This window comes from Sceloporus undulatus, chromosome 2, assembly GCF_019175285.1.
Source record: "Sceloporus undulatus isolate JIND9_A2432 ecotype Alabama chromosome 2, SceUnd_v1.1, whole genome shotgun sequence".
Lineage (NCBI taxonomy): Eukaryota > Metazoa > Chordata > Lepidosauria > Squamata > Phrynosomatidae > Sceloporus > Sceloporus undulatus.
The window spans coordinates 20,421,965-20,486,558 of record NC_056523.1 but is presented as its reverse complement, the minus strand read 5'-3'; the positions used below and the strand labels follow the sequence as shown (position 1 = coordinate 20,486,558).

Sequence of the window (64,594 nt, the reverse complement as noted above, 5' to 3'; positions counted from 1 at the left end):
CGCCGACATTCAAGCAGAACCTAGTGTAGAGGCGTCCAGAGCCTCCGTAGACCTCATTAAACTGGATCGGTTTGAGTTAGTAAGTACCGATGATGTGGACAAGATCCTCGGAAGTGTTCGGAAGACGACCTGCTCTCTTGATCCCTGTCCCTCATGGCTAGCGGCCCAGGGGGGACCGGCAATAACTTTATTATTACGCCGGATCATTAATACATCCTTGAGGGAAGGGCAATTTCCATCTGAACTAAAATTGGCCATTGTAAAACCTTTATTAAAAAAGCCCTCCCTTGACCCCCTGGTACATAATAATTATCGGCCAGTTTCGCTGCTGCCATTTTTGGGGAAGGTGATCGAGAGGGCGGTTGCAATCCAGCTTCAATCGATCTTGGACGAAACGGATTATCTGGACCCATTTCAAACTGGCTTCCGGGCGGGTTACGGGGTTGAGACGGCCATGGTCGCCTTGGTCGATGATCTCCGTCTGGGCATCGACAGGGGAAGCGTGTCCCTGCTGGTGCTCTTGGACATCTCAGCGGCTTTCGATACCATAGACCATGGTATCCTTCTGGGGCGCCTGGCAGAGGTGGGAATCGGGGGCACTGCGCTCCAGTGGTTCTGCTCCTACCTCTCTGGGAGGTCCCAGATGGTGCAGCTGGGAGACGTGTGCTCCGATGAGAGGGCCCTTAAAACTGGGGTCCCTCAAGGAGCCATTCTGTCTCCCATGCTATTTAACATTTACATGAAACCGCTGGGAGAGATCATCCGGAGACATGGAGCGCGGGGTTATCAGTACACTGATGACACCCAAATAATTTTCTCTATGTCTCCGACTGATGCAGTGACTGAGGATGGCGTCTCTCCTCTCGTGGCATGCCTGGAGTCAGTAATGGGCTGGATGAGGGAAAACCGACTCAAACTGAATCCAGAGAAAACGGAGGTACTTGTGATAGGTTCCCCTGGTCCAGGAATGGCGGTAGTTCCACCTGTCCTGAACGGGGTCACGCTCCCTGTGAAGGACTCTGTGCGCAGTCTGGGGGTGCTTCTTGACTCGTCACTTCACCTGACTCCTCAGGTGAATGCGACGGTCAAGAGCACCTGTTATCAGCTTCGGCTTATTCGCCAGCTGCGCCCATACCTGGCCCAGAGGGACCTTGAAACTGTTGTACATGCTCTGGTAACCTCGAGATTGGATTTCTGCAATGCACTCTACATGGGGCAACCCTTATACCAAACCCGGAAGCTACAAATGGTACAGAATATGGCAGCCAGGCTGGTTACTGGTACTTCCAGGGCCAGCCACATAACACCGGTGCTCCAAGATCTGCATTGGCTGCCTATTCGCTTCCGGGCACAATATAAGGTGTTGGTGATGACCTATAAAGCCCTAAATGGCTTGGGCCCAGGATACCTGAAGGACCGCCTCTCCCCGTACATTCCGTCCCGCACCCTCAGAACATCTGGGCAGCAATTACTTAGGGTGCCAGGGGCTAGACTTACCTCTACCACGAGGAAGTCTTTCTCCATCGCTGCCCCGGCCCTTTGGAACACGCTGCCCTCAGAGCTCCGCTCGGCCACCTCCTTGGCCCAATTTAGAAAGGATTTAAAAACCTTTCTGTTTAAGACCGCATTCCCCCAATCAGAGTCCTAGTAGGCCTCCCCTCCTTCATATTCTGCAAGAGGATTGACTAACGGGGCTTTTATCTTGTTTTATTACATGGATGTGTAGTTAATTTATGATGTTTATTGTAACCTGTGTTGTTTTTATGATGTAAACCACCCTGATCTCAGGAAGGGCGGTATATAAATAAAATTTTTATTTATTTATTATTTAATTGAGTGCAAACTACTTTTGTCCTTTGAACTCAATTTGCAGAAGTTGAAGTAGGCCAAGGACAAAAGTGGGAGGATGAGGGAGAAACTGGGACATTTTAAAAGCAGTTGAAATAATGGGATTGTAGAGGATTAATTGGGAATGTCCCTGCCAAATTGGGACAGTTGGAAGTTATATGGACATGGCTTTGATCCCACTTGTCTTATAGCCTTTCTGGGGAAAATAGGACATAATAATAATAAATAATAAAACATTTATTTGTATACCGCCCTTCCAATGATCAGGGCGGTGAACAGCAATCAAAGACATTACAATATAATACATCAACAGCAAATCAAAACAAATGCAACAACAATACAGATACAATAAACTATTAAAACCAGTAATAAAACCCCGTCAGCCAGCTACTATTGCTGTCAGAGGGGGGGAAGACTAGCTGGAACTTGTGTTGGGGAATGCTAGTTGGAACAGGAAGGTTTTTAATTCTCTGGCTCTATAGCACTCCCAATATTGCAAGAAAGTAAGATGCAGACCTGTGACACACACTACCAATGTCGTTTTTCTACCCTGGAAAGCAGGCATAGCACAGTGGTGTGAGCATGGGACTACGTCTCTGAAGACCACGGTTTGAATTCCCTCTGTGTCATAGAAACCCAGTGAGTGGCCTTGGACAAGTTACACCCTCTCAGCCTCAGAAGGCAAAGGCTCCCTCTGAACAAATCTTGCCAAGGAAACCCCATGATAGGTTCACTCTAGGGTCATCATAAATCGGAAACAACCTGTCGGCACACAACATCATTTCCCCCTCAACCATTGTTGCCAGAAGGCTTTGAAAGCTAACGTCATGCATTGCGTGCCTTCTGGCTGTCCTAATAAAAGTATCACCACAATGCGTACTTCATATTCCTTGTTTAAATATTACATTTTTTTTTTAGATGCCAGGAAGCTTGGTGGAGCTTTGCTTTAGTTTTGCTTGCCGTTTGGATTAAACTATGCAAACTCACATGGATTGGCTTATTTTGCATAAGCTCCAGGATTACAAAGAATAGAATGCGGTTGTGTTTTTGCTTTGCTTGTTTACTGGAAAAGAAGAGGGAAAGAGCAGTACTGAATGTTCTAGAGCAAAGATTATATTATAGGCCCATTTCCCATCTACCATTTTTGAGTAAGGTGATCGAGAGGACTGGAGCTCTTCAGCTCCAAGTGGTCTTGGATGAGGCCGATTTTCTAGATCCATTTCAAACTGGCTTCAGGATGGGATATGGGGAGGAGACTGCCATGGTCGCCTTAACTGATGACCTTCGTCTAAGCATTGACAGAGGAAACGTGACCCTGCTGGTGCAGCATTTGACACAATAGACCACGACATTCTCTTGGAATGCCTGAGAGAGTTAGGAATTGGAGGCACTGTGTTGCGGTGGTTCTGTTCCTTCCTCTCGGGCAGGTTCCAGATGGTGATGCTCAGGGACAGTTGCTCTTCAAAAACAGAGCTTAATTGTGGTGTTCCTCAAGGCGCCATCCTGTCCCTGATGCTACAGTATTTAACATCTATATGAAGCCGCTGGGAGAAATCATCTGTGGATATGGGGCTGGGTGTTATCACTATGCTGATGACACCCAAATATAGTTCTCCATGTCTCGGTCATCAGCAACAATGACAGATGGCATCTCTCCCCTCAACCAGTGTCTTCAGGCAGTAATGGATTGGATGAAGGAAAAGAAGCTCAAATTGAATTCAGACAAAATGGAGGTACTTACGGTCAAGGCCCCCAAACCAGGTATTGGGCTGCAACCTCCAGTCCTAGAGGGGTTCACGCTCTCCTCGAAGGACTGTATTCGCAGTCTGGGGGTGCTTCTTGCCCTGTCGCTTCAGATGAGGAATCAGGTGAAGGCAATGGTCAAGAAAGCCTGTTATTATCTCCGGCTGATACGTCAGCTGCGCCCTTTCCTGGAGCCGGGTGACCTCGAAACTGTAGTACATTCACTTGTAACCTCAAGACTTGATTTTTGCAATGCGCTCTACATAGGGCTACCTTTGTGCCTAGTCCAGAAACTTCAACTGGTACAGAATATGGCAGCCAGATTGATTACATGAACAATGAGTGACCATATTACATCTATATTGAAATTACTCCACTGGCTGCCTATTCGTTTCCGGGCACAGTACAAGGTGTTCGTTACCTTTAAAGCCCTCCATGGCTTGGGCCCAACCTACTTAAGGGATTGCCTCCTTCCGTACAATCCGCCCGGCACCCTCAGATCCTCTGGGAGGAATCTGTTGCAGTCCACAAAGACCAGATTAACGGCGACCTCCCAGAGGACTTTTTCCGCGATCGCTCCCACTTTATGGAATGGGCTGCCAGACGAGATCCGTCAAATTACCAACCTAGAGAGCTTCAAGAAAGCTGTCAAGATGGATCTCTTCTGGCAGGCCTTCCTGGAATAGAACCCAGCCGCATAAAGATTCCCCCCAGAAACATATGTAAGTGAAGGTTCTGCCCACCATTATTTTATTATTGTAGTATTGTTTTTAGATTTTATTGTCTGTAATTTTAATGGATAGAATTGTTTTATCCTTTTTTAAGGGGTGTGTGTGTGGAAATTGTATATATTGTTGTATTTTTAAAAGAGCACCGCTCTGATTGTGGTAAGAAAAAGCGGGATATAAATAAAAGTTTTGTTATTATTATTATTATTATTTATAAGATGAGGAGAGTGTGGTTCATGGAGCCCAGTTTTGGATCCTTTTAAGCTGCTTGAACCTTTAAGCCCCAAATAGGTCAATTTTTCAGAATCGCAAGAATGTGAGAGTTGGCATTTAGTAATAGAAAACATATGTGCACAGTGATACACAGATACTCCATGCCAAAAGCCATATTGCTCTGATACCATTATTGCGCCAATGAAAAGAGTACAAAAATATGTGTAAGCTCTAGGGATCTCTAGTAACTTCATGTAAGGTGTTCCAAAATGCATTTCATTTCATTTCACGCTGTCTGAATTTAAAAGAGTATTAAAGACCAGTCTCTTCCAGCAGGCTTATGCAGATGATTTTTGAATTGCAAATGTTACATTGTGAATTTTATATGCGGGATTGTTTTAATATGCGTACACTTTATTTGCACTTTTATATTGATGTGTATTTTAAGTGATGTTGTCTCTTCTTATTGTTCCCCACCTTGATCCATGAGAAGAGGCAGGTAAGAAGAAATACTGTAATAATAATAATAATAATAATAATAATGGAGTAACAGAGAGAAGTAGGAAAGCTTTCCTATGAGCCTTTAGCAGATGTGTGAGATTTTGGTTTCATGTAGAACTTTATCACACAGTCTTTGGTCTTGCTGCAATTGTGTTATTAAAAGAGAATGAAAACTATCCTTGGTGCTTTTATTAATACACTTCTCTTCAAGAGCATAATGAGGGTTTTTGCACCATCAATGATCCCAGTACTCTCTCTCTCTCTCACTCCTGCTCAACTCGCCTCCCTGCCCTATGTCCTACCAAGTTTGCCTTTATTATTATTTTTTTTAATTTTAATTTATATTTGTTAGTCAAATCTGGGTTTTTTCCTTTGGCAAAGTGGTGGGTGGGGAGATGCCAGCTGTACCCCTCTGCACCTGCCAAAAAACAAACGAGTGTACTGTATTTCATTTATTACAGCACATAGCCAGTTTAGGATGCAAAAGCCTTGTGTGATAATCTCCTTAGAGTAACTCTAGGAAGACTGTATTTTCTTTTAAAATCATTTTTGACAATACAAAAATCAGCTCTAAACTCAAAACTTTTTTTCATCTTGGGAGAGGAAATCATCTCCTTTATTAGTGGGTAAAAGAAAGAAAAGGGCCAGCTGGGGCCAACACAGAGGATTGTCCCTCTCACTTGCTCTAAAAGGGTCTTGACCAGGGCAAGCAACTGCAGTGGGGGGTCATTCCTCCCAGCAGGTTGCACCATTGCATTTTACTCCACCAGAAATGACATTACGTCACCTCCAGTTGCCATTTTGCATGGTTTCGCGCTATTTATTGTGGGGGCTCTGGGAGGAGAGAGATCTGTGGCTGGTTTTCAGCTGAATAATCACCTCCAAATCAGTACATTTTTTAACAAATGGATCTTGGGCAGTTTGAGTGGCTTTAGGGGCAATACTTTGGAGTCCCAGAAGCCTCACTTTGCTTGTGCTTGCTATTGACCAATCGGAGAAGATAGTTTACTTGTTCCCTCTAGTGGAAGGATGATCCTTTAATTAGCTCCCGCGTCTTGCAAGAAAGCTAGGAGCAGTTCCCCTACCAAGGGAGACAGATAGTAGAAATCTGGAAAGGTAACTACAATGAGGCCTCGGTATCTGTGGACTTGCCATCTGTGGATAGCAAGCCCACATTGTCCCCAATAGTGGCACATGGCTCCACTGCCACTAGGGACAGGCCCTGTTGACTATAGTGGCAATGCATCCACACGGCCACACTACCATTAGGAACAATGGGACGTCACCTGGCATATTAGTACAATGGGACCTCGGTTTCCACGGGAGATCCATTCCAGTCCCCCCTGAGGATACCAAAATCAGCATTTTGGTGCCCACAGGGGGGTTCGGAATGGATCCCCCGCAGATACTGAGGTCCCACTGCACTAATATGCCAGAATCAACAAGAAACAAGGGGGGGGGGGAACAAACTTTTTTTAGCTTTGTTTTTACAACTAAAATGCTGGAATAAACTTATCCCTTCAGAACAAGGTGGTATGGAGGCTATGAATGGAAAAAAGGGTGCCTTTGACTGCAACAGAGAAGGCCAAGATCGCCTTCACACACTAAGTACCAACAAAGCTTTCTCCTGTAGCGGGCAGAAGACCTCCTTTACTGGTTTGTTGGTCCAACAGTCAGAGCTACCTTTGTCTTTTGAGGGAGTTGAAGAAAATTGAATTTAGTAACTCAAGGAGTGAACTTCTATAATGGAGGAAATTTTCACAAATTTCCCATGCCTTTTGACGCCTTGTATTCTGATACCTCGTTCTTTCAATGCTTGCAAATTGCAGGCAGGTTCCATTAATTTGACAAGGGTTCTGCTCTTTCTTCTACATGGCTTGATTGGGACCATTCACCTGCACATACACATGTGTGAATGCATGCATGCAAATAGGTTGTTTGTTTTGTCCAGAATTCCAAAATTCAAAATATTCCTAAAGCTGAAGGGCGGGCTATAAATACTATAAATAAATAAATAAATAAATAAATCCAAAATTGCCCATATCAGCAACTGAGTTAGTGACACCTTTGCTTTCCGATGGTTCAGTATACACTAAATTTGTTTCATGCACAAAATTATTAAAATGTTGGATATAAAATTACCTTCAGGCGATATGTATAAGGTGTATACAAATCATAAATAAATTTAATGTTTAGACTTGGGTCCCATCTCCAAGATTATGTGTATGCAAATATTCCAAAATTTGAAAAACTCCAAAATCCCAAACACATCTGGTTCCAAATATTTTGGGTAAGGGAGACTCAACCTGTGTGTGTAGTGTTAATTTAGCTTTTACATGCATTCAAAAGTGATATACAGTGTGTTGTTTACATTTTCAGTGGCCAAAATGCATCTGAAAGCTTTCAAAAGCCTGGATTCCACTTTCCAACCAATTCCACTTTATGACAGTCTTCCAGTTCCTAATCCATCAGATATACTTCCTGTGTATGACCTGAAGCTGGTGCTTTGCTCTTTAAGGATTTCATCCTTTTTGGTCATTATGGTTTCCAATGACTTTAAAAATTGGGTTCATTATCTAAAATTAGCTGCTGCTGCTGCTCTTTAAATATGGAGCAGGGGTAGTTAAAATGCAACCCTGTAGATTCTGATCGTCTCACATCATTCGTAGGCATCAGTGGCGGTGTGGCATGTTGGGAGGGCCAGTTCCCACTCTTGTGGTAATGCCTCATTTGAATGTCTGTAGGCCTTACACACTCATCACCATGCCATTTCAGATCAAGGCTAAGATCATACAGCCACCATGACTTCGTTAGCAAGTGAGGGCCTGAACAGACAGGCCAAAATAAAGCTGCTTCAGGTCACTTTTGAGGTATGCTGCTTAAATGACATGGACATCTTAAGAGGCCAAAAGCTGGAACATGGCTTTAGCACAGCTTCCAGCCTCTTAGGATGCAAGCAGCATTTAAACAGCATACTTCCAAAGTGACCCGAAGCAGCTTTATTTTGGTCTGTCTGTTCCGGCACTGAGTTTCTTCCTTTTCCCACCTTGCCTGCCTTTTGTAGCATCTTGCCACCTGATGAAGACATTCAGAGATCTTGAAAGCCTGTACACATTTGTGTCCTTTTCGTTGCCCTAATAATAATCCATATTAATGTAAATAGCCTATTCTCCTGTGGCCAACATGCTTTCCTTTGGTTTTTAAATGGCAGATGATCAACATCTTGACTTACCCCTCTGAAGCCTGAGCAGTCTGCTTAACAGCTTCTGAAATTGCCCACTTATGTAAACTGAATGTACAGCCATATGGGCTTTAAAACTGTAGTTTCAATTCTGTGACTTGTGGAATATTGGTGCTCCACCACATTTTATGCATACCAGCACCAATTAGATATATCTACAGCCTGAAGGATGTTTGGCCACGAGAACAGTGTGTGTTGGATATCTTATATTTTAAAATATAAGGACACACACTATAGGTCTGTGTGTTCAGATTTTAGAGAAGTTGATGGCCACAGACATAAGACGCAAAATAGAATATTAAGGAAAGGAAGTTAAAATCTAGCACAAAGGTATCAGTTTAGCTGTTTATAGCATTTTCTACTGCCAGGAAAATAGCTAGAGGAAATTACTCAGGCACCACAATTTAATTCATGAACAAACAAAGCATTTTTTTAGCTGATTTATGTGACATATCTAAGAAGTCACTAAAAGATCTGAGAACATAGCATGTTTAATGGTTATTAAAATAAAAAGTCACACAAGCAACTTGTGTCCAGGCCAGTGGTCACGTGTGGTTGGTAGTGCAATTGGCACACTTCACATTAGGAAGTACCACCAATGAAATCTTAATTATGTAATAAACAAGAATGATAGTGTGTGTGTCCAAGAGAAAATATTACATAAGGATGTTGTGCCCTTTGGGTGCTGTTCTTTCTCTGAGATCCCACTGTTGGTAGTGCATTGTAATATAAGCCTAAACTAGGATGAGTTTAGTGGCCTTCCAGATGTTGGACTGACTCCCAATAACTTTAGCCAACGAAAGAGCTGCATCCAACAACAGCTGTTCCCATCCTTGCTCTAGCACTTCGCATACCACAGTAAATATTTCTTTGTTCTATCCAGGTTGAAGATCTTAATGAGCTATAAATTATTGCTATGAAAGAGCTGTTCTATGGATCCTTAGAGAAAAATGGATAATCCAGACCTTTAAAGTACAAGTAGGAAGTGTGGGTGCAAGCTTACAGGAAAAGAGCTTCCACCTCAACATTAGGAGGAACTTCCTGACAGTAAGGGCTGTTTGACAGTGGAACACACTCCTTTTTGGAGTGTAGTCGAATCTCCTTCCTTAGAAGTTTTTAAACAGAGGCTGGATGTTCATCTGTCGGGGATGCTTTGATTTAAATTTCCTGTATGGCAGGGGGGTTGGACTGGATGGCCCTTGCGGTCTCTTCCAACTCTATGATTCTATGACTTAGTTTAAAATGACTCTTGGTAGCAATGATAATTCAATACATAAAGTCTGCATTTAAAATAGAATAAATATTCCTGTTGTTTGCTCCCTAAGGTCCCAATCAATGCTGAAAATGATCAAAAGGGGAAAGGCAGGCATGACTCATTACTATGTTCTGCTTGTGAGCTGCCCAAGAACAGCTAGCTAGCCACTTACAACACACATTTATATAAATCTCTGGCTGGTATGAAAAGAACAATGTTGACTTCTTTTGTTGTCCCTGACATTAGTCTGGCTGGACTTAACAATGACTAACAGACACTAAATGACGCAATGAGACCAAAGATGGAGGCCATCTGAAAAGGACCAGTTTATTTTATTGTGGAAAATAAGTTTTTGCATCTCTAAACTTTTTTTTTTCACCAATTGTACTCTGGACATAAAAACATCATCTCTCCATCGAACACAATTCTATAGCTCCCATTTTGCACCCAGCATTATTTTCAGTTCAAATTTAAAAACCGTCTTCCATGTGGGGAAGGGGAAGGGGGGGGGGGGAGTGACGGGGATAGAGAGGAGAGGGGACTGTAGCTGCTGGTGGACTCTCCCTGACACAAACCCTTAGTCCTGCCACTGAGATCTCAGCTGGGCTCCTTCTGTTCCCTTAGCCTAGTTCATTTTCCGGAACGGAAAGGGAAGCAGTAGCCCTGTGAATGTGGGAAAAACACAAAAACAGATGACATGCTTTGGAAAGAAACAATTCAGGCAACAAGTGGTTCCACACCTGTTACAGACAGCTATGACATACAAGCAAGGGATAGGGCAGAGACAAGGATGGGGGGGAGGGAATCCTCAAGTTAGACTGTTCAGGACATTAAGGTTAGTTCTTTAGAATACTCTCCATCCACTGGGAGTGGGAATAGGTGGGCAGGTGGATGAAATCTTCAGAGATGTACAGGTGAGTGATCCTGACTCCTGCCTTAATGAGAGGAAGAAAGGGCAGAGATACAGGCAAATACAGAGCACTTTGGAGAGGAAAAAAAATAATGTGTCACCAATATTGCTCTCTCCCCTTTCCACTCCAGTAGCTTTGGCCCTTTGCCAGTGACCAAGAGGGCAAAAAAGGAAAGCAGAAGGGAAAAAAATATGGTCCCTTCTTCCCTCCCTGCAAAATTCACTAGCACTTCCACTAGAAGGAGTGGAAGGTGCTCCTTTCAAAGGTGTTCCTTTATCTCCAATGATCAGTCTGAGCCAAGAGACATGTCAAAACTGATGGCACCCCATACTTGCCTTTTCCTCAGATGTCACCGTTTCCAACCTCCAATTCAAAATCAGGCAGTTTTTAAATCAGACAGTTTTCAAAATCAAGGGATAGAGCCAGATGAATGTGCCAAAAAATCCAATGCACCATCCACATGTGCTCTTCTGCCAATTTCCTAAGGCCTAGGACATCTGTTCTCAACCTCTGGCCCTCCAACTGGATTGGTTTTCCAACTTCCAAATGTCCCAGAGAACAGTCAGAGAACTGGAAGAAGTCCTAAACATCTGGAGGACCAAAAGCTGAAAACTTCATGTATAAGAGATCTTTTCAACACATACAGTCAGGGACAGGGGCAAGTAAAGTACGGCCCATGAGTCACATGTAGCACCCAGGCCCAACCAGAAGTCAAAAAGGATCCCCCCCCCCCCAAAAAAAATAACCTCTGTGTCATTTTAGGCCCGAGGAGAGACCTTTTAAAAAAACGGGAAGGTAGTGAGAGTTCCAGGTCACATCCTGTTGCGAAAAAGAAAGAAAGTAAAGGCCACTCTGGGGTCTAAAATGGTCCAGCCTCCTGCCTCCTTGGCAAAAAGGCCTTCAAGATTCTAGAAGGGATTTGGAGGCAAAAAGACTCAATTTCTTCCAAGGACTGAGCTCCCTAGCTTCTGTAAGTAACTCACCATGGTGAAGGGGAAATTGAGGCTGGCTGCTTTTCCTGGACCAATCAATATCCCATAAATTCTAGTCCTTCCTTATTCCCATTTCCAATACATCCCATTTCCCAGGAACTGTACAAATTATGTCTTCCCTCACAGAGGAACCTCCTCTGACAGAATCCAAAACAGTTCACTTGGGGAAAAAATAACAGCAAAACCTCAAAGTGAGAATCATCAGCAGAACAGTTCTCCTCTCCTCTAAAGGCTCTGTTGCAATACTGCTGTTTTACAGAACATAATAAAGCAGACACATCAGATCATTCAATTTCAGGCAAGGCACCATCTCCTATCATCCCATCCGCAGTGACTAGAAAGAGAGAGATATGGAAGGAAGGCCTCCCATTACCTATTTCACTGAACTTGACCCAGGAGGGAAATGCTTAACTGAAATCAGCAGAGATCATTGTTCTTTCTCCACTCCCCCAAGGAGAGAATATTATGTTTTTGTTTTTTCCATTTTTTAAAAAAAGGACACACAAAAGTAATACAGCATCCAAACAAACAAAATGCTACCCTTTGGTGTGGTCTGAATTTTGGCCATATGAGGTCTGAAGTCCGTTCTCAATGCCCACCGCGAATGAAGTGGTTGTAGAGCAGCTCTGCAGCACCTCCGAGAGGCAAGAATGGGGAAGTGAGCTTCTGCACCACTGAGTAAGGCTGGGCTCCTTTTCAGGAAAGCCCCTTCTGCGGTGCTTTCTGGGGCTGCCTCAGGAATTCTCCCCATCCTGCCCATTCCTCCCAGATGTGGCGGCATCCATTTCTAATATGGCAGCAGCAAGCAGATGCTACATCTAGAAAAAAAATTTTTTGGGACTACAATCTCCCATGGCCAGGCTGACTGGCTAGGAGATTCTTGGACTTGTGATTAAAAATTTTAAATTTTCCATGCTCTGGGAAATGCCACTGAGGAGGCAGCTTGTTCTGAAGATCTAATTTAGGAAGGAGAAAGCCCTCCTCCCAGGAGAATTAAGGCAGCCTGAGAGGGGTGTGTGTGTGAAGTACTCACCTGGGAAGAAAGATCATATCATCTCTAGCAAGCCATGAATAAGCTAGTCTATACTCTCAAAATATCATACAGCAGTGGGCTGTCAGACACAGAACTAATGTGGAGAAGCTCCAGATGAGCCAGCTGCAACTTGGTGAACTCCAGATATGTTAAACTGCAACTCCTTGCTGTAGAGGATAGGAGCAGTAGTCTAATACAGCTGGAGAAGGCTGCTCCACCTGAAGCATCCATGACTGAGTCAGTACCATTTCCAACTGCAAAGCAAGGCTCAAAATACACCAGTCAGCAGCCTTTGCACCACTATGCAGGTTTTGCAAATGCAAGGAGATTTCCATGCCAGTGGTGTGTGTGTGTGTATGCTTCCAGACATAATTGTCCAACTGCAGCTTAAGATCAGCCTCCCTCAGCCTGGTATCCCCCAGTGGTGCTGGACTACAAATTCCATCATCTGGAGCTTACAAAAAGGGCCAGCTGACAGGGAGTAGTTTGGTGAGTGCTGGGAGGTGATGTGCAAGGCAAGAATCATGTGTCTCTCCTAACTAGATGAGCCAATGAAAATGTCTACTACTATCCAAGACTTCATTTAAGCTCTACAGAAGAAAAATCACTTTCTGAACTACAATTCCCCAAACCCCTTGCCATCATGGGCTGAGGATTTCTGCAAACTGTCATTCAAAAAAGTGACTTTTCTGAGCATCTTATTACTAGGTCTCACCATTTAGCTGTAATAAGACAAAATATTTTTGTGTACTTCTTCCTCTCCTTTACCTTTCTGTCCCAGTAAAAGCAGACATAAACTCTTACTTTCCCTCATCGCCTCCCTTGGGTGACTCTCATGTTACATGGATCAGCACATGCATCTTAGTTCCACTGTCCCATCTACTAGGGCTCAAGAGAGAGGTTATCTAAGAGACACAAGTTAAAAAAAGGCCAATATGGTCAATAAAGATGGTCCACCTGAATGGGCCCACTGCTCATTTACAGTACCTTCCACTTTTCTGGGCTCGGCCAGGTGAGAACAGAACAGGCAAGCCAAGAGGTGAAAAAAAGCTGGTGTTTCTTCCCTGTACTTTGAATCTGCAGAAACTGTGACCCACCAGGCTGAATGTAGTACACCAGCTATATGCAGTGAGCTATTAGGAGCTCAGTAAGTCTCCCATTGTCACTTGCCTGAAAGCACATATAGAAGCAGGTGAGTTATTGCACCCCTAGCAGACCACACAGTGGAACTGATGAACTGCATCCTGTATGTTGATTCACAAGCAGCCCAGAGCCTGTGATAGCTCAATAAACCTGGGAAAACCTCAGTGGGTTTGTGCTGCTTTGGTCTCAAAATGCACCCATTTGGAGAAGCCACCAAAGAGACAACTGAATGGACACACCACCACATCAAGGAGAATAGGCACTGGGGAGATTGAACTGGGAAAGCTCAGAATGCTCCACCTCACCCCATCTGTTGGGGCATCAGAATAAACCCCACAAGAGACCCCTCCAATCCCCATATTTTAAGTGCACAAAGCAACCATCGTCCCTGGAATGCACTCGAATGCCACACAGGAAAAAAAATACAGTTTTGTCCTACCCACCCACCCCACCCCCAGCACCCTTTCCCTGTAGGGTCCAGCATGCTTAAGGATCAACAGCTGCTAACTCCAGCTGGGGTCGTAACCTGTCCAGTCTGAAGGAGGCGCTAAGTAAACACGACGGCCTCGATAAAGGAAGCTGACAATGCCCTGGTAGCCAGCACGGGGCACTCCTGACTTGAGGTCATCCATGACGCCCAGGGCTTTTGCAAAGGCCTTGAAAGAGTCACGAGTGGTGTACTGCACACGGACAGTGCCCAAGTCCCGGCGCTGGTTACCCTGTAGCTCTTCTACGTGCAGCTCAGGTGTCCCATAGACCTGGGCCAGGAATGAGTGCTCATACTCCTCCTTCTTGAGGTAAGAAAGGTCCATCTGGGTGAAAGGCACGAAGCGGTCATTGAGCTTGATGAATTTCAGGTACTGGTCAAAGAATTGACCGTGACTCACACCCTTGCGGCCAAAAGTCATAGTGCGGGATACCTCGGGCCTGATGCATGAACGGCCCTGCCGTTGTTCAGGCTGCCGCATCCAATCATCCCAGAAGGCTTTGGGCCACTTGGGCTCCAGCTCGTCCCATAGGTCAGAGAGTAGAAGCCAGCCAAGACCAGGGAAAAAATCTGTACGGTAAAGCAGCTCCGGGTGGGCAACATCTACCATCTGTTCCTTACCATTATCGTTCCAGGCAGAGATACACCAAAGACCTGGGTCAGCTAGCAGGAGTGGAAAGGTTGCTTGGAAGTATTCAAAGAAATCTGGTGCTACTTCTAGGTCATCCTCCACCACAATGGCCGCTTGGTACTTGAAGGTCCGGAAGACCTGGCTCAGAGCCCAGCGATAGTGCCGAGCAATCTTGTAATAGCCCTGGAACTTGCGGTGGTCAGTGGGCACAGGGATATCGCTCAGGTTGGGCTGTTTGATGTGCATGATAGCGTCTCCATAGGAGGCGATAACCCTGGCCGTCTCCTCGTGTCCACAGTCCTGGCTCACAATGATGGGGAACCGCTCCTTTGAAGGACGGTAATGTAACAGCTTGTCTAGGCAACGGCGGACTGTGCTGCGGTCACAGGCAATTACTATCACAGGTAAAACCGCATCTGGAGAGATCTGGCTACGATGGGACAAGGGAGCAGCTGTGGAAGGCTTGGCAGATGCTGCAGCAGCTGAAAGGTGGAGCCTTTTGGCTTCATTAGCCTTCCTCCTGTTCCAAAGGGTACTGTAATGGTAGATCTGACGCAAGAGGTCCTTCTGGCGCTCCAGTTCCAACTCAGCATCCTGGGCCAGTCGGATTACCTCTTCAGTCAGGTGGCTGGGGTCTGAGAAAGACTGAGGCCGTGTCCACAAGAAGAAGAGGATCAGGGCATTCCAGGCCACAAAAAGCACCACGCCCCAGAGAACCAGGCTGCTTTTCTTCAGCATCCTTCACAGGCACAGGCCCCAATGCTGTCTTCTTGTCCTCTCCCCTCTGATGGGTGTCAGACCATCACCATCAATCTGGAAAAAGAGTGGAAAATCAGATTGTTAATGGAAACCCCAAATATAAGAAGTTATCTCATCTGTTTCTCCAATCCCTCCTGCCCCAATCCCCATCACACTGGTTTCTTTTTAAAGAAGACTTACACAGAATTCTGTTTCTTGTTACTTTTTTTAAAACTTTATTTATACCACAAGTGGGTTTTGCTAGAGGATACAGAATTCCAACAGAAGATGCAACTCAGCAGTAACTAGGGAGACCCATGGGCCTCCTTTCTCAATGGTTCCCAGATACTTTAACAACAGAAGCCACTTAGATATTGTTTGTCTGGATTCATAAGCCAAGCATTGGTTGCACATTCACTTGAAAGTCCACTTAGTCCTGTGTTTCACAATCCATTTTGGAAATATCACTGGAAGCAAAGAAAAAACTCTATGATTCTATGAAGTCAGTGGGGAAATGGAAGCCCTCCCGGCCCCCCCTCAAACATTTATTCTATGAAAAAGAAACAAAGTTGTTTTATGTCACAGAAGAAAATGAACAGTATCAGAATCAATATGGAATCAAAAGAGTCAACTTACATAAGAAGCTTATACTGCTTAGTTTGTTTGCACTTGGCATATTTGTTGTTGTTAACCACCCTCAAGTCGATCTCGATTCATGGTGACCTTGTGGATGAGACATCTCCAAGACCCCCTATCCTCCTCTACTTTCCCCAGTTTCTGCAAATTCATACCCGTGACCTCCTCAATTGAGTCCATCCATCTAACATGTGGTCTTCCTCTCTTTCTAATTTCCTCCACTTTCCCCAGGATTATTGCCTTTTCTAATGAGTCATGTCTTCTCATGATGTGGCCAACGTATGACTTTATGGCACATGCAAGGTCATAATTATTCATATGAAAATATCTGCTGGGGAATTGACCTACCAGTTCAGGGTCATTTTATGACCAATCCTTTGAGGACTATCAATCCATAGGGAGAAAGGGTGAGGGAAAGATCTTGTGCCCAGTTCAAACCATCTGTGTAAGTAGGCTCACAAAAGCTAAATATTTTTTGACCACCCTGTCTACCTCAGTTATTTGTCAATAAGAGGTTTTCTAACCAAATTTTAGAAGGTACCGCACACACACACACCTCCATTCAAACACAGGGTCAAAAAAGACTGAATTAAGGGCTCATATTATTCTTTACAGATTGCCAGCTCCATGTCCTTTACACTTAAGCATTATGAACACAATTTCTTGGCTGGATAGGCGAGAAGAATAAGGAGGAGAAGCCAATACCCCCGGTTCCAATCATCATCATATAAGGGTTTGAGGGTGTTGTAAAAGACAAAGAACTGATCATTCTTCCCACAATTTTAAACTGATTGATTGTGCAAGAGAGATTAAAATCTTGAGGAAGGATCACTTTCCCCATTTCTAGTTTGTTGTTAGAATCATAGAATCATAGAGTTGAAAGAGACCCCAAGGGTCATCCAGTTCAACCTCCTGCCATGCAGGAACTCACAATCAAAGCACTCTCTACAATTGGCCATCCACTCTGAGAGATTGTGCTCCACTGTAGAACAGCTCTCCCTGTCAGGACGTTCTTCCTAATGTTGAGGTGGACTCTCTTTTCCTGTAGTTTGAATCCACTGCTTCTTGTCCTAGACTCTGGAGCAGCAGGAAACAAGCTTGTTCCATCCTCAATAGGATATCCCTTCAAATATTTAAGCATGGCTACCATAACACTTCTTAACCTCCTCTTCTCCAGGCTAAATGCACCCAGATTCTGAAGCCACTTCTCATAGGACATGGTTTCCAGACCTTCTCATAGGACATGGTCCAGCTTGCCAACAGCCTTCTTTATTTGTGGTGACCAGAACTGAATACCATATTCCAGGCGAGGTCTGACCAAAGCAGAATAGAGTGGCGTTACTTCCCTTGATCCAGACACTATACTCCTTTTGTTGCAGCCTAGAATTGCATTGGCTTTCTTAGCTGCTACATCACATTGCTGACTTGTTCTATCTTTTCAAGTTGTTTCCAATACATGGAGACCCTAAGGTGCACCTATTATGAGATTTTCATGGCAAGATTTCTCTGGAGGTGGTGGTGATTGCCTTTGCCTTCCTCTGGGGCTGTGTGTGTGACATACCCAAGGTCACCCCATAGGTTTTCATGGCTGAGCAGGGATTTGAACCCTGGTCTCCAGGATTGTTGTCCCAACGCTCAACCCATACACCATGTTGGTTCTCTCCCATCTCTAATAGGCTTTCCAAATAAGAAAGTCTCCCTGATCCCTGCTCACAAAAAAGAAACACTTCTTTGTTGAGTGATGCATTGCAGAATGATACTGTGCATCACTTTGTACATTGTACTTTGTACATTTTTTAGGGCGAGTGCACATGGAATTTCGTGCCCCTTCTCCATGCAGTCATCATGTCACCACACTCAATGACAGCCATTTTTACTATACTTCTCTCTACAAAACCTCAAGGGCTTATATTCTAAACAAAGAGAGTAACTTGATCAAGGTAATTTTGTATCACTGTCATTTGCATAATTTATTTGGAAAGCAGAACTTGAGCTTTTGGAGGAGTATGAATGGCTCTCCTTTCAGAGCAAGAGTGAGCAGAATTAACTTCTTGAGGACTCCACAAAATGGAGTGATGAATTCTAGACTAGGGCATGAATGGACTGGCACAAAGCCTCACCAATGCTGTTGAAGAGCTGTGGCTATATAGGCCAGGATGAGCTAATGCCGGGCCAGTTAAACTAGAAATAGTTGCTCAGGATACAAGGTCAGGGAACACACTTCTTTCTTTCTGCAGCCCTTGGGATACTAGTGTGCCTCCTTGCCATAAGGAAAGAAAGAGGACACATCCAACCTGGCTTCCTAGGAATGAGCTATAGTTTTATTCAAAGTGCAGAATATGAAATACAGTAAAGAGCATGGAAGCAATGCATTAAAACTAACAACATTACTCTTACCTTGGAAAAACCATGTCTATTTTTATTACTTTTATATTAGCACTATCATGTGGCAGATTAGGAATAAACAACTAATTTTTTTTCAGGGTCATAGGAGACATTTGGCCATTTCTATATTTTAACCTTTTTTAAAAAATAAACTTTGAAAAATATGCTCCATTGTTCCATCTTAAAACACATCACTAAAACCAGTGCTAGCCTGCTGGAATTTTCTTTAGAATCCCCTTTCATCTGAGATTTCAGAAGACAAATTTTAAAATTCACAGCGTAAACAACTAAGACAGGCAAGTGAAAAACCGGGCACTGGACACGAGCAGCATCTGGATGGTAGAGGGCAAACTATTGCCTAGATGGGTCAAATGCCATTAGGACAAAGAGACTGAAGAAACTACTAGACTACTGTTACACTTTCCCTCCTCATCCCCTTCCACAATCGCTACTTCAGTAAAGTGGAAAGGTGGAATATATTATTCTAATACAGCTTAATGCAGGGGTAGGCAATCTTTTTGAGCCGGGGGCCGGGTTGCTGTCCCTCAGACAACTGGGGGGCCGAAGCCAATAAATAAATAACCCGGGACAGATGTAGGACAACATTTTCAAATGGTGGACACTTTTTTTAAAAAAGTGGAGGACACGCAAAAAAATTTGCTGATTTTTAAAAAAATGTTAAGATAAATGCATGTTTCTGAGGCTTCTATAGACAATTGCCCCACCATGCCCCTGCGCGCGAGAGGCCAAAGGTCCCGGCGGCAATCGGCAGCAGGACCAGGCTGGGGCCGGTCCCAAGGCCTCGCCGGGCCGCATCCGGCCCACGGGCCGCAGGTTGCCTACCCCTGGCTTAGTGGATATACAGAAAGAAGTCTTGAAAAACATCAGCACAAGACCAAAATTTAGGGCTGGAACTATTTTGAGATCAATTGAAACTGAGAGCTGCAAAGTATTTTAGTAAAGCTAATTTGTTTGTTCTACATGCCAGTTTCCCAGGGGATCACTGTTCTAAGGTTGGCAGCAGTACAAATTATGAAGTACTTCCGCTTGTTCATCATCAGAATTCCCCTATCTGTTGGGGGAGTCGGTCTGAGATTTCCTGTACAGTGAAACTGAAAATATTATCAAATACATGTAGTAACAGAGTTTAATCCACTGACAGAGTTGCAGTTTTCAAATATGAGACAGTGCACAAAGGAAACAAGAAAAAGAGAGGTATACATGTATTTTTGAACATGTTCTTTTTCAGTTCTTCAAACTTCAAGCCACGTGGCAGAAGCAAGAATGACCTGTAAATTCCACCTCTCTCACATACACACATCCATTCTGTAAATGACTGCCAGACATAGTCTGTCCCTTAGACATTAATCCATGATCCTCTAATCCTCTTGACTTCCCTTTGGCCCCTGTGTCTTATCAGGGGCATCAGTAGCCTTCTTAATCGCCACTTAGGAAGTGCCCTAGTCATATATTTATGATAAATATTTATATTTATCACACATATTTGTACTTGGCTGCCAGAACGTAGTCAAGACTATGCAGTACTTAGTCATTCAGAAGTCTTAAGATCCTCACTTACTGGTTACCTGCTGCAGGTAGCTATTATCAGGTCACCTCTACACAACTCTGGATGCAGCTGCTTCCAGTTTTTAGATCAGAACCACACAACAAAATTGCACCAAAATGTAAACAGTTGTACAGTGGAGTAAGAAGACAGTTACACAAGAACGTTCTATGCAGATCCCTACTAAGTATTACCAGTACTACTATGGTAAAATACATGTGTGCATGCACTTACATGAACATAAACACACAGGCACACAATCAAGCTGGCGTCAAACACAGAATGTGGAAGATCCTCAAAAATTCTGGAACACCTAATCAAAAAGAAAACAAGTTTCTAACGATTACCAGGTGCTCTAAGCTATATTACAGAGGAAGAAACTAGGAAAACCTCCTATGAGTATTCTTTGTCTTAAAAAAAACCCTATGGAATTAATGAGGCCACCATAAGTCAACAGGTGACTTGAAGGCACACACACATTCCAATCCTTATTTTACGAACAATGTGAAAAAGCCATTAGGGTTCCAAGACTGAGGAAACTGTTGCTCTTTTCAGTCTTTCCTCAGGGACCTTTACAACAACACTGCTGTCACTGCATAATGATAGTCCCTCAAGATATTCTAAGTGATATCACTCTCTGTTTCATGTCCTGCATATTACTTACAGCACAGCAAAGTATGTACACTATTCAGATATTCATTTTCTACTGTATATTCAGAAATTAGTTAATTCACAATGCATTCTCATACGGAATTTTATTTTGCCTTCTGCATAATTTTACAAAGTATGAAAGCCTTCATACTTGAGCCTCCACCTTATTGCTGGGGCACAGAAACATGCAAGATGAAGCCTCTGTGTCTGACAATAGATGACCTGGGAGAGGTTTCCTTATCAAAATGCATGGGTGTGCATATCTCAACACCAACTGACAAAGAGAGAAACATTTTTTAAAAAAAGGATTCAGGAAATATCCCATTAAGTGTTGAAAAGGCAGGACAGGATGCAGTTATTATTCCCATTGGATACCAACCATGAAAACAAATATTGGTTCTAGACAAAGTATTTCCACAGTAAGATTTACTCACCTTCCTCTTTCCACAAACTGCCTTGGGTGCCCCCCCCCTTTTTGCCAGAAAGGTGCAGTATAAATTAAAAGTAAATCACTAACATAAGAGGGAAAAATGTCTCCTAGCCCTCAAGTGTATTGAAACAGGCTTGCACTAACCTCAAGAAATTTGTTGGACAGATTTTTGTTCTCATGAGAAGTGTCCAATTCCAAACACCCCTGCTCACCTGAATTCTCAGCACCATACAGAAGCTGGCAGACTATAGTACCCAGATATGGATGAAATTACCTAGACACACTCAGTTCCTGAAGCCTTTTGGGATCTGAAAGTAGAGATAAGGCAGAGGTTTGAAGATCCCAGGGACCAAGGGAAACAAAGGCTGTAGTTTGGGTGTCTCTGCGAGGTCCATCTGCCCTGCTCAGCAGAGCTTTCAAGCAGACTCCTGCAACATCTGTTAAAGTCAAGTCAAGTTCCTTACATGACCTTGGTAGGGTCATGTATCTTGGTAGGGGCTAGAAAGAACACAGACAGGCTGACTGGGACCTGTAGACTGGTCGATTCAGAATCCATGCTGCTAGGACAGCTGGGGAGGAGGGGAGAACACAGAAAGGAAAGGTTCTGCCAAGTTCATGGGGGAAGATGGGAAGCAGAGATTTAAAAATGATCCTATACTTGAGAGAAATAATTTGAATACCTAGCCATGTTAGTCTGGAATATCAGTATGCTAAAGGATTTTGTAGCACCTCTGAGATTAACTCTGCAAAAGAAGTTGTAGCATAAGCATCTGTAGACAGAGGAAGTAGACTAAGTCTATGAAAGCTTATGCTACAACTTGTTTTGCACAGTTAGTTTCAAGGTTAGTTTCCCTTTGCATACTGAGAAAAAAATGTAAGGCAGATGCTCCAAGGATTTATCCTCTGAAGGAAAATCTCTTCATGCACTTTCATCCCTGCCAGAGCTTTTCCCCTCCAGAGTTTGGATGGCTGAAAAGCAAGGCCCAATGGTTCTTTAGGCCATGCAGCCTTGGAGATTCTGTCACCACAGGGTTGCTATCTAAGTGCAATCCACAGGAATTTTAAAAAGAGGTATTTTGGATCAGATCCAAGGCAGATGAGGTAAGGTGCAGTATAAAGATTTTTATATACACCTTATTATGATCTAGATAAGACTGGGTGCTCCCAAGATGGACACTGTCTTCAAAATATTGGAGAAACCACTAAATCATATTCCAATTCTCTAGAGAGCTTCAGCAGGTGTTAAATACAATGGGAGACCATTCTAATCTCATGGAACCCTGCAGGGTAATTTCCATGGCCATCACACAAAGGCAGATCCACTGTTACATGGCAAAAAGACCATTCTCAATGAGAAAGGAGAATTAGCAAGATTACTCTCCTGTTGTTTTTCTGGCAGAAGACATCTAGGGTAATCATGGTAGTTTCCTTTACTTAAGGTGGCTGGTTTCACAGCCAGGCAAAAACCTGCTGCAGTGGGAAGAGAGAGAGAGGATCACCTCTACCCAAGAGAACGAGCATGGTTGATGTGAAACCAAAACCTGCGTTCTCCAAAGATTTTTTAATGAGGGTCTTTTCCATTGCCTTTCCATGCAATGGGTTCACACTCTGAAGTATGTGGTAACAGAATGGACAGAAGTAACTTTACAATGTAAAATGCTTTGCATCATATAGCTCTTAGAATCATCTTGTTAACTTTAAGGTACTTTTCAAAGCAATTTTGAGTGTTGGTGGGAGGGCAGCAGAGAAAACCACCTTGTTCATTCCCAAGCAGCTCAGGATCTCATAGGGCATCTCTCTTTTGTGACAAAGATGACAACCTTCTCCTTCCTGCCATCACTCATGACCATTTGATCCCTAGCACTGTGCTACCACCATCACTTATACTGGCATAGTTACATCAGTCACCATGCTTGCTGCCTCCACTGCCAATGCTCCAACAGAACAGGTATGGCACATTCCAAACCAATTTTGTTGGAGCTGTTTGGAGTATCTCACAGATTGCAATCTTGCTGTCACCCCAACAGCTTCATTTCCTTCAGCCCTTCAAAAAAACCAAGCCTTTGTTTTAGTCAGCTAAACTGGATACTTAGAAGCAATGCTGATAACAGGCCAATATTCCCAAAATTAACTACGGCTCTAAGAAGACAGCTTTCCAGATCTATCAAGAACATCTTTAAGGAGCAGTCCAGAAAGGTACCTCATCCAGCTGCTTCCACGCGCTCTCTGCTTCTGTAGAAACCACAGAGCCCTGCTGTATCAAACCTCTGTTGGTGTCACTTACAACCAATGGTCACCTGACCCCACAAAAAAAACAAATTGAGCATATGACTTACTTAGCGTGTGGGGCCCAAATGGATTGAAACTGGTTGTCCTGAGTTGCACTGGAAAAGAAGATTATTGGTCTCAAGGCGTAACAACATTGGGGTCTGCAAACAGGAAGTCTGCAAGTTCAATTGGAGAGTAGCTTAATAAGTGAGATGGTTGAAACAACAGAAGACTTCAGTCTGCCACTGTAGCTGAAAGCCAGATTAAAAACATCTGATATGGGTCCTTTGCTAGACAAGGTACCTAAAGAGGATGATGGAAGCCTTGCCAGTTCCTCATCAGCATCCATGGGCCCATGCTGAGGCTGTACCAAATATTGTCTGGTTTTAGTTGTGTCATCCAAACAGTTTATTGTGATCCAAGTCTGGCTGGGCCCTTTATATAGGATTAGATCCGGAATTACAGTAATTTTATTTAAGGCTGGTCAAGCTGAACTGGCAATGAGAGTCAGCACCAGTGTAGGAAAGACGGGAAAAGGAGGAGGCAATCGCTGGCTGCTGCTACTCTTTCCCTATCTCATCCAGCATGCCCATCCACCAGTGCCTTGTGTGCCACTTCTTCCACTCCTCCTGAACACACAAACAGGACAAGGAATAGCCTTGAGGCCCGGTGGTGCCAAACATGCTAGCAGCCTGAATGATGCCTCTTAAAAATGAGACAGAATTAAAAAAGCAAAATTAGAGAGCATTAAATGAATCAAAAATAAATATATCTCTCCTCTCCCCACCCAGTTAATGTTACTCATTCTCCCAGGCATTCATCATCAAAAGGAAATACATTTCCCCAACCTCATTAAGCAAGATCCTTACTAAAGAGCCATAGAAGAGGTACTCACTTCCTGGCCTCCCACTAGTTCCCGACATGCCTTCTGCATTTCTATATAACTGCTAGAATTCTAAACTAGTTCTTTACCAGAAGGTAGTTCTATGTAGAAAAATGGAGACAGGTAGAAAATATATCAAGAGGACAGCTCTGGATACAACTGTTGGTTTGCCTCATGAAATCTGACTAAAGGTCAAATGCCTGCCCAGGCAAGTTTGATGCAAAAGAGCTGAGATTTGCTTTTGAACCTTCTCAGAGGCACTGTTTTTCCCCACAAGAAACCCAGGACTGCACTTCCTTCACAGAACAGGAAGTTGTGTATTGTCTATATGCTTTGCAAAACAAAGATTAGATAAGAATTTGGAAGGAAGGGGTTTGCTGACAGAGCATTGTCCTTCTAGAATTTTACAATACCAACGCCTTTCAGATTCTAAGGGCAATTCAATTCACTAAACTAAGGTGACACAGGCAGTAGCTGAAACAATATGTTGGTCTGCAAAGGGTGGTACAGATCATGGTACAGATGAGCTGAGTTTAGAAACAGTCACAAGTTTTCAATTTAGTGATGCAGAGGAATAAGAGAAGAATTCCATTTTGGCTCCTCTCAAAAAAAAATGAAGCCTACAGACCACAAATATATCCTACATTCCACCTGTGGCTGCCAGCAATAACAAAAAGAAACACAAATGTAAGTCTTAGAAAAATTTCCAGTTGCTTGGTAGTATGAACGTCAGAAAAGAAAAGTGAGATGTAGTTGTTATACTTATCACAGTTGCTCAACTTCCTTCCAATCCACCCCATGACAGAACACAGGAAGCTGCCTTGGACTTAGGCTATTGGTGACTCTCACTTAGCAGTGTCAACATGAATAGGTATACAGCTCAACAGAATATGAGGCAGGGCCTTTCCCAGTCCTACCTGGAAATGTCAAAGACTGAATCTGGGACATTCTGTACAAAAAGCATGTGCTGGGGACCCACCCCATTTGCAAGGAATAAGATCAACTTTAAAAGCAGGCAGACTATTCCAGATACTTTCACAGGGGGTAGCAGACCAGCAATATCCCTTGTGGCTCTAGCTATAGCAGCAGTACAGCTTATAATTATAGAAGTAAATAACAGTTTACTTCCAAGCAGAGCAGGAAGTAACAATGCACAAAGAACTGAAAAGCCTGTGGCAAGGAATCCAAAATCCTCTCCTTAGAATGATCATGGAATTACAGAATCATACAGTTGGAATAAAATCACAAGGGCCATCCAGTTCAATCCCATTCTGCCAAGCAGGAAGACACAAACTACTCCTGACAAGGCCATATAGACTCTGTTGAAAAACCTCGAAAGGAGGTGACTCTAACACACCCAAGGGAGTGGGCTTCACTGTCGAAAAGCTCTTGCCACCAGGAAGTTCCTCCTACTGTTTAGGTAAAATCCCTTTTTCCTGTGGTTTGAATCCATTGCTTCCTGTCCTAGCCTCTGGAGCAGCAGAAAACAAGTTTGCTCCACCTGCTCAATAGGATATCTCTTCAAATATTTAAGCATAGCTTCTCTCCTCCAGGTTAAACATATCCAACTTTCTAAGCTGCTCCAGCCTATGGTAAACCCAATGCAACCCTATCATGGGGTTTTCTTGGCAAGATTTGTTCAGAAGTTTGCCTCCTAAGAGGCTGAGAGCATATGACTTGCACAAGATTACCCAGTGGGTTTCAGGCTGAGCTGGGAATTGAACCCTGGTCTCCAGAGTCATCATCCAACACTAAAACCACTATGCCACGCTGGCTCTCCCCCAGCTTGTCAATATCCCACTTGAATTGTGATACCAGAACTGGACACAGTATTCCAGGAGAGATCTCACCAAAGCAGAATAGAGTGGCACTATTGCTTTCCTTGATCTAGACACTACACTCCCACTGATGCAGTCTAGGATTATGTTGGCTTTTTTAGCTGCTGAACTGATGGAGTTTAGTTGTATAACTGATTCTGTCTGCAAAGGCTGTACTAGCTCTGGTGGAAAGAAAAAAAATCACACAATTCTGGTGTGGTTTTATATGGCCAGAATGTCGTATTTATTCCCCAATGGCTGTTGGTGTACATCTGATTACGGACAAACTAAATAGAATGCTGAGGCAGGATCGGGTGGAGTTCCATGTCCAAGGATGGGATTGTGACATTAAATCTCTAAAACATTAAAAGAGGCAAAAAATAATTATCTCTCATCTCTCCCCACCCAGTTAGTGTTACTCATTCTCCTAGACACTCACTATCAAAAGTAAATAATGTATATATACACAGTATTTATGTAATTAGTCTACAAATTTTAATAAAAAATTAACCCAAAACATCTGAGTCAGCTTATCCACAGGTCAATGTACGTACTATACTTTTAAATCTTATTTAAAAAGGAAACATCCCTGGCGAAAGGCAAGAGTGTAATCTGCCCTGGAAGCACTGACCCCCCACACCATTCTCTCATCCACCCAGCCTTTAGCGGGAGCACAAAGAGTTATACCTGCTGGAATTTTGTAAGTTCTTTGGCATCATTTTCTTTTGCTTCATCCTTTAGATCCTTTGTTACATGCCCTTATGTTTTACCCTCTACTTACCCACGGGTCATATCAAAATCCATAATTTGGTCCCAAACCCTGCCCTCGATTTATGCAAGAGGTCGACTTATAGTCAAGTATATACAGTGCATTTCATAAGAAGAGGCACTCACTTCCTGGCCTCCTGAAATGCTGTATGCATTTCTACACAACAGCTAGAATTCTAGAATAGTTCTTTACCTGAAGGCAGTTTTGTATAGATATCTGCATAGGTAGAAAATACATCAGGAGAACAGCTCTAGATACAACAGTAGGTTTCTCTCATGAAATTTGATTGAAGGTCAAATACCAGCCCTGGCAAGTCTGATGCAACAGAGCTGAGATTTGCTTTTGAGCCTTTTCAGAGGGCTTCACAATACCTTGCTCTGAAAGCTCCTCAGAACAAAGCACTTGGGTACTATTGGGCTCTGAAGACCCTGGATTGTATGGACACTGTCAGCTGTTTCTTGCTGCAACCAGAGAGCAAAGGAGCTCTTTGGAGCAGGAAGCAGCAGGGACAGGGCTCTTCAAGTAGCTGGCTAACACTCCAGAGTGCCCACCTGGCTAGTTCCTGGCTGTGGCATCTGTAGTCAAACAGACTTCACAGAGCAGCAGCAGTAGCAGTAACATATCTTACAAACATATCTTAACCTATTTAACCTGCAACACTATATGGAATGCCTCTCTGACCCTGAATGTAATCATATTCTGAGATCAGCATCTGAAGCCCTTCCCTAAAAGCCCCTCCAAGGGAGGACAGCAACAAGAGGAGGTTTCTCTGATGGTGGCCATCCAATGAGGGGATGGATTATGGAACATTCTCCTCAGTGAGGCCTTTCTGATACAGACACTGCTATTCCTTTTGGTAACTATGCATTTAAGAGTTGAAAGGGGTCACAAGGGCCATCCAGTCTAACATCCTGCCATGCAGGAATATACAATCAAAGCACTCCCAATAGAAAGGAACTGTGCCCTCCCCGAAGGCATCCAACTCCATCTTGGCCTCAGAGGGGGAGAGAGGGTAAGCCAATGCCATCAGGCCTATCCTTAAGATACAGATCCCTCCATCTGTCCATCTGCCTTGGTCCAGGACTCAGAGGGAGAGAAGAATGCTGGACCTGATCCCCTTCCCCTCAACCATTCCCTTCTCCTTCTGTGTCGTGTCTTCTTAGATTGTAAGCATGAAGGCAGGGATCCGTCTAATTAAATGATTTTATGTACAGTGCTGTGTAAATTTACAGCGCTATATAAATAAAGCTTAATAATAATAATAATAATAATAATAATAGCTATCCAGCCTCTGTTTAAAAACCTCCAAAGGAGCCTCCACCACACTTTGAGGCAGCATATTCCAGCGAAGAACAGTTCTGACCATTTCTGTATACAATGAGCTGCTTTAATGCATCAACTCATTGTGCTGTTTAGAATTGTCACTGGCATTTTAATTACTTGAGGGTGTGTGTGTTTCATTTTAGCGTGATGTGGATAATTTATTTTAATTTAAAATGATTTAGCACTGCTGAGTGCCACCCTAAGTCCTTTTTTAAATGACCACTAAGAATATTAATAAATATTGGTAATCAATATCATGATTAAATACACACACACACACACACACACACACACACACACACACACTATCTTCCTGTAGGATCAGGACAGCCCACTACTTCATATTATCAGTAGCATCAAATAACATCACTCTTGCTTTATACTGCACCTGTTCCACCCCTCAGACATGATACATTTTAAAAATGCGTTTATCAGCTTAATCATTACGTATAATGAAGACTCCTTCAACTGACTCCTACTCTTTTCATTTCTGTCCAGAGAGAAGGTGATGAACTAATGCAAAATTGTTGCCTCCCCTCATCTTCTTTTTCTCCTGTTTCATCTCCCCAACTATAATTCCATTTGTAATGGCTTAACCAAGTTCATGAATCCAGAGGTCTTTTCTTGAAACAATTCATTCAAAACTGGCATCAGGATTCTTCAAAACCAGCATGGAGCAACTAATTTTTTCACTTCAACAAATGTGTACTGGGAACAAATCTAGATTACAAAAGCTGTGCCTTTCAGAGTCTACAATATCCCCTTTAAAGGATATCAAGTAGTAACAGACACAGCTAAACATAAGCTACAAAACTGACCCAATACCACAGGGTATGTGCACTTGGTTGCTCGGTATCCCTGATTTTTTCCTATTGACACAAAAGCATAATGTCAGAAATTTAGGAACAAGAAGCCCACAGCCAAGAGCTGAGAAAAACGATTTAAGGCCCAAAATAAACAAAGAGGTTTAGGTTTGATTCCAGTTTTATACACTTCATGGGATTCAGTCTTCTGGCTAATGACTTTTGGCTTCTCCTTGGATCCAACCTTGGAAGAAAGGCAGAGTATAAATCCAATAATAAACAAATAAACAAATAACTTTATATCTTTTGTCAGCTTGATAAAACCTTTACACTCTCTCTTAAAATTTGCTGGGGTTTGTGTCTTCAAGTCATTTCTGACTTATAGCAACTCTAAGGCGACCTTATCACAGGGTTTTCTCGGCACACTTCTTCAGAGTGGTTTGTCATTGCCATCCTCTGAGGCTGAGAGAGTGCTACATGCCCAAGGTCACCCAGTGGGTTTCCATGGCTGAGCTGGGATTTGAAGCCTGATCGACCATTGCCCTAGTCCAGTGCTCAAACCATTACATCATGCTGGCTCATGCAGTGGACCCTTGTTATCCGCTGGGGTTTGGTTCCAGGAATCCCCATGAATAACAAAATTTGTGTATGCTCAAGTCCCATTAAATACAATGGCATAGCAAAGTGGTGTCCCTTTGATAAAATGGAAAAAATCAAGGTTTGATACTTGAAATTTATACCTTTTAAAAAATATTTTCAAGCCGTGGATGCTGGAATCTGTGTATAAAAATCCATGGATAAGTAAGGCCAACTGTACTTCAGACCTATTCTCTCAAACTCAGCAAACTCACCTGATCTTAGGTTAGAAAACACTTCTGTTTTGAAAGAAAATGGGCTGTCTTGATACAAATGGTTCCTTTAAAACTGAGCACCTGGTGTTTCATCTTAATGAGGACAAAAATGTTGAGCACTGGATGTGGGCACAAAAAAAACATGAAGAAAATCCTAGCATGGTATTAGTCAAGTTGATGTAGAGGGCCAAGTTTTAAGATGGCATAAAGGTACTAAAAATCCTAAGCAGACCCAAAAAAAGCTTCACAAAGAGCTTTCTGTTCTTGAAGAGCAAGATGAATCAGCAGCAGAACAGTAGATGAGATTAGAAGAGCAGATGAGATTCAAAGAGCAATTAACTGTGCATGGGACAAAAATAAATAAATATCCCATCACTCTGTGTATTTATGGGATTGCAACTGGCTGTGTCTAGCCCAGAAAAAAGTAACAGATCATGGTGAAAAAGTCAATGAAGATTTTAGCTTAGTAAATGGTGCCAGTTAAAAGTAAACTAAATGCCACAATTTTTCAGGGAAAGGGCTGAAAATAAGGACACAAGAGTATCATAATTCTGTTATATAAAACACATAATAATGTCAATACTGTAGTTAGGATATTGTACTGATTCTGTGTCAAGTTTCACTTGGCCAAAAGATGGGGAAGCGATAAAACAGATATTTAAAAGTGACAAATGGACTGAAGCATCATCCCTCTGATGAAAGACTAAAGCATTTGGGACTTTTTAAGGTCTAAGGGAGACATACAAAAGATGTCTTGAGACATACCAGATACAGAGGGATTACATAAAAAAATCATTAATAATATTGGAGAGATGGTATACTGAAAACAGACAAAAGTCCTTTGCATAGAATATAATATTAAAGCATCCTAAAGGATTTGACAAATTTATGGAGGACAGGGCTCTACATGACTATTAGCCATGAGGAGTATATTGTTGTTGTTAACTGCCAACCAGTTGACCCTGACTCCTGACGACCCTGTGTATGAGACATCTCCAAACCCCCCATATCCTCCACTGCTCTACTTAAGTCCTGTACATTCAGGCCCATAGCCTCCCTGACTGAGTCCATATGGCCTTCCACTCTTTTTACTAACTTCTATCTTTTCTAACATTAGTCTTTTCCAGTGAGTTTTGCCTTCTCATGATGTGGCCAAAGTATAACAGCCTCAGTTTGATCATCTTGGCTTCCAAGAATTCAGGTGTGATCTCTTCAAGAGCACATTTGTCTTTCTGGCCACCCAAGGTATCCTCAGCACTCTTCTCCAATACCACATTTCAAAAGAGTTGATTTTCTTCTTATCCACTTTCTTAACTGTCTAGGTCTCACATCCATACATGGCAATGTGGAATAGAATGGATTGGACGATATTCACTTTAGTGCTCAGTTGTATATCTTTACACTCTAGGATCCTGTCTAGTTCTCCCATTGATGCTCTTCACAATCTTAGTCTTTTTCTCTCTCTTTGCTTCTCTTCTTTTCTTAACTGCTTGAAGCAATTCATTTGTTATCCACTGTTTCTTGTCTTTCTTTGGCCAGTGATAGTGTCTTTCTACATTCTTCCTTGATTATGTCCTTAGCTTCTGACCATAGTTGTTCTGGTTCCTGGTCAATTATGCTTAATAGTTCACATCTATTTCTTTCATTGTCTGTGAATTCTGTTGATGTTGTTAAGATCATATGTTGGTATGACAACTGTTTTTGCTTTCTTTTTCAGTTTCACTCTAATTTTTGACAAAAGTAATTCATGATCTGTACCACAGTCTACACCTGGTCTAGTTTTAGGCTGCAAGGATAGAGCTTCTCCATCCTCTGCTTCCCATTATATAGTCTGATTTCTGTATTGACCACTTGGTGATGCACACACACACACACACACACACACACAATCTCCTTGGTTGTATTAAGCAAGTATTTGCAATGAATAGGTTGTTGGCCTTACAAAATCCAACAGTCGCTCTCCTGCTTCATTTCTTGTACCTAGTCTGAATCTTCCTACTATTTTTGATCCTTCTTTGCCACCTGCTTTAGCATTCCAGTAACCAATGCTTAGTTTGAAGTCCTGTTTTGGTGTGTGGTCAGTTTCTTCTTGGACTCCTTCATAGAATCTCTCAATTTCTTCTTCCTCTGTGGTTGGTGCATATACTTGGATTATGGTAATATTTTAAAAGTTTTCCCTGAAGCCTTATTGATATGATCCAATCCAACTTTGTGTTGTATCCCTTGACTGCTTTCGTTATATCTCTTAGTATGAACACTATTCCATTTCTTCATGTATTTTCATTTCCTGAGTAGAGCACTGTGTAGCTGCTGCCCAGTAGCTGGTTATCACTCTATATCATGAATATATGCTACTTCCAAGATCAGAGGTAGTGTGTTGCTGAACACTAGGTTGGAAGAACAGCTTGGGAAGACAATGACCATCTTCATTAAGGCATTTGGTTGGCCACTGAAGGGAAACTGGATGCAGGACTAAATAGGCCTTTGACCATTCCAGTAAAACCCAGCTTGGTGCAAAATAGGCATTAGCCTGTGATGGCTGTTTAAAAGCATTAGATACCATATATACTCGACTATAAGTTGACCTCATGTATATGATGAGGGCAGGATTTGGGGTTAAAATTATGGATTTTGATACGACCCATGGATAAGTTGAGGGTAAAACCTAAGGCCATGTAACAAAGGCTTTAAAGCAGTGGTTTCCAACCTGTGGGTCGAGACCCCTCTGGGGGTCGGATGACCCTTTCAAGGGGGTCACCTTAGACCATTGGAAAACACCTATTTAATTACAGTTATGAAGTAGCAACGAAAATAATTTCATGGGTTGGGGTCTCCACAACATGAGGAACTGTATTAAAGGGTCGCAGCATCAGGAAGGTTGGGAACCACTGCTCTAAAGGATGCCAAAGAACTTACAAAATTCCAGCAGGCATAACTGTTTGTGTTCATACTGAAGGTTGGATGGATGAGAGAATAAAGCAGGGGGTGGGGATCACTGCTACCAGGACAGATTACTTTCAACAGGGGATGGTTCCTTTAAAAAAAAAAGAGTTGAAGTACAGTACATACAATGACCCATGGATGAGTCGACTTGGGGTTTTTGGGTCAATTTTTTGACGAAAATTTATAGACTTATACAGTACAGTCAAGAAAAGGAGTAACAGTATTAGTGATGATGGGACAATAGTGAAAAAGCGGAAAATAAATAAATAAATAATAATAATAATAATAATAATAATAATTCAACCTTTAGGCTCACAGGCAATGCACCGTGTCAGAGCTTCAAAAAGTTAGTTTTTGGACTGTAACACTCAGAATTCTGTAAAATGTATGGTGACTGGGAGTAACAGAGAAAGGATGAAACCTGAGACTTTACTTGGACTTGAGTAATCAGTCTTTTCCCTCTGGTTTCCCACATCAAACCTCTGAACTGAGCAACCTGTAATTCTCTGGCATATTCCTCCCATAATATTGTTCCTTATGTGCTCTATATCCAATTCAGAGATATCAAGATGGAAGAAAAAATAAAAAACAGGGCAATCTGACTACAGTAAAAAGACTTCTGTGTCTATATATATGAGAGGAAACTGATTGTGCATATTTTACAACTGTAAGGACTACATACTTTGCACATTTTAAAAAGATAATTTAGAATGCTGATTACAAAAGGTAGAGTGAATTAGCCTGGAGAATTAAGCCTATATGTCTAAGGTCTGGCCATCTTAACATTATTGATCCTCAGTTTAAAAAGGACAAAACCTAAATTTTGGAGGAGGCTGCTAAGTAAGTAGCCTATTCTTCATGCTGCTTAAGGAACAACAGAAATACAATATTTTCTTATTCTAATAAATAACAAACGATATAACAATTTCATATGGACATGAGGGTTGCTTATAGAGTAAATTTTTCATGTAATATGCAATTTATTTTATAAATTAAAGCATTACAACATTAAGTATAAACAATTCAAAAAGAAGAAAAGAGTAAGACTGATAAGACTTTATGAAACAGTTCAAAAGATTCTGGGAATACCCATCTCTGAGTTCAAAGACCTTTATAATTCATTGTCTTTAAGTTCAAAGGACCTTATGCCTCATTTAAAGTTTAATGGACTTTATACATCATATTCAAAATTGTTGGAGTTTATGTTCTGTAAACAGAACACAAATTTGTGTTCTAATTGACATCATTATTGCTGCTTGTATTGTGATTGATTTTGAGTTATTACTATTATAATTGTGGAATTCTTTGCCTTGTTTTGTTTCTGTTGTTTCAATGAGATTGTTATTCTTTTAAAAGTTTTGAAAAATAAGTTCACTGACCCCCTAGTTTTCATATTTATGATATTATCATATAGTTCGTTATTTATTAGAATAAGACAAAACTGGTATTTTTGTATGCAGATACATGTTGTATTGTTCACCACCAGACTTCCCTATTGTTTCTTAAATGGTACTATAGTTTTTAGAGATTCATTGTGTACAGGCTTCATGCCCATGTTTTCCTTGTTTTTATTGTCTGCCACACACAGAGAATAATCTATTGTACTTTCCCCCTGATCAGGCCGTCCAAAAAAATGCCTGCATACCTGTCTATGTGCCAGTAGGAAGTCTTCAGTTATGCCTGCGGTCTTCATCATGAAGGAACCCATGGCCAAGCCCCAACACTACCCACTAGAACAAAAGTCCTCATATTTGGTCTGGTAAACCACCCTGGAGGCTATACATCTGTCCCTAGCACAATGAAAACATTCCAAGTACATAAACAAATATTTTGTATTACTTACCAATAGCAGCAGAGTTGAGATATCCTCCCCCCAAGAACTGGGAACCACTCCCTCTACTCTCCCCGGCCCCAAATCATAGGGGAGAACCAGTACCAGCCTAAGAATCTGTTCAACTCATTTGTTCTACTAAAATAAAGCCATGTCAATGAAAGAGAGAGGGCCTTATGTACAAAATGTGGCTTCCTCAGTACAGCAATTTCAGATCAGCCAGATCCTTTCCAGTCTTACCATTTGCCTGGGAGACACCTTGAGTAAGCTGTACCTAGTAAAAACAGAGGCCCATTGAACACAGCATGAGTAAATATAGCCAAGCCTCCATTAAACTACCAGGAGCAGAGGCCCAGACAACTATCTCCCACTCCTATGCCTTTTTCCTGGACTAAGCTACACTGAAGCCATTCAAAGCATTTATCAAGCTGTCAGTGAAAAGCTTGTAACCTAACTTGTTTGACTACCTAAACCTGAACCCTGGCCTGGTTTGAAAAGAAAAGATGGAAGGTCAACCAGTCCCTGTCTCTGTTTAGTCTAGCTCCAGCTCCACCCATAGGAGGAAAACTCTGGTGCCAAAGGGAGCCTACCAACACACACTGATGGGTTTCTGACAAAATGAGTCTTCTTTTGTTCCTTTAGTTCTATGTTAGTTACTACATATTATCTGCAGTACAATATATCAACCACAGTATTTGCTTCTGCACCACTCCATTGCACCAACGCTTTATTTTCATAGATCATGAAGCATTCCATTTTTTAAAAGACATACACACATGCCTATACACTGGTCCCACTCAGGGCTAGACAATCTAATGCTAGCAGAAGATTTGGACTTCTCCTGATCCCATAAGTCCTGACCATTGGCTATGCTGCCTGGGGCTGTTGGGAGCTATAGTTCAACAATATCTGTGGGGTGCAGTGTTGCCTACCTGTAGCATAACTACATTTTAGATCTGGACATGTGCTTGAAGACTGGTCAATGACTGGAATCATTGTTCAGGATCTCATAATATCTGTGATCTTGTATTTACAGTTCTCTCCTATTTGGAGGGTAGGTGGGAAGGGTCCTCCTTACCAACCAGTTTTCTGGGATCTCAGCCCTCTAAATCAGGGGTAGGCAACCTTTTTGAGCCGGGGGCCGGGTTGCTGTCCCTCAGACAACTGGAGGGCCGAAGCCCAAAAATAAATAATTAAATAATTAAAAAAAATTAAATACACAAATAAACCGGAACAAATGTAGGACAAAAAATTCAAATAGAGGACACTTTTTATAAAATATGGAGGACATGCTAAAAAATTTGCTGATTTTTTCAAAAATGCATGTTTCGGAGGCTTCTATAGACAATTGCTCCCCTTGCCCGCCACTTGCCCCCCTTGCCCGCCTCCTCCTGATAGGCCAAAGGCTCCGGCGGCAATCGGCAGCAGGACCGGGCTGGGGCCGGTCCCAAGGCCTTGCCGGGCTGCATCTGGCCCGCGGGCCGCAGGTTGCCTACCCCTGCTCTAGATAAAAGGGGCAAACTGTAACAGATACTTCCTGAAGACCAGCCATGGGTAAATCTGTGCTGTTTTCAATGAGTGAGACTGGAGAAGAGAGGTTTGATCTGCTGTTAATAGGGAGATATGCCCCACTCCTGTGCTGGTAGCAGAATAACTTGATTTATCCAAACTTTCATTACATAACATCTCCTTAGGCACCAGAACAGGGAACAGAATGGCCTTTTGCAGTGTAAAGAAAAACTCCTGTTCCATGGAACAGGATTGTTTCCTCCCACTACGGGAAGCAACATGCAACTATCTTCTTCCAGCAAACAGATTAATGACAGGCACCCCTGGCCTACTACAGCTATTCCAAGCAATGGGTTCTGAGGCGTCGGATCGTAAGACTTTAATCATAAGTTCCAAGAATTCAGTTCACTACCATTACCATTTCAGGGTTAAGAGATGAGACATTTCTGAATTCTAAACTACAGACTAAGATTTATTCTACTGCATTTCTGGGAGGAAATCCTAATTTCAGGGTCAAGGCTAGACAAAGTGATCAAACAGAGGGCAGGGAAATCAGAACTCCCCTCCAAAAAACAACTTACTGAGAACACCAGTGACCTAAAAGGTTAACCAAGGTTATACTCTTTAGGCCTGTGAATATTTTCACTTGAGAAAAACTGGCTTGTGCCTTGATTGAGAGTGCATATCCCTGTGTATAAAGGAGACTGACACAAACTGAAAGATACTACAGTGGACCCTTTTTTATATGCTGGGGTTTAGTTCCAAGATCCCCCATGGATAACAAAATCCGTGGATGCTCAAGTCCCATTAAATATAATGACATAGCAAAATGGTTTCCCTTATTAAAAAATGGAAAATCAAGGTTTGATATTGGAAATGTATACTTTTTTTGAACATTTTCAAACCGTGGATGCTTGAATCCGTGTATAATAAATCAGTATATAAGAAGAGCCGACTGTACTCAAGAGTCTCCTTTGTGCCCCTTGCAAGTAGCTCTGTGGAAACTTTCTTTGTACATTGACAACATGTTGAGGAGTTGAGGTAAAAACAGAATCAAATGCATAAATTGAAAAATGGTACAGTATGAAGACTTAACTCATCCACTGAACCCAAACTGTGTTTCGCATAGCCCAATGGAACATTCTGCACAGATGGAAGATATTTAGAATTCACTGAGACCTAAAATCTAAGGTAAGAACTATCCTCTTTAAATACATTTTTATGGTAATGACCTGTAACTGACTACTACAGCCCCGTATAGGACTGCCTGTTCAGAAAAAGTTGTCCCCAGACCTGAATTATAAGATACACCCCAACTGCCACAAAGTTGTTGTTGTTGTTGTTGTTATTATTATTATTATTATTAAGTCTGTCCAAAACAAAAGTAACACCCTCAAATTTTCTAGTCCAGCCAAAACTGAGTACATGTCTCTCTCAAAGGACTATAAAGCCTCTCCAGTATGTATGAGAGCACATAACCAGTATTACTAACATCTTTGGCAGGAACAGGAACACCTAGGTGCATTTTTAACATGCTTGATACGGTGCCTCAAGGCAAATTCTAACTCAGTACAATGCATTAGATGATATTTTGTTAACTTGCTGCCCTGCCTAAAGGAAGTAAATTCTGTTTTCACACTTTTGTGAACCTAAATACACTGAGTTGGCCTTTCAGGAAGTCAGCACAGCTGCAGATTCATGGTTATTGGTATCAGGGTACACAGAACAATGACGGTAACTCCCTCTTCCACCCTGGTTTTTATATTTACAGACATCAGGTCCTGCTTTCTGCTCTGTGCCCTTCTGGGTTTGGAAAGAAGGCAGATCAATTCAGTTTTCCCCAGCTAAAGGTGAGAATGACAGCCTTGCAAACTCTGTAAGGATGCAGAAATTAAAAGCATTATAGACTTTGCCCTGGAACTTTTTAAACTCTAATGTTTATAATGTATTGGATAATGGGAAACAAAACTACCCAAAAATAGAAAATGTAGAGTCCCAAATATTTAGCAAAAAGCAAGCATCAGCCACTAATCATGGGACAGGCTAGCAATCTATCAGTACGTTATCATTTAACCTTGGACTTAGACCTAGTTACAGTGCTTTATACACAGAGACTAGCAAGCTCAGCAGGGCTGTTACAGCCGTGGTTCAGCCACCAAAAATATACCACTTCATGAGATAGTGAGATCTCAAGACAGCCTTGAAATATTTTGAGTGGTATTTTGTAAGAAAGCTACCCTGAAAATCCCACTGGGGACAGAAGACATGGGATGCAATTTTTTTTAAAAAAAATCAGTTCCTATTATTTTCAAATCCTTTAGAGGCCAAAAAGCAGTAAGAGAAGACAATCAAAATGATTATTTTCCCTTGAAACAATTCTAGAAAGAAGCAGTAGCCCATTGTCTGATTTGCTCCTGGAGTTTACTGAAAATAAGGGCTTGCAGGCACTTCTGCGATCAGCCCTTCATGTCCACAAATTCTTTACCCATAGATTCAACAATCTGTGGCTTGAAAATATGCCAAAAATATATAAATTCCTAAAAGCAAACCTGGATTTTGCAATTTTATATAAAGGATACCATTTTACTTGGCCATTGTACATAATGGACTTGAGGTTTTGGTATCCGAGGGAGGGGGCTGCTGCAACCAAACCCCAGCGGATACCAAGGGCCACTGTATTAGTATAGGTAAAAAGGGGAAATTCTAAGGCCCTGCAATTCAAAGAACACTGTTGGACAGGATGAAATGGGATGAGGGAATGACATATGCATGTATTTGGCACAGCATACATAAATACTACTCCAGAACCAAAAGGGTGATATCTGATAAGATTTCTCTAAATTTTGCACATGTGTATAGGCAGTCATTTCATTAATGGACAGGAAACACACACACACCACAATCAGACACACTTTTGACTGTCACACGTTTTGTGTCTTCAAGTAATTTCTAACTTATGGTGACCCTAAGTCATGGGGTTTTCTTGGCAGAATTAGTTCCTCTGAGGCCAAGAAAGAGTGACTTGCACAAGGTCACCCAGTGGGTTTTCCTGCCAAGTTGGGATTCAAAGTCGGATCTCCCAATGTCCTAGTCCAACATTTAAACCACTACACCATGCTGGTTCTCACACATACACACACTTTTTACAGCCACATATACCTTCTATGTGTGATTGTATTCATAGCCGCTGCCTGTCAAGTTCACTACAGGCACACAAATAAACACAGAATTTTTGGAAACAAGCTAAAATTTATACATTTATACACTCCAAGGACCTTACCACGTTAAAGCTTGACTGCAGTGTTCCTTATATCCCCTCTCTGTATAAGGCCAAAGTTCCAGTCTTTTCAACATTCAACTTGTACCTCCACCACCATTATCTTGCTGTGGTCACATGCTCAGTCCCAGAGCTCCTTCCTCTATCTCACATTTTGAGGAGCCAAAATAGGCATATTGTTGTCCTGAGCCCATTATAAAGTCCAGCTTGGGGAAAACATTCCCTGGCCCATGACAGAGAGATAAGTCCAGCTCAAGAACACTTTGTTCCTGTTAAGCTGTCTTTACTTTCCCCTGGCCCACTTTAGAGCTTTCTCCAATCAACAGCCCAAATCCAATGTTACAAACTTGCCTTCTGTCTCTCTGACAGGTTTAACTGCTTAGGGGGGGAAATCTTTCTGCCGAGATCCGATTTCCAACTGTGGGAGGATGGCAAGACTCCTGCACTCTGTCAGACCCGTTTGGCGGCACAAGCTGAGAGAATGGCACACTGCCTCGCTGAAGTTTGAAGCTCTGAGTGATAGTTTCACTCCCTCCCAGATATCTGGGACTGTGGCTCCTCCTTTGTAGGAAGGAGGTGGGCAGGGTCAAAGCAGTTGCTTTCTACCACCATTCAGGAAGCTGGTGGCCCTCTGCTCTCCAATCTGAAGTAGGCAGGCTTAAACCGCATTAGTGCAAATGGAACATTTGGGAGCTAACAAAAGTTTAAAGAGAGACTGCAAATGACAGAACTCGGCCCTCAAGCTTCTCTGTTTTCACTTGGGCCATTGTAAACTTGGAACTGCTACACTGATCAGCATGGGAAAACCGGAGGACTGGATTCTAGCTTCAGTTCCTTGGCATATTCTCCACTCACAAGCAAGGCCCACTGGAGTCAAAGCTTGGATCAGGTTCTCAACTCAGCTGCAAAAGCCAAGCAGCGTTTTATACCTGTGGACAAATACGATCTCTTCTGTGAACAGTGGGGTAGAGCTGGATAAGAATATCTGGGAAGGAGCATGAGCCAAGGTTGAAGGATGGTTGCTAAAATGCTGGGAACAGTCTTTGGAAGAAAAGAGAGGGGAAAGAAAAACAGATTTCCTGGAGATGATTAGCTAGCAAAGCAAGCAACCACCGCAATGAGCTAATTTCTGCTGCCACATTTCCCCACAGAGAAGCGTTAACCATTAACTGTTCTCTTCTCAGCCAGCTGGTTGCCTGTTTTTTGTTGGGGAAGGAAAAGATAAAGAGAGAACTGGCTGAGAGATAAACAGGATATCGAAGGGGAGGGCAGAACCATGTGGAAAGCAGTGGAAAGATATTAGGCTGCCTATCCCACATTGCATAGTCTTCCTCTCATGGGAAGGGGATTAAGGGAGGAAGAGAAAGCATTAGCAGGCTCCTCACAAGCCTGATGGGGGAAGAAGAGAATAACCGAAGAGTCACTTATGGCTGGGTGTAGTTTTGTCTCCTACACAGGTACAATGGGGCTGAAAGAGATGGGAAGAAACTGCTGGGGAGGAAGGAAACGGAGATACAACAATGGTATATATCTTGGAGCTTTGTAATGGACAGATTTACATGCAGCTCCTGGTTCTACTACAAATTTTCCTCAACCAAGGCTTTGCTGGGGGATGGGGAAAGGAGAAATCCAATTTACTGCACAGGAAGGCAATGTAGTTTAAAGGACAGAGGTTAAAATCCCTGCTCACTTCCCCAGCTCGCTTGCCCTCCTTGATTTCATGATGCCATTAGGGAAACAAATCAGATTGTAGCAGACTCAGAAGTGCAATATATACAGCACCAACAATAAAAAAGATTTTATTGGATTATTTGGCTCACAATTGCTTCGGCAGATCAAGGCTGCAACTGAACACAGGGAGAGCCAGACGCCAAAGGAGGACCAGCTCATTCCATCCCATCCTCACCACAGCTGCCTGACCACTAATCAGAAACAGAACAGAATGATGCCTAGTCCTTGCATCATTCTGCAAAAGGGAAGGGAAAGGAACAGAATGGACTCAAACCCCAGGACGCCGGCACCAGCAAATCCAGGAAACCAAGAGGAAGTTCTAGTGAATAGTCAGGACCCAGAAAATATGAAAGGAGATAACTGTTGATGTTCAAATGAAAGATGAAATGACTCCCCGTCTTCCTTCCACAAAGAAACTTGACATAGTAAACATGGAATTTCAAGAGAGTCTCCCATCCAGACATTGTCAGAACTCACTTTGCTTTAGAATCACAGAATCCTAGACTTGGAAGAGATGTCTAACCCCAGTCTGCCATGCAGGAATACACAATCAAAGCACCCTTGATAGATGGCCGTCCACTCTGTTTAAAAACCTTCAAAGGAGGAGACTCCACCACTCTCCCAGGGAGCATGTTCCACTGTTGAACAGCTCTAACTGCCTAGAGGTTCTTCCTATTGTTTAGGTGGAATCTTTTTTCCTGTAGTTTGAATCCATTGTTCCGGATCCTATTCTCTGGAGCAGCAGAAAACAAGCTTGCTCCATCCATTTAGCAGCATTACTACATCATATGCCTTATTCACAGTTAGAGCAGATACAGCTAGGCAATTATGATCTATTCTTTCTCAAGGTAACATGAATATGATCTAGTAGTTAGAACAGAAAAGTAAGGATGAGATGAGCGCTGGAAACAGCACTCAAACACACAGCAAAAGGCTGCAATTTAAGCCTGCAGATGGTGAGGTATTTTCTCATCCGTGCACAGGGCTAATTTCTAAAAAAAACTCTGAAGGAAAAACAGGCAGAACTCAAGTCAGCCCATAGGGGCTTTCCATCTGGTCTCCAAGACAGGACCTCCTCATTAGGCAGCTCAGTCATTTCCATGGGAATTTCAGATAATGAAAAAGTGCTGTTTAGCACTACCTTGCAGGCCTCTCTCCTTGTGCAAAGAGCAACACAAGGCTTTGGCAGAGTTCTCTGGTACTTCAGCTGCTCACCCCCATCTGCCTGTGTTTTGGCTCTTGAAGGAGAACGTACAGCTGTGACACATTTCCAAAGTCCATGTTCACACACTGAGAAAGAGAGGGTTAAAGAGTCCCTAGCTTATACCTTGACTTGTTTTGGAGCAAGGTAGAATGCAAAACCAAAACCAGAACTGTTTACACCTCAACTATTGCTCACTTCAAAATGTGGCCTATGGTAAGAAGCAAAGTGTAAACCAGGTCCCTTGATATTTCAAGCATTCCCCCCCCCCCCCTGAGAATACTTTAGTCAAGAATAGCACTTGGAAAAGTTACATGCTAACATAGGGAATTCTTGGAACTGTCATTCAAAAATGTAACTTTCCCAAGCTCTGGTTTATCATTCATTCTAGGCAGTAAACAACTCTGATCACCAAGCTGAAGTTTTTCAGAGCAGGGAAGGCACACTTGAAATTAATGCCAACTGAGCTGAGTTCAGCCACAAAATATGGTCTTCATTCCAACAATCGTCCAGTCCAATCTGAGTGCTTGGGAATTGCAAATCTAGGAGTCAAATGAAGGAAGCTATAGCTCGTATCTGCCCCTGCCTTACAATGCAGCAGAATCAAACCACCTCACCTCAGTTTCGCTTGCCAAAATATGATTCAATTCTTAAGGTGAATAATCTTCTAGACAAACTGGATGCTATCGGGAGACCAACTTGAAAGCTCACACAGAACTAAGCAAGCAGCAATGAAATTAGCCTTGTTCACAGGTGTACAAAAACATGCTTTCCCTCGAGACTCAAGGATGGGGATGTTTTTGTCCAGCTGGCATGCTCAGGATGCCAAACTCCCTTCTCTCTGATTATCAGTAGTCCAATCTGGGAAGAGATAAATATAAGATTCTCATAAAAGTAGTAACACTGAGTCTGGATTCTTTTCCATGTAAAAAGTGGTAAGTCATGGTAAGAATTGGAGGAAGAGAATTCACAGGACACATTTTGAAGATTTTTTTTCAAAGTGCTTTGGCTTGGTAGTTTTTTGTGGGTTTTTTGGGCTGTGTGGCCATGTTCTAGAAGAGTTTATTCCTGATGTTTCGCCAATATCTGTGACTGGCATCTTCACAGAATGCTGACCTGGAAGCGAGTGGGAATACAGTGTGATCCTGGGTAGGCAGGAATGATTCCCATGTTAATCTGTGTATTGTTTTGAAGATGCCAGCCAGAGATGCTGGCAAAATGTCAGGAATAAATTCTTCTAGAACATGGCCACACAGCCCGAAAAACCAACAAAAAACTATGGATGCCGGCCATAAAAGCCTTTGACTTCACACTGCTTTGGCTTGCTTGATGAGTGGCATCAAAGAATACCACACTTTTTGCACTAAATAGGAACACCCCATGGTGGCAAGCAGAAGAAGGGAAAGACTGGGCATTCAACATTGCCTAACCACAAACAACAAGTGTGAGGAGTACTGGTGCTCCTGCTACTAGGATAAAGGAATCCCAGCCATAAGATAGGAAAAGGAAGCTGTGTGGGCAAGAATGATATGCCAACTGGAGACCTCTGGTAAGGCTTTTCCCTATTCACATCTTTTTGTTATGTCAGGTTTGAGAATCATGCAACCCTCCAAATGTTGTCAGACTGCAACTCCCAGCAGCCCTGGCCAGCACAATCAAAGCTGAGTACTGCTGAGATCTGATGTACAACAACATCTGGAAAACCACATTATTCTTACCTCTGTTTTAAACCTCCAGTTATCTTAAACTTCCCAGCTAAAGATATAAGAAGCATTAAAAAACTGGATCACTTGGAAAACAGGCAGATACAATTCTCAAACAGCCAAACCTTGTGACAAGTTTTGGGTTGTATGACCATTAGTTGGAATATACATACTCATCCTTTTGCCCTTTTTAAATAAGCACAAAGATCAATCAAGCTTCAGATTGAAAGGGGTGGGCTAAGACGACATCTGAAGAACATGAGCCAGAAAAAGCTTCTTTCATCCTGGCTTTCAGATAGCCTGAAACAGAGCTACTCAACGTAACTTATGGGTCATCTTAGAGACACATAAATCCAGACACTAGATCCTGCATCAAATCCATATGCCAGTGCCAACCACTGTACCCAATATATCTACTCAGAGAATATGATGCCTGGTGGCGCAGTGGTTAAATGCCTGTACTGCAGCCATTCATTCAAAACCACAAGGTTGCGAGTTCAAGACCAGCAAAAGGGCCCAAGCTCGACTCAGGCTTGCATCCTTCCGAGGTCGCTAAAATGAGTACCCAGACTGTTGGGGGCAAATTAGCTTACTTGCTAATTAGCTTACTTGCTGTTCACCGCTATGATCTTTGGAATAGCGGTATATAAATAAAACATATTATTATTATTATTATTATTATTATTGAGATACTCTTTTCTATTCCAATTGATACAAAGTGAGATTTCTGTTGTTTTATACATAATATTATACTTGAATCATCAAAGATGACACAAAATAATACACATTTGTATATAACAGAAATGTACTTCTTAATGTACTCCCTTCCCTTTTATGTGCACCTCTTTTGTCCTCAATCCACGATCTCCACTGCCACCCACCTTTCTCTCTTTGATTCCACTGGAACTGCTTCATATACCCCAATGGTGAAGAATATAGGGAATTGGAGTTCAACAACACCTGAAGGGGCACAATCCCACCCCTATCAATAAAGCCATGAACACCAGACTCCACTTTCTCCTTCTGGCACTTTAAGTGGCACTGTCATTGCAAGAATTCTTTCTAACCTGTTGGCTATTGTCTGCAGGATGTAGCAGGCTGGCAGCAGGTCAATTCATAATTACCACCTAAAGTAATTAAACATTATATTGTATTGCTACTCTGTTTCTGGCAAGCTATTTTTTAAAAAAAAAAATCAGCCACACAAATCTCCCTGTGCAGAGCAAACAAACACACACACACACACACACACACACACGAAGAACATTTCCTCTTTAATATTTGTGCATGTGTTTACCTGTATGTGTGTGTACATCCTACATGATAGCTCAAGACTGACAATGATAAATAGTGGAATAGTACTGGATGGTGGCAGGCAGCACAAGCACAGTCTTTCCATCATTGACATACAAAGATTTTCAAAAGTAATAATGGTTTTAGGAGCTGGCATGGTGCAGTGATTTCAGTGTTGGTCTAGAACTTCAGGGGACCAGGGTTTGAATTGCCACAGTGCCATGGGAACTCGCTGAGGAGTCATGGACAAGTTGTACTTTCCTACTTTCAGAGGAAGGTAGTGGCAAACCTCCACTGAATAAATCTTGGCAAGAAAATCCTAGGAAAGGATCATCATGAGTCAGAGTTGACTTGAAGGCACATAACACAACTGAAAATATGAAACTATGTCTGAGAATTCCAAGGGGTGTAATCCTTCCTGACTATAGTGATCAGTCACTGCCTGTCTGATTCTATCCTTTTAGAGCAGCAGAAATCTGGGATCAGAGGAATCTGTAGCAGATTCCACTGCTATCAATATATAGGACTTTTTGGATCCTAATTAAGGCTCTGGTCTTCTTTAAAGCTTCTTATGTACATCTGAAAAAGCATCTTCACTCATAATCTTCTTTCACCCATTAAGACTTAAGGGGGAGGCTTTTGAGAAATACCATGAAATAAAGCCTTTCAAGGAGAGAAAGCCTTGGGAAAAAAAATGTAGCATGCTAGCTATGACATTTTCTTCCTGGGGAGGCTTTCCAGCATTCAGTTCTAGACTCCTAAGAGGGAAGGGAAAATTGTATTCACATGTATGTGCTCACTTACACCATGCCTTTAAAGCTGGGTTTGATTCTATGATTTATTATGTTGTGATCACTCCTTTGTGTGCTTTGTTGGCTACCTCATTTCTCCTTTTGGAAAGAAAGGCAAGATTAAAATCCTAGAAATATATAAATAATGAATGCCACAGGCAGAAATCTCTGCCTCTTATTCTGAGAGAATATGATCTGTTGGCTTTTTATCACCCATTGTCTTGCTTCATAGCCTCTCTGTTATCCTTTAAAAGGTCTGGTGACAGATATCTTCCTTAGGCATAATGGGGGCATAATGGGTACTGAAACCAATCTGTCCTGCTTGGGACATTGTGACTCATGTACCGAGAAGAAAGAGGGCTTCAGAGTGGGCAGGAGACGCTAAATCAGACAGAATAAGACACCAAAATGGGTTTCCAACCCTGGCTAAAGACAGCAGTTGAAAAACTAAACTATAAAAATAATTGTGGGGGGATTTTAATCCCATTTTCATCTCACACTGAGAGAGTTCTTCCTCATTAGAACCCTTTAAGCAAAGACGAGACAGCCATCTCATAAAGAAACTGTAGCTGCACCCTTTGAACTTGTGAGCTTGCATTGACCAGATGATCTTCAAAACCATCCCGCCAAATCTATGTATCTGCTGCCTTCTAAGAATCTGCATTTTAAATTTCATTCTAGGACAAATGAAGGAGAGTTCTGATAGCAGCAAGCAGTACAGTCAAACCATCCTCTCTACAAGAGGTCTGTAGACTATCTATATCATTCAGTTTCAAGCGCATTAATAACTGCTTTTTCAAATGTGAAATCTTTCATATAACAGCAGGGAGACCCCTGCTCAGATAATTTTAGAACACTTGAGCTCATGTGTGGAAAAGTTAAAACCACTTGGACAATCCTCCTATGGCATGATTCAATGGAAAATGAGAAAGAAGTCTCAACATTTTTATAAAAGGTCAGCAATTTTTTAAAACTTCCCTATCTCCATAAAAAGAACTTCCTTGTGATCTTGATGACACAAGCACCCAAAATATGTCATTTAAAATACCATCAGGTTAGTCTTTTCAATACTCATTCCCTTGGTTGCCTGGGGCAAATTAACTCTAGATGGGGGAACTGGAAATATTTTGCAAACAGAAAGAATCATGGTCTCCAGTCTTCCTTTCAGGGATGTTTTTGTCCAGCTGGTATGCCTTTCAGGAAGCCATAAGGGCCCACAGGCATGTGGCACTGAGGTGGCTAGAAAACATGTTGGTGGGCAAGAAATATCTATTAACCTATTGGCAATGCTAGTTTGGCCCATAGACTGTATGTTGCCCATTTCTCCTGAAAGCATTAAAGATATGCTTTATCTTTAACCACCACCACCTTCACTTAACACTGAAAACTGTCTTTGTGATGTGCTGCAAAGCCCCTATAAACCTTGCCAAGGTTTCAAGCAGACAATTAGGTGGTTGTGATAGGGGCTTTTTAAAAGCATCACACAAAAGAATAGGCCCAATTAAAAGACCTGAGACCTTGGTGCTATGTCACAATGTGGTTTATATTCCATTATGTTTTCCACTTGCAGGCTTCATCTTTCTCTGTTTTATTCTCTCCACCTTCAACTGTTCTAAGTAAGTCACCAATTCCAGAGAACATTTGAAGATGAACAGAAACATTCACAAAGGACAAGCTTCAAAGAAGATAAAAAAAACACTGTGTCTGACTCTGGTAGAGACAGCAGAGACAGCATCGTGCCATGCAGTAGCTCTCCACTGTGGCAGAAGAGAAATAAAATGGAAGATCAAACTGCAAATGTAGGACAGGATTTTTAGCACACCAGTGCTTTTTTTTTAAAAGGCATGAATAAAGCTGTTCAATATCTTGAGTGGGGTTAAAGATTGAGGCCTAAAGAAATGCAGCCAGGATTCCTTTAAATAGCCACAGAGCTTCTATCGCCAATCTTATCACCAAAATGACAAACATAAGATTTTGTCCTCCCTTTAAAGAAACTGAAACCCAGTTTTTAATATACATAGAACTTAAGAAATTATACAAATGATACATTGTAGGCTTTTTGCTAGTTTGCAGCTCTTAGTTGCATTTTTGAAAAAAACCTCTTGTGCAGCATGGGGTGGGGACATTAGTCCTCAATTGGTGTAATACCAATGAAGCAACTCATAATTCTATCAGACATTGTGTGAAAAAGCTTTCTTTGGGGGGTGGAAGCTTCTAATCGAGAAGATAGGAGGTACACAGCAGGCTAAATCATAAGACATGGCAAACACATTCCTTAAAATACAAGTAAAACCTCTCAAGAAATACATTCAGTTAATTCAAACACAGAAACATTTTAAAAAGAAATTAAAAGCAGAAACAAAGAGAAGACCTTGACATTCTGTTTGAGATCACCTGCTGAACCACAGCAGCAGCAACTAAGGGTCCCTGAGCCATCTGACAGTATGCCACAGCCAGGTGACTACACATACTGTAATTATTAAAATCTCAGTCTTCAACTCACATTATCTGAACCCAGAAACTCATTTGGAACAAAAGCTGATATACACAAGATTTGGCCTGATTTTAGGTTTGATGGATTAGGAACAGGGTGCTGATCTACTCGAGAGCCAATATGGTGTAGTGGTTTGATTGGTGGACTCTGGAGATCAGAGTTCAATTCCTCGCTCCATCATGGAAAGCCACTGGGTGACCTTAGGTAAATCACATACTCTCAGCCCTAGAAAACTCCATGATAATAAGTCAGAAACAGCTTGAAGGCACATAGCAACAAGCTGCTCAACTGAAAGATCAACAATGTCAACTGACATCCTACTAGCATGCAAATGTTAAATGTTCCATATTAAAAAGGACACTCATGAAGGACCGGAATCTCATTTTTATGACATGATATAGTCAGCCCTTCTTATTCATGGATTTTTTATCCAAAGATTCAAGCACCCACATCTTGAATACACACACACACACACATAAAAATTCCAGAAAGGACACCTGGATTTTGCCATTTTATATAAGGAGCACCATTTTACAACAACACTGCATAGAATGGAACTTGAGCATCCATGGATTTTGGTATCCAAGGGGGGTCCTGGGGTCAAAGCTCAGCAGATTACAAGGCCCTGCTGTAGTTTCTCAGCAGTATTAGGAGTAAAATCTCCAAACTGTTCAGCACCTGCTGCAATCAGGGATGCGTATATAGTCCATGCCACCCCTCCTTAGGTTACTATGAACTTTCAAACTTCCCTACAAACCTCTCTTCAGAGATCCAGCCTTCTTCTCCATATCAAGTTGCAGGGCCCCACTTCTGTTGGCATCTCTGGGACAAAACTAGGATAGAGGGGAAAGCACAAAGCAAATACGCCAGGTCTAGTGCTGATAAACAGAATTTATGGGCTTAAATGACTGCCACCATGAGAGGCTATAAATACAGAAAGATCTGGCGGAGCAGTTTCTGTTATTACAGTGCCCATGTGAGATATTAGTGTAGCACTCACACTTAGGCAGTCAAGGCTTTCTGATGCAAGAAGAAATGCATCCACACTATGATGCTCTGGTTCTTAATCAAGGAAGCTAAGGAACCTGCTAGTCTAATTTCACACACTCCATTTGGAGAAACCACATGAATGGATGTTGGTCTTCCAGATGCATGCAAGTCCCAAATATGGACCAAATCTCTCACTCTCAGCTGAACAGCCATCTCACTCTATGCCACCATTCAGACAAGAGCATTTGCAAGACTACTTTCACAGTAGGTAGGCAGAGAGAAACAGAACACACCAGGCAGGTAAGGGGGCTTCTGAACATGTTGTGAACATATCACTATCACCTGAAAGGCTTTTTCTTTTGAAAATTAAGAGGTGTGAGAGGGAAGTCTGTTCATTCTCTCAGGTAATTGGCATCTGTTGTTTTTTTTTAAAGCACAAGATGTATCGTGAGTGTCCAGGAATCCGAACTATCATAAGCTCAGCTTTGTTGGTGGAAAGGAGGAGCCCGTGTATTATTAATTTTTATTCCTTATGGGGACTCAGATCAACATATGTTCTCCTCTCCTTTCTATGCTCCTAATAACCCAGAGAGGTAAAATTAAGCTGAGAAAGAGTGTGATTGCCCCAAGGTGGTAATGGATGAAAAGCAAATATTTGAAGCTGGTCTCCCACTTCTCCATCTAATATTGTCACTGTACTCTGTAATGATACTGCAAGATTATGTAGGCCTGACATTATTGACTGATCTAAACCAGTCATTCCTTGAACCATCAATTTTAATATTGCTTTAAAATGAATTGCTTGAATAAACGGTACAATTTCACTGAATCTTTTGCCATCAGTCAAACTGTATTGCATTCTGGCAGCAGAGGAAGATAAGATGAGAAAGACACCATTCCACCACACACTCCACCACCACCCCACTTTATTTCCCAATCCATGGGTGGATGTATGGATCTTTTTAAGTTTTGAGCCTAGAGAGACAGTCTTTTTTTGTAACTGGTTGTATACAAATTGTTCTGAGGATCTGATGGATTGAGAAATGGGACACAAATGCTATGACTTCTGGGTGGGGAAAGTGCTCCCAAATGCCACATCTGTCACCCCTGAAGACACCTAGGAATCTCCCAAAGGCCCCCTCTCTCATGTTTGGCATGATTTGGAGACTATTCTTTGTCAAAGAGCTACACCAAATCACTTGCAAAATGTGGTAATTTGCCTTTTCTAACAAATGAAAGCCTGTGTCTTAGACATATATTTGTGACCAGTAGCAATATCACATTATCTTTTGGTGTGCCTGTACATTCTGATGTGGTCTGCATGTGAGAGGCATGGGAACAGAAACTGCTCCTGCCCCTCTGTTTAGTGTCGCCCCTGAATATTCAGCTAAAGAAGTCAGACTCAGCGGACTTTTAAAACCAATAGCTTCAAAGTGTGTGACTGCCAATAGCTAAAGTGTCTTTTTCCCCTAAAGGCTTAACTATTTTAGGGGGGATATTTTTACCCACAGTTATTAGCCACAATAGCCAATTGGAAACACTGCATGGAGCAGCAGAGCTCTTAATATTAATAACATAAACACACAAAGAAGACCTGTTACTTTCATATCCCGCTTGTGGGTTCCCATAGACAGCTAACTGACACCTGGTGGAAAAAGAATGCTGAATGAGAGAAACCTTGGGTTAACCAGCAAAGCAGTTCTGATGTACTCACAACAGACCAACCTCTTGCCAGGGCTACAAGGACACTGTAGAATGTATTGCAAGTACGCAGGTGCGCCACCAATACATTTTAACTGGCAATCTAGCACCAAATACACATTTGTAGTGACTGGGCAGCTCAGAAATTAAACTTGCAGTTCTTTGGTTGTAAGCCTCCCTACAAACAGTTTTGAATGGAACGGCTATCTGCTTCCTTTCTACCCTTAGAACATCACATATCAGGTCCCTCATTTCTTATCAAGTAGCCAAGCACCTGCCCCATTGAGCTGCCTATGTATGTTGCAGAGCCTTTGAATCATAGAATCATAGAGTTGGAAGAGACCCCAAGGACCATCCAGTACAACCGCCCTGCCATGCAATCAAAGCACACCCGACAGATGGCCATCCAGCCTCTGTTTAAAGACTTCCAAAGGAGGAGACTCCACCACTCTCTAAGACAACATATTCCACTGTCAAACAGCTTTTACTGTCAGGAAGCTTTAATTTCTTTTCCTATAGCTTGAATGCATTGCTCCTGTTCTCTAGAGCAGCAGAAAATAAGCTGGCTTGAGACAAGAATGGCCCTGAGGGTGCATGTGGCACTCAAGACTGTTTGAGATCCCCAACTTCCTCAACTCTGGCAGATTGTCCTTTCTCTGGCAAGAATGGGTGAATTGCCTCTTCCGGAAATCTCAAAAAGTGGCAACTCACCTATTAAAACAGGACACAGAACTCTTCCCTCCTGCATTGTCCAACCTGTGTTTTTTTTTTAAACCCCTTTTTCAAAACAAAATATGGGTGTGCCTGCCACATCTGGGATTTTTATGCTTGTTTATGGCATTTTTAGTTTGTTTTAGGGCACTCCACACATTACTTGGAAGACCCAGGGGCAGAAAATTGGTTCCAGGACACATTGGGAGTTGCCCATCCCTTCTTTAGAACGTAATTGTATTTTTTCATTGCTTTTTCTCTAGGTCAGTTCCAAAAGACCCAAAATTACACTATGAACAGATGGCATTGCTTACAGATAAAGGAGCAACGGATATAGCCAAATCATCAGTTGCTGAATGATCTTGGCCAAATTTAACCAGAGTTTTATTTGATTTGGGGTAGCACACTAAACAAAATTGGAATTAATTGTCATTTTGGCAACAATTACAGGAGAACCATCAGATGTGGATCACAAAATGAGAACACCTTGGGTTCTTGTGGATAATGAACTCTGGTCCCCGCATAACACAGAAGCTGGGCATATAGGTAAGCAAAGCAGGAACACAGTTGATGGAGTGGAGGCATGATTCTCTCCACAAACCACTCCAGTGCTATTGTTCACAAACATATCATTATTAGGATAATGTCTGAAGTTTAACTGCCTCGCTTGAATTTATTCAAAGCCATAATAAGCTTAACCGATTGGAGAGAAGAACAGACGTAACTGGGGTTCTTGCTCCATCTCAGTAGTTAATTACTAAGTAAACGCAAGCACAGTAATTATTTCAGGTAAACAGAAATGGATGGCATCCAGTACTCGTAGCAAACAGCTGGTGGAGATACTCAATAACAGGGTGTGTCTGGAATGACTAGTCTGTACAACAAGCTTAGCCAAGCATCACTGAAGCAGCTTCAGAATCACTGACCTCATTAGCCAAAAACTTACAAAGACTATCTTGCACAGTTTACTGAAAATTTAACACTGTGATTGAACCTGAACTCAATCAGAACCTGTGCTGACACACTATGGAGGCAGTTTGAGTTCTAATAACACTGCCTACTGAGCAAACATAAGGAAGCAACCAATTTGGCCAATCCTTCTCTGTAGCTTTCCTACTCCAAAGGAGTGCAAAACCTGTGCATTCTCTTCTGTAGTTATATACTAGACACATTAGGTCTATTGTTCAGCTAGGATATGCCAGGATGGTGCACTAGCATGTGTGTTGAACTAGGATTTTCAGAGACCAAGTTTGAATCCTGCTCAGCTATGGAAACTCATGGGCTGACCTTGGGCAAATCACACCTTCTCAGCCTCAGAGGAAAGCAATGGCAAACCCCCTCTGAACAAATCTTGTCAAGAAACCCCTAGAATAGGGTCACTGTAAGTCAGAGCTGATTTGAATGCATATTATGAAAAAACAAATATTGACAGTCTCTTTATCCAAATTCAAAATAAAATGAATTTGCATGATAGTTGGCAGCAAAGCATGATCTTTACAATGGAAACCCCAATTCAACCCTTACAGTCGCTGTGAGACTTCCTATACCTCTGCTTAATGCACATATCTCTCATTAACCTGATCAGGATTTTCACAAATTGAGAACGTTTCAAATGAAGCAGGAGGAGGAAGGCAGAGTCTTGGAGTAACCCCAAGGCAAGTAATTATATCTGACATGCATAACTGTCTAACATGACAGTGTGGTGTAGTGATGTAAGCATGGGACTATGACTCGGGAGGCCAGGTCCAGGGTTCAAATTCTGTCTCGGCCACATAAACCCACTGAGTGACTTGGCCAAATCACAGTTTCTCAGCCTCAGAGGATGGCAATGACAACCTTCCTCTGAAGAAACTTGCCAAGAAAACCTCATGATAGGTTTGCCGTAGGGTCATCATAAGTTGGAAATGACTTGAAGGCAAACAACAACAACAACACAAAGGAAACAATTAATTGGCTCCAAGTACAAGTCCTCTTGCCCCACTGTAATGCATGTTGTGAAGCATCAGTGCAGCAATTCACATCAGGACAACTGAATCATAGTAAGGTGCTCAAGTTAAATGTGGTTAGAGACAGGGAATTGTCAGAAAAGTGTGACCGCTCATTCTTCTCCCAACCTTCCTGAGCCCAGTCTCCTCATATATATTTAACTACTGCTCGCAACATCCCCCAATCGACTGGCTACTTGATGGATTATCCATCTCCCAGTGTAAAACTATGGATCTGTCTACATGATTAAAATATTCCTCATTCTAATCAAATAGACTATGATCTGGCCACACAATTTGTAGGAATTCAGGCTTTTTGCTGGGTGGAGGAGGGGTGGACTAGAAAAACTTCCCAAATTCAGCTGAAAAAGGATTCCTGGTTTTTACTGGAGAATCCATGAGGATGCACATGATTGAACGTAAAGTAATCTGTCCACTTTGCATGGACTCACATAGCTGGGTATTTTCAGAAGGGAGAGAATGAATGGATGTACACTTGTGCGGGAAAGTGAAAATAATTAAGCATCAATACAAATGTGTGAAAATCTGCAGCAATTCACATAATGCACTTATGTATTTGTTCTTGTTGTGTGCCTTCAAGTTGTTTCCAACATATGGCTACTTTAAGACGAACCTATCACAGGGTTTTCTTGGCACATTTTGTTCAGTGGGGTTTGCTGTTGCCATCCTCTGAGACTGAGAAAGTGTGACTTGCCCAAAGCCACAAGAAGAAGGGTCTATATACCCTAAAGGCACCAGGTCCCCTCTAATATTGGAAGCTAACCTGTCATCCCTGATTGGAGACCACCAATGAACAGCTGTATGGTGTATTTCAGAGGACTGGCAAAACCACTATGAGTATTCCTGCCCTCAGAAAACCCTATGATATTCATGGAGTCGCCATAAGTTGACAGGCAACTTGAAGGTACATGTGTGGGCACACGAGTCGCAAGTGCCACAGCTGACACAAACAAGGGCAAAGGTGCTAGCTACAATAAGGCTTCAAAGACATCACAGAACTGAGCGTTTAGTTCCTGTCAACTGTAAAACTGTAGCCAAACATTACAGAAACCTATTAGAATATATGTGGCCTCAGATGGACATACATCTGAGTCAACGTGCAGTGAATTACAATGCATGTGCCTGAAGTGTGAACTAGAAGTCCTTGGATCAGATCTCTACTCCTACATCTATCAAAAGTTAGACAAAATATTGCATCTTTGCCTCTCATACTACATCTTCCAGTAGGGGACTGGCACTAGAGATTTTAAAAAATTATGAAATACAGCATGGCCGCATCATACGTGGACTCATCATATGGGAACTAGTCATACGTGGACAGTGAGTCCCGTTTAATGAATGGTATGTGCACCCGCAGGAGCACATTACCATGGAAAACAATGGGACTTGAGGTCCTGCCGTATTCCTTTTATGCGGGGGAGCGGGGCAAAACGGATCCCCCTCGTAAATCAAGGGTCCACTGTATTTTGAAAGCAAAATTAACATATACACTCATGTATATGTTGAAAAAATTATACTACAAAATTGACCCAAAAAACCTGGGTCAATATGGTAATAAAGCGCAGGGAGAACAAGCATTTGCTCCCCAAGCCTCTTCCCAACTGAGCTGCGAAGGCGCAGCCAGAGCGAGCAAAATGGCCTTTACATTCTTGGTCACATGCCCTTAAGTTTTACCCTCGACTTATCCATGGGTCATATAAAAATCCACAATTTTGGGCACAAAACCTACCCTCGACTTATACATGAGATTGACCTATACACGAGTATATACAGCAGGTCCAGAACACACTGCATTAATATTCCAATTTGAGACCGCTTTAACTGCCCTGGCTCAGTGCTAGGGAATCCTGGGAATTGTAGTTTATTGTAGCACCAGAGCTCCCTGACAGAGATGGCTAAATGTCTCACAAAACTACAGTTCCCAGAATTCCCTAGCATTGAGTCAGGGCAGTTAAAGCAGTCTCAAACTGGATTATTTTTGTAGTGTGTTTCAGACCCTACTTTGCCAATACTGATATTATCACAACCACTGGAGCATTGATACTATAACATCCTATTCAGAGAAGCCTTCCCAGGCATCGCATAATTGTCGCTTACTATCTGATCTTCTGTTGTTGGCTGTTTATCGATCCATTTCCTGTATTCCTATGTACTGTATATGTATTATCCTACTTGTGATTATGTACTTTCCCTGGATAATGATTAACCATCCATTATGAAGCCTTGCCCTCCCTCCAGTCCATCTGCCTTGGTCCAGGCCTCGGAGGTTGAGAGGAACTGCTGGACCTCTTACCCTTTCCCTCCACCACTCCCTTCTCCTTCTGTGTCTTGTCTTTTTAGATTGTAAGCCTGAGGGCAGGGAACCGTCTAACTAAAAAGATTGCATGTACAGCGCTGTGTAAATTTACAGCGCTTCATAAATAAAGGTTAATAATAATAATAAATAATAATAGAAAATAGGAAAGATTTCCTTAAAAAATACCACCCAATAAGCAGGCCAAACTATATGAGCCTCATAGCCATCCTAAATGAAAATGTCCACCAAAATCACTACAAAAAACACACAAAACTACTATACTACCAAGGTCCATCAATATGCTGAAGATAGTTTACTACCCATGCTGACCCCATGAATTTCCCCCCACCCCAGAAACGCACATCCCATTCCGGTACATTCAAATTCATCTGTGCAGTGATTGCTTTTGGCTTTGACTTTGTCAAGGCCTTACAAGTCACATATCTACAGCTTACAGATGCTGCCAGCCCCTGAATTATTACATTCGACTGGTACAGAGATGTTCACAGATCCAGCATTCAGAAGACTCTCACATCCTTTTTTTGACAAGAAGATTCAAATATTTAGAGCAGGGTGGTGTGCACCATGTTCACTGCAAATCATCACCAAGAATAAATCACGACATTCAAACAGATACACACAAGTCTACATAACTTACCTTTATTTACTGCAAAAGAAATAAAGTACCAGGGAGAACAACAACTGGAAACTGCAGAGGGAAGCATACCTCATGCCCACAGATCTTGCCAAGTCTTCAGAGATTTTACCATCATAGTTGGAAATGTGGGGTCCAGTCCATTTGTTTCATACTTACGTGCCACTCTACATGTATTGTGCATAACACTGGGACTCTCAAAGATTAAGTGGAAGAATACTGCCGTGTGTAACAAATGTAACACCTCCAGTATATCTAGCCCTTCACAAAATAATCGATCTCACCTGGTAGATGTTGCCTCTCCACAGATGTATGGCAGCCAGCCTAAGGGTTTCTTCTGGGGGAGGGGGGTCTCTTGGCACCCCCCTCCCCCTTCAAAGACCCCACTCTGAAGAATCAGTGCAAACAGGTAAACCAGAATGTGTCTTTGTTTCCTTAACTGCCTTGTGCAGCTCCTGTTATACTAGAAGGTGAGGGGAGTGGTATCCCTTTCACGCCTGCCACTACTATAAAGAATAGGAGCTTGGTCTTCTGATCCTAGGATGATTCCCATCATGTCTTTAAGGCCCTTGCAGAATCTTCCATCTCACAGAAGAGGATGTCCAGCATTCACCACCAAAAACGTAGGCTGTGATGCTCCATTGTCGTTAATGTCCAGCTGTGCTCCTCAGACGACGTCCTGAAGTCCAGCTCCACATCTCTCATTGAAGTAGTCCTTTCCAACAGCTTCTCTCACGGATCTATACCATCTTGACAGGAATGGAGCCAACTGTTCTTCCGGTCTCAGCCACTTTGCCCCTGCAGAACATGTAAATCTGGATTAGGAACCATCTACTGATCTGCAAGCCAGTCATCCCCACACGGCCTTGGTCACTCTTGCTATTATTATAACTCCACACCAACTCTGCCCTGAGGCAGCAGTCATCTCTGGCAACCCCACTTTGAGAACGTGAAATGCCCCCATACTCCACAGGTGTGCTGACCCAAATACAGGACCAAACAAGTTACCCTAAAACGCAAGCTCCTCCCTGTCTGAAGGCAAAAAGGAGAGGAAGTGCCTATATAAAAACGCATCAGGACAAGGGTTAGAAACACATCTCTTCTGGGGTTCCCATACTACCTCCCTCCCGGTATCCCTTCATATGGTTACCTAGTATCCTTGGCTTCAACGACCCCCTTCCTCCTGCCTCTGTTCCCTGCAACGTCCAAAGTCAAAACTGAGCCTGCCGCCTCATCTCCATTCCCATAAAGTTCTGGGTTTCAGTGGACATCCTTGCCATTTCAACTGACATTCTGGCTCATGCGAGTCTGCCTCTGGACTCTCCGCCCCAAGCACCTGAGGAAGCAGCCTCAAGCCTGTGAAAAGCTCATGCTCCCAGCTTCTCTCTTTCAGTTAAGGCTCAAAGGTGCTGCAAGGTCCCTTTGCAGACTGATTTTAAGGCTTTTTCTGGGTCAAGGCTATGGCATTCTGGGAGTTGGAGTTTGTTGTGGGCCCAGAGCGGAGCAACTCCCAGAATGCCATAGCCTTGAACCGATGTCGCCCGTTCCCTCCTCCCTCTCCTTCTCCCCCTTCGCTTCCACTAACCGGCGGCAACCGTCAACCAGCGCCAGAATTCCAGCCACTTCCGCCTGGCATCGCCGGAAGCGAACCCATGGCAACCCTAAGTCCCGCCCACCTTCCTATCCAGGCCGCGCGCGCTCCCTTTCCGGTTTTTCCGTCGAAGCCACGCCCCTCTCGACCGAGTGCTCCTTTGGCAATGGAATATTCAAATAGCTGTGTAGCCACGCCCCGCTTTTCCAAGAATGACGTCACTTTTCCCGCCTCCTCAGTGGAAGCCACGCCCCTCCTCAATCACCGAAGATACCCGCTTCTCCAAGATTGACGTTCTCAAATATGTCACTCCTTCCGCCTTCTCAGTGGAAACCACGCCCCTCCTCTCGTCTCCTGCCAACCACAGAAGACGCTTCTGGTGAATATTCAAATAGCTGTATAGCCACGCCCCGCTTCTCCAAGACTGACGTCACTCGTTCTGCCTCCTCAGTGGAAGCCACGCCTCTCCCCCAACCACAGAAGACGCTTCTGGCGAACGAATGGAAATATTCAAATAGCTGTCTAGCCACGCCTCGCTTCTCCACGACTGACGTCACTCCCTCCTCAATGGAAACCACGCCCCTCCCCAATCAGTGGCAAACTGCAAAGACGCTATAGGCGAAGGAATGGAAATATTCAAATAGCTGTATAGCCACGCCCCCATCTCCAAGACTGACGTTCTTCAATACGTCACTGCTTCTTCGTAGAAGCCATGCCCCTCCTCTCCTCCCAACCACAGATGATGCTTCTGGCAAACGAATTTTAAATAGCTGTCTAGCCACGCCCCCACGTCTCCAGGACTGACGTTCTTAAAACGTCATCTCCTCCGTGAGGTGAGTGCGATGCTTTTCGTCGTCGTGACGTGAGCGCCCTAGGTAGATTGCTCCGCCTCCTCCTGCCTGGAAGCCCCGCCCATTTCCCGAAACTCCTCCCCCGCAGTGTTTCTTACTCGTCTGCCGCCGAGTTCCTAGAACGAGAGAGTTTCTGTGTGTCTCTCTCGCCCTCTGGCGGCGGAAAGCTAGGATTGATTGTAATTGTTGTCAAGAAATAAAGCACTTGTTGTTGTTGTTGTTGTTGTTGTGTTCCTTCCGGTCGTTTCTGACTTCTGACGACGACCCTAAGGCTGGGTTTTCTTGACAAGTTTCTTCAGAGGGGTTTTGCCCTTGCCATCGATGCTCTGAGGCTGAGAGAGTGTGACTTCTTGCCCAAGGTCACCCAGTTGGGTTTCAATGACCCAGTCAGAATTGGAACCCTGGTCTCCAGAGTCATCATAGTCAAGCCACTCCAACTCTACAACTACTATGACTCCATGCTATGGAATTATGGGATTTGTAGTTTTTGTGAGATATTTAGCCTCCCACGTCAGAGAGCTCTGGGGCCACAAACAAACTACAGCTCCTAGGATTTCATGGGATGGAGCCACGGCATTTAAAGCCGTGTCAAAGAGAGCTCTGGCGCCGCAGTGAACTACAGATCCCAGGATTCCATGGGATGTCACCATGGCAGTCAAAGTGGTTCAGATGGCATGATTTCTGCCGTGTGGCAGCAGCGTTTGAACATAGACACATGGCCTGAAAAACCCACAAAAAACTATGGATGCCGGCCATGAAAGCCTTTGACTTCACACAAATATAAATGTCAAGTCAGGCTTCTTAGTCATGCTCAGAATGGAAAACATTTTGGAATTGCTCCTGGACAGAAGGTGGAAATGTAGGACATATCCTGGCAAAGGAGGACGCCTGGTCACCCTGCTGCCTCCAAGTCACCTTACTGTCAACAGCCCTGCTGAGGGCTTACAAAACTCAAGGCTGTGGCTTCCTTGAGAGAGTCTATCCATCTGGAATACAGTGTTCCTCTTTTCCTACTCCCCTCGACCTTAAGCACCTCATCTCAAACGAATTGATTTTCTTCCTATCAGCTTTCTTCACTGCCCAGTTTTCACAATCATACATAGAAATTGGAAAATTGATGGCATGGGCCATCCTAACTTTATTGATTATATATCTTTCCACTTCTGGATCTTGTCTAATTCCTTCCAAATCCTAGTGTTCGTCTTATTTTTTGACTGCAGGCTCCATTCTGATTAATGACTGAGCCAAAGCATGGGAAATCTTCAATTTCTCCATATTCTGGCCTAACACTCGCCTCTTGTCCTGAGTTCAGGTTACCCATTGGGGCAATCAAATATTGTAGCACACCCATTTCTTTAAGAGTGATCCACACATTTCCATCATCAACACAAAGGCTTTGCTATAATCTGTGAAGCACAGGCTGATTTTCTTATGGAATTCCCTTGTGGGCTCCATTATCCAGCATACGTTTGCAGTATGACCCCTATTGCCTTTTCCTTTCCTTTACCTACCTTGGACATCTGGCATTTTTCACTCCATACATGGAAAAAAGGTGTTTGTTGTAGAATTTTGAGCATCACTTTTCTTCCATGAGAATTGAATGCAATCGTCATTTGGATAATGCGACCCCTAGTAACTCCTTTCTTGGGGATTGGAATGTATATCGAGTTTCCAGTCTGTGAGCTATTCTTTTGTTTTCCATATTTGTTGATAGATTTTAGTTAGAACTAGAGTAATTTCTGTCTCTGGAGCTTGAAACAGCTCTGTTGGTATGCCATCTGTTCCTGGCGGTTAATTTCTTCCAAGTGTCTTGAGTGCAGCTTCCACATCATTTTCTAAAATTGTAGATTCATCTTCATATGGTTCTTCCATCAAATAAATCTGTCAGCCTTTCATCTCTTCAAAGTGCAAAAGTAGTTTGCATTCAATTAACTCAAAGAGGGAGGAGAGGGTGAAATCCCACCCTTCCCTGCAAGCACAGGCAAGAGCAAATTATTGCAGCCTCTTCTTCCTTGTGTGTTCTATCTCATTACTAACTTTTGCCATATTGACCACACTCTGATGTTATTTGACCACACACATGCCCTTTTTGTTATCTGTGAAATGTTGGAGGGTATGGCTTCTGCAGCCCCTTAATACATTCTTTGGGATGAGGGCTATTGTAGCAATTCCTGGATATGGGCTAGGGCTGTTCCAACGGTTAAAAACAACAAACTCAGACATGGTTTGCTGAGGTTGTCCTTGGATTTGAAGGGCAAATTTTCTTCTCTGAGGCTGCATCCACACTGCAGAAATAATCCATTCTGACACCACTTAAACTGCAATGGCTCGATGCAATGGAATCATGAGAAGTGTAGTGGCACCAGATCTCTCTGACAGAGAAGGCTTAACACCCTACAAAACTACAATTCCCAGGATTCCATAGCATTGAGCCGTGGCAGTTAACGTGGTTTCTGCAGTGTAGATGCAGCCCGAATTTTGAAACAAAAGTTACTTAGGGTTATAGTTTAATTAAAAAGAGAAAGGAGGAGAGGAGAAGAGTACGGTATTTTTTGTTCTAGCATGTCTTGGGATTAAAAAGACATCCACCCAAGGATGGCAACAATTGCTGCAGCTGATGCTGGAAATTGTTAGAAAATAGAAATGTCATTTTGATTTTGTAAAAAATAAATAAAATGGAATGATAGCAACAAATTCTGCAACTGTGATGTGTATTTATTTTTACTGGGATGCCAGGTTTGTGTCATTTATTTATTGTGTTAGAGTATTAGAGTGTGAGGTAAGCAGCTGTTGGGAAGGGCAGAGAAAGGATTGTTGGACTAAATGCTGATGGATGGAATCAAGGAAGGAATCCTCCTGATTTTGCAAAAATTGAGAAGAATAGCTGATGGCCTGAGCTCTTGGAAGCCTCTCGGTCATAGAATCATAGAGATGGAGGAGACCCCAAAAGGTCATCCAGTCCAACCCACTGCCATGTGGGAAGACACAGTCAAAGCACTTCCAACAGATGGCTGGCCTCTGTTTAAAAACTTCATCAAGTCCACTTCGACTTATGGCAAATAACAACAGTGTTCCACAGCTGTATGGCATAACAGAACAATAATTCCCTTATGTGTCTTTCCGTTTCTTTCAGAAAAAATATTCCTTCTTCAGTTTTTACTTTCCTTCTTCTTCCTCACTTGAATTTTCTTCTGTTTTTGTTCATTAATGTTTACATAATTTCACAGGACTGGGGATTTCCCAGCCCTCCAAGTGTTGTAGGATTCCATTTCCCAAATGGTCCATACCAGTTTGGCTAATGCCAGGGGTTGATTGAAAAGGTAGTTAACACAACATTTGCAGGGCATCATCATCATCATCATCATCATCATCATCATCATCATCATCATCATCATCATCATCATCATCATCATCATCTCTATCTTATTTGTGTCCTGCCTTTCTCCTAAAATTGGGAGTCAGGCATGGTACCATTTTAAAAAAGAACAAAACCACTAAAAACATACCAAAGGTGAACATTAAAAAGCTCAGTTTTAAACAACACAGGGTTCTCCTGATGGTCTCAAGGGCCAGGCAGGCTTTTTGTGGTGCTTGCTATTGTGTGCCTTCAAGTCATTTTCACCTTATGGCAACCCTAATGTGTGTGGTAGAGTCTCCTTCTTTGGAGGTTTTTAAGCGAGGCTGGATGGCCATCTGATAGGTGTGCTTTGATTCTGTGTTCCTGCATGACAGAATGGGGCTAGACTGGGTAACTCTTGTGGTTTCTTCCAAACTCTATGGAGATTATCAGATGGGGGGAAATGTGGGAGGGGAAAAAAAGCATACTCCGGGCAAAGTCACACAAAGTTGTGAATGGTTTGTTGCTGGAGCATTCCTGGATCTTCATGGGTTAAGTCCTGGATAACTGCAATGTGTCTGAAATCTTCAGCACGATTGCATGACTTTGCAGGGAGTGTGTTTTTTACTCCCGGCATCCCCCCCCTCCCCTGATAATCACCTATGATTCTATGGCAAACTTATCACAGGGTTTCTGGGGTTGAGAGTGTGTGACCAGGGACGTAGCCAGGATTTTGGGAAGGGAGGCTCCAGACTAAGTGCCATCATTGTAATGGGGCTTTGGTGTGGCGGCGTGGTGGCACGCACCATTCAATGTATCTAATGGAAGGGGGGGACCAGACCCCACAGACACTCCCCCCCCTTGGCTACATCCCTTGTGTGACTTGCACAAATCACTTAATGGTTTCATGTCTGAGTGGGGAATCGAACACAAGTCCCAGAGTCAAGTTCAACGCTAAAAGACACTATGCCACACCATGTCTTTTCCAACCTTGGTAGAAGACAGCAATTGTACTGTTTTAAGAACAACTACAAAGATGGCAGAGATTTTTATTCACATGTGGGTGGCAGGATCTACAGAACTACTGGGCTGACTTAAAGTGGTTGAACATCTGATAGCGGAAGCTTCAGGATACACAGAAGTCAAGCTATTATTCCCACTTTCCACATATATACTATTTACGCTTCCTGCCTTCCATGTAATAACGTCACACACCCAGCAAAAGCTGCCACGCAAATTCAAAGCATCTTCAGATATGAAGACCACAAGCCATTTAACAAAACAGGTCAGTTAATTCTAGTCAAGTGTTTAACCAGCAGGGCGGTACAGGAGGTAATACCCTGAAGCCAAAATCTTACTCTCACAAGCCTTTGTATTCAATAACAGTGTCCTTTTCCGGCATGTTTTGTCAAGCTGTTTGATCAAGCTTCCTTTTGATCAGGGGTTACAGTGGCTTTTGGGTTTGGGAACTTTTTTGTTTGAGCAGAAAGAGACAACAAAGGTGGAGTAGATGAGCCAGAGGCGCTTTGTAGAACTGATGAAAGGTTGCGGAAGATGAGAAAGTGGGCTTCCCCTTTCCTTCCTTCCAAACAAGAGAATGTGAAATCCCCCAAGAAGCTGGACAAAAAGAAAACCATGGAAAGTTGTTTTTTGGACCACAACTCGTAGAAAACCCTCCTAATATGGCCACGGCCCTGCTGGCTAGAGATTCTGGGAACCGAATCCTGATGACTGTTCACATACTTGATTTTTGCAAAAGGTGGGACCTTTTTAAATGGCAACTGGTCTTTCAAAATACAGTCAGCTCTCCATTTTTGTGGGGATCTGTTCTGGACCCCC

The 64,594-nt window shown here is 42.6% G+C and overlaps 1 protein-coding gene across 8 annotated transcripts; it reads right to left on the bottom strand.

Annotated features, from left to right (window-relative positions):
* Nucleotides 1-9,842: 9,842 nt before the first annotated feature.
* On the bottom strand, nucleotides 9,843-59,117 carry MGAT1 (alpha-1,3-mannosyl-glycoprotein 2-beta-N-acetylglucosaminyltransferase). Of its 8 annotated transcripts, none has more exons than XM_042455012.1 (3): nucleotides 58,653-59,117; nucleotides 57,261-57,774; nucleotides 9,843-15,539 (listed from the first exon to the last, which is right to left on the bottom strand). In XM_042455012.1, the coding sequence occupies exon 3, from the start codon at nucleotides 15,462-15,464 to the stop codon at nucleotides 14,112-14,114; it is 1,353 nt and encodes a 450-aa protein (XP_042310946.1). In that variant the 5' UTR covers nucleotides 15,465-15,539; nucleotides 57,261-57,774; nucleotides 58,653-59,117; the 3' UTR covers nucleotides 9,843-14,111. The 8 variants fall into 8 exon arrangements, with proteins under 8 accessions (XP_042310946.1, XP_042310948.1, XP_042310945.1 ...); XM_042455014.1 differs by lacking the exon at nucleotides 58,653-59,117 and adding an exon at nucleotides 58,562-58,635; XM_042455011.1 differs by lacking the exon at nucleotides 58,653-59,117 and adding an exon at nucleotides 58,127-58,440.
* Between the last annotated feature and the right edge of the window lie 5,477 nt (nucleotides 59,118-64,594).

What these genes read in the sequence shown, in the direction of transcription:
- MGAT1 (XM_042455012.1), bottom strand. Translation starts at nt 15,464, where the DNA reads ATGCTGAAGAAAAGCAGCCTGGTTCTCTGGGGCGTGGTGCTTTTTGTG.